The sequence below is a fragment of the Callorhinus ursinus genome, unplaced genomic scaffold (assembly GCF_003265705.2).
Source record: "Callorhinus ursinus isolate GAN/ISIS: 27379988/994484 unplaced genomic scaffold, GSC_fseal_2.0 scaffold8, whole genome shotgun sequence".
NCBI classification, from domain to species: Eukaryota; Metazoa; Chordata; class Mammalia; order Carnivora; family Otariidae; genus Callorhinus; species Callorhinus ursinus.
The window spans coordinates 28,261,445-28,333,533 of NW_027397070.1; the positions used below are offsets into that span (position 1 = coordinate 28,261,445).

Here is a 72,089-nt window from a genome sequence, read left to right on the forward strand (position 1 = left end):
TCAGCTTCGACCTCGATGACAGGTTTGTGTAACATGCTGCAAGTCCCCCTGTAATTATGGTTAGATGAAAAGAATATATGGGATAATGATATGACTTTTCCCCACCCCTTGCTCAACACTGTGGTATAGAAGGAAGAGGCCTCTTGAGAAAGCACTCTCAGAATGGCAAGAGCATGTGTGTTGGTTTGTCTCAGAGCACAACATTCTTGGATTCCGCTCCTGGTGGACTTGGTCAGGCCTCTTCGGCTGAGGTTCATTACAGGAGACGGTTAGAATTCAGTGCTGTGTGAGCAAGTGCGATTCATGGCCACTGAAGATTTTGCAGAAATGTTAATGTTTGTGGAGTCCTCTAAAGTTCATATTTTCCGTGCATCTGGAAATTCCAGTTACCAAAACTGAATTGTCACTCTTTATAATTTCCATTCTTTATTTGGTAGCTAGTCTGGGACTGCTCTTAATTAAGGACTCATGCCTTCCTTCCAAATTTCTCCTTCACCAATCTTCATTTGCCTACCAAACTGAGGAGTTTCCTGGATTTTTTGTTGAAATCTGAGAGTTTAAGTATCTGTACATTCTCCATCACAGTGGTGAGCCAGCCACCATTTATTTTCCTTTCAGCCACTTCATCAGCGATACTTGTAAGGACAACTGAAGCCCACATTAGAACTTCTCAATTAATGTGCACACAATTCACTTGGGGTCTTTGTTAAATTGCTGATTCTGGTTTAGGGGGTCTGGTGTTGGCCTGAGAGTTTGCATTTCTAACAAGCTTCCAGGTGATTACCATGCTACTGGAATGTAGATTAAGAGCTCATGTATAACTTCATCTCAAGGTATACACAAAGTTCTGTAGGGATTCAATTCTCCAAACATTTAGAGAGACTTTCAGCAAATCTAGCTATTTTTTTCCTCTGAATCCTCAGGTGGAAGTTTCAGATCATTTTATCCTTTCGGCAATACTAAACACTGGAGATTTATGAAGCCCTACTTTAGCTCTATTTCCTTTGATTGGTTTATCTTATGTTAATATTTATCATCCACTTAGAATTTCAGTCCTTGTATATGTAGCTGTTGCTGTGACAAGCAAGATACATATAAATAGAAATGTATAGTCAGCTGCAGTGACTCTCTTGGGGCTGTTTTGCTTTTGCTGGCCTTTGGATTTTGAGTTTCCTTGTGTCGATTTCACCATCAGATTCATGGCCTTGTCAAACTCAGTGATATGTACCACCTATCAAGACACCATTGGGGTGTCTGCTATTGGCACTATTGGCACTTTCCCGGATAACTCTAACCTGCATGAAAATTGGTCTTAATCTTTTTTGTCATCAGCTCCAATGTTTAATAGGCACACAAAAACCAGCTAGGATTTCTTTGGCCATCTTGTGTGATGGAAAAATGAACAAACAAACCCCAACAACATAGTTAAAAACATCTCCCCACTTCCTTTTGAAAACTAGGAATATATCTAAGACCACACAGGAGATGGAAATTTAGGATATACCTATTTGGAATTGAATGAAGTCATCTACAGTTTAGCAAACATCAAGTCTTTTGGTTAGAAGTGCAAAACATTGGCTATGCTTTCCTGACTCTTCCCCTTTTCCTGGTTGTCTATTCATAATTCCCACTTCATAAGTACTTTACTAGAGTATCTAAAATTAATAACTCAAGCAATTAAAAGTAGTTTACTAAATTATTAAGCTGTTTGAGATCTTTCTTTTTTCCTATTGTAGGTAGGTGTTTATTGCTATAAACTTCCCTTTCAGAACTGAGTTTCTGCATTCCATGTTTTGGTAAGCATGGTTGGGTTTCCACTTCTGTTTGTTTTAAGACATTTTTTTATTTCCCTTTTCATTTCTTATTTGACCCATTTGTTGTTCAGGAATGTGTTGTTTAATTCCCACATATTTATGAAATTTCCAGTTTTCTCCTTGTTATTGATTTCTAGTTTCATATAATTGTGGCCAGAAAAGATACTTGGTATTCTTCCAGTCTTTTAAAATTTTCTCAGACTTGTTTTGTGTCCTAGCATATGATCTATCCTGGAGAATGTTCCGTGTGCACTTGAGAAGAATGTGTATTCTGCTGCTATTGGATGGAATGTTCACAGTATATTTGTTAGGTCCATTTGGTAGAAAGTATAGTTCAGGGGCACCTGGGTGGCTCAGTCGGTTAAGCATCTGCCTTCAACTCAGGTCATGATTCCAGGGTCCTGGGACTGTGCCCCACGTAGGGCTCCCTGCTCAGTGGGGAGCCTACTTCTCCCACTCTCTCTGCCACCATGCTCTCTCTCTCTATCTCAAATAAGCAAAATCTTGAAAAAAAAAAAGAAAGAATAATTCAAGTTCAATATTTCCTAATGGATTTTCTGTCTGGATGATCTAGCCATTGTCAAAGGTGGGACACTGGATATCCTCTACTATTATTGTATTGTTGCCTGTTTCTCCCTTCAGATTTGTTGGCATTTGCCTAATATTTTTAGGTGTTTCAGTGTTGGCTGCGTACATATTATGAATGTTACATCCTCTTGATAAATTGACCCTTTTATCATTATATTACTTTCTTTATCTCTTGTTACAGTTTTTTATTTAAAGTCTATTTTGTCAAGTGTAAGTACAGCTAACCCTAGCTACTTCTGCTCTCAAATGTTTCCATTTGCGTCCCTTTACTTTGAGCCTATGTGTGCTCTTAGAGCTGAAGTGAGTCTCTTATAGAGAGCATACAGTTGGGTCTGGTGGTTTTTATTTTATTTTTTTAATCCATTCAGCCATTCTATGCCTTTTGATTGGAGAATTTAATTCCTTTACATTTAAAGTAATTATTGATATGTAGGGACTTACTAATGGCATCTTGTTTTCTTGCTGTTTTATAGTTCATTGTTCCTTTCTTCCTCTCTTGCTGTATTCCTTTGTGAATCAATGATTTTCTGTAATGGTATACTTTGATTCCCTTTTCTTTATCCTTCATGTATCTACCGTAAGTGTTTGTTTTATGGTCACCAGAGGCTTAGGTAAAACGTAGATATAATAGTCTATTTTAAGCTAATAACTTTGGTCACATGCAAAAACTCTATCCTTTCAGTCCCCTGCCCATTTTATGGTTTTGATGCCACAATTTACATATTTTTATATTTTTTATCCATTAACAAATTATTGTAGCTATAGTTATTTTTAATAATTTTGACTTTTCACCTCTATTTTGGACTTAGGTAATTAATACACCATTATATCAGAGTGTTTGAATTTGACTATATATCCACCAGTTATTTTATATTTTCATGTGTTTTCATCTTACTAATTAGTGTCCTTTTATTTCAGCTTAAAGAACTCCTTTCAGTATTTCTTGGGAGGCAAGTCTCGTGCTGATTAACTTCCTCAGCTTTTGATCACTTGGGAAAGTCTTTATCTCTCCTTCATTTCTGAAGGACAATTTTGCTGGGTAAAGCATTCTTGGTTGGCAGTTATTTTCGTTCGTCCCTTTTCACATATCATCCCATTCTCTCCTGGCCTGCAAGGTTTCTGCTGAGAAAACTACTAATAGCCTACAAGGTTCCCTTGCATGTGAAGAATTTCTTTTTTTCTCTTGCTGCTTTTAAAATTCTCTCTTTGTCTTTGATTTTAGACAGTTTTATTATAATGTGTCTTGGAGAAGATTTCTTTGTATTGAATCTGTTTAGGGGTTTATGAGCTTCATAAACTTGGGTGTCTAAATTTTTCTCCAGATTTCTGGACTCAAACTTCCAAGATTCTGACTTAGTAGGTTTGAGGATGGCAATTGTCAGTTGTCTTTGCTGATTCCTCTTCCTCTCTCTGTCTTCTAAAGATTAGAATGTCCCCAGGCTCATGTTTTTTCTTTTCCAGCTATGCTCATTCCCTAGGTGATTTTATCTAGGCTTAGAGATTTAAACACCATGTCCACACCGATGATTTCTCTATTTCTATCTCCAGCCTGCTCCTTTCCCTGAACTCCAGATTAATGCATCAACCACCTATCCAATATCTCAAACTTAATATGTCTTGATTCCCTTCCAAACCTGTTTTTTTTTCCCCCATAGTCTTTCCCATCTCAGAAAATGTAGCTACATGCTTCCAGTAGCTCAGGTCAAATGCCTTTCTCTCTTACACCTCACATAATATCTGCCAGCAAATTCTCAACTTTCAAAATATATCCCAAATCTTATTATTCTTCGTCATGGCCACTTCTCTATCCTGGGCAAAGTCACTATCATATCTCTCCTGGATTATGGCAATCATATTTGATCAATCATAATTGATCTCTCTGCTGCTCCGTTCACCACCAGCCTTCTGACCTCCTCTCCCATTACCCTCTCCCTTATTCCCTCCACTCCTGCCATATCAGTTCCTAGCTCTTCCTGAAAACTACACCAAGTATGTCCCACCCAGGGCTTTCACACCAGCTGATCCCTCTGGTCGGAAGGCTCTCTCTTGAGATATTTGCACATCACATTCTCTCACTTCCTTTAAGTCTTTGCTTAAAAGTGATCTAGCAGAGGCAGTCCTGACCAACCCATATAGAATAGTGGTAACACTACAGCCTGACTTTATTTCTCTCCACAGTATTCATTCCCACCTGAGAGGTTTTACATTTTTATTTGTTTATTGTCTGGATTCTCCCATCAGAGTATAAGCTTTAGGAAAGAATGACTTTTTTATGCCATCACTGAATAGGCACTCAATGAATATTTGTAGAATGAATGAAAGAAAGAGAACTATATTTCCCAGCAATAATTTTCTAAGTGTCATATTTCCAATTAGAAATTTATTGCAGTCAGACACCATATCTTGCTCATTTCTGTGTCTTATACTGTTGTACCAGGCATCCAATAAGCATTGTTGAGTGAATGAATAATTGTAGTGTAGAGGAAATACCACAGACTTTAGAGAAAGGGAGCTAGGCTCAAATTCTGGCTTGGCCTTGGATTCATCATGTGACTTAAGCTAAGTTATTAAGTCTTCCTGAGTCATAACTTCTTCACAAAGAGATAAAATTTTGATTTTCACATGGTTATTCCAAGGGTTATATGAGATAACATATTTAAATTCATAATGTAGGGACTTCACCATATTAGGAACTCAATATATTGACGTTGATGTTCCTCATCCTGACCAATACTAACCAATCCTAACCTCTTCTTTCCTCTTCATTATATTTATTTTCCACTTCACAGATTCTTTAAAATCAATGGAAGGTACTAATCCAAGCTTTGGTAACTGAGCTCCTCACTGCTCCAGTTTCCTGCAGCCTAGATTAATAGAAATCCTAGATTTATCCCAAAGACTCAAGTAAAGAGAATAAATGACCACAATTCACACTTTGGAGGAGCTTAAAAAAAAAAAAAGCTAGAATATATTCAGAATCCACCTACTACCACCTCTACCTTTATCTCTCCCCTAGATTAATGCAACTGGTTTCCTTGTTTTTGCCACTGTGCTAACTCCACTCTAACTACAATGCGCTTCTTGCTGTTCCTGGAGCATATTATCATGCATAGTCCATCCCTAGGACCTTTGCACATGCTATTTCCTCTGAATGGAATGCTCTTTCCTAAAGTATTTGTAACATTCGCACTCTCACTTCAGATATTTGCTCAAAAACATCACCCTTACAAAAAGGTCTTCCTTGGACCCCTTTTTGTCAATTTCAGTGCTTCCATCCTAGGAAAACACATGACTTTTCCCTACTTTATTATTTTTTCCATAACATCATGTCATCGTTGGACAAACTATGTCACCCCAGATTAGAACATAAGCTCCATGAGGATGGGGATTTTTGCTTGTTTTGTTTTCCCCCTTACTCCCAGTGCCTGGCCCATAGTAGGTGATTAAAAAATGTTTCCTACATGAGTTGATGAATGAATAAATGAATGAAAAAGGGAAGAGAGGTGGATGGGAGTGGCCTGGGTGTCCAGGTGGGAATGTGAATTGGAAGGAAGAGGGGCAGATTTAGAATCCAACATCTGCTTTTGTGTCCTCAGGCTTGGCTGGCTCAGAGGTGGCTCAGCTCCTGTCACCTGGCCCACTGACAGCTGACACCATAACAAAGCAATGTTCTGGAATGAGTCAGGTTCTGGAATGCTAGAAGGCCTCCACATGTCAGGATGACCTTAAAAGAGGGGATCCATTGTCCATTGTTACAGATTCTCCCCAAGTGATTAACTCAAGGCCAAAGACCCTCTCTGGTATTGTCCCCAGCTCTCAAGGAACAGATATGAAAAATGGTGGGTTTCAAGAAACATCTCACTGGTAAAGCAGGGTTGACTTCTTTGTTTTCTGTCTTTCTGGATTATGCTTTGCTGGCTTGAAGGAGGCAATTGGCTGTGTAGGTTAAAAATGTTCCTTTAAGTGTCTACTATATGTCAGAGAGAGAAGAAAATAATTAATTAAGCAAAGTAGAACTTGGAAGGTGATTTGACTATAGTTAGTGATCAACTTTAACCTTAGTGTTTTCATTATGCTCAGGAAGCACACTTCTCTGGGTCACTTTGTCTTGTGGTGGCTCACTCCTCTTACCTAACCCCAACGGATATGGGCAGTTGGCTTACATCAGTATTGTTGGACTGCTTCCTTCCTTTGGAGAGTGGGCTGGACTCTGCTCTCAGAGGTGCCTCTGGGAGTGAGAAAGATGAATCAGATTGCAAGCAAAACCAGAGAGAGAGATGGGGTGGAGTTGGGGAAGAGTCAATTCCTAATTTAAACTGACTTTCCCTTACCCTGAAAGAAAGTCTTGTGTGGTTTTTTGGAGTGAGTAGCAGCTAAATCCCCCCTGAAATTTTAGGCCCCATTGGGCAGTCTCTCCCTCTCTGGGCCCAGCCTCTGCTAGAAACCTCCTTCTTGGCTCAGCTCTCATTGAATGGACACTAGGAACACTACCTCCCACTATTGATCCTCCAGCCCAAGGAGTGGTGGCATCTTCCTGCTTTTGCTTATCTTGGGGGAGTCTTGCCATTCTTTGTTTGGATTTTCAGCTATTCCATCATCTATGTAACCAGTTCTTTGTACTTTTATTTGAAAGATACAAAATGAGTTTTGTTTTCTTGACTGCACTCTTGCTGGTCTGCTCAGTTCAAACTCTTTTTAAATTTTGTAAAGAGAGGACTACTTGTCACATTGTTTTCGAGTTTTTAAAAAATGTAGAAAGCTGAAAATATTTACTTCGATCTATCTATCATCTATCTATCTATCTATCTATCTATCTATCTATCTATCTATATACTTTTACCATCATGTCTTTTTTAAAAATATTTTTATACCACTCAGTGGGTTTCCTGAATATGGGCACTGGGACATTGATTTTCTGTTGTAGGTTGAAAAACTGCTCTAGTAGTTTTGTGAATGGTTTTGTACTTAATTTCCCACTGTATCATCAAATGTCTGCTGCCAACCAGAGATACAGGTTTTTAAAATTGCATTTAACTTCTCTGAGCATCAATTTCTTCATTTATAGAAAAAGAAAGTTGTATTTGACGGGTCATTTAAAAACTTTAGCCTCAAAACTCATTTTTAAAGTATAATCTGAACCTGAACTTCAACATATAAAGTAGGAAATCCTAAGCTTACCTCCCTGACCTCAAGAAGACCTCACCTTGTCTCTTACAGCAGGCCTGAGTTACCACTACTCAACCCTGGAGTATAAAGTGATTGAATAAAGAGTGGTCAGATTCTGCTCTGACCACTTTTGATTTTATGCTTCCTGAAGGAGTCTAGTGATTTTATTTTTCAGTTTTAAAGCTAAGATATAAAAAAATGAACACTTTTAAGTCTGATTTTTACCTACCTTAGTTAATATACTTATCTCATCTTAATGAAAACATTTTTTAGCCCAATTTTACTTATCTTTGCTTATCTTACTCTGAAGGAGAAAAACCCATGTTTCCTTGGAAAAGCTAAGGTCTTGTTGGAAAAAAGTGCCAATAGAAAAGTCTCGAATTAAAAGAAATAAAATTAGATCTGCACTCCTAAGAGGATATTCAGATTTCCTAAATGCAATATCCCACAGACATAGTCAGGGCCTGCCTGACTCCCTAGCCCTCACACTCCTCCTCATGCTAAGATAACATCTTAGCCTTACTCTGCTCTCTCTTAGACTCTGGATAAATCCTATCCTGGGTGGGACTTTCAGGGGCTCTAGCTCAATACTCCCATGTCTTTTTTTTTTTTTAAGATTTTATTTATTTATTTGACAGAGAGAGACACAGTGAGAGCAGGAACACAAGCAGGGGGAGTGGGAGAGGGAGAAGCAGGCTTCCCGCGGAGCAGGGAGCCCGATGTGGGGCTCGATCCCAGGACCCTGGGATCATGACCTGAGCCGAAGGCAGACGCTTAACGACTGAGCCGCCCAGGTGCCCCAATACTCCTATGTCTTAAACTCAAGTCATTGTTGCTGGAACTCTGCCTTTGGCTTTGCTCCCAGTTTAGTATGTCCCAGACACCAAGCTCCCCTTAAGCTCAATATTGAAGAAAAATCCACCTGTTTCCCTGTGCCTGGTTTCCAGTCCTGATTACCTGCTGAGAGTCCCAGCCCCACCAGGGCTGCTTTCCAATTCCTCCCAGGACTGGGCACTGCTTCCTGCTCAAAGCCCTCTTTAATGCTGATTACTTTCAATCAGAATCTTAAAATATGTCCCATTTCAGGACATTGCTGTGCACCATACACCTGCCAGGGCACCCTGTTAGATCTTACTGACAAGGCCCCCTCATGGACTTCTTTCTTAAAGAAATCAGTTGTCTGTTATCCTTTTGGGTACCCTGAATATTCTGCCAGTCTGGGCTCCCTCTCAGTCCCCAAAGGTGATCTGTTTTTTCATTACCTTGCCTGGATCTCGATCCTATCCCATTATGGTCGCTATAGTTCTACCTCAGTTAAACTTTCCATGCCTAATCTGGGTCAGAAGCTAATACTGGTTACAGAAGACCTTTTGCCTATCACAAAATGCAAATCCTTTCTGGTTCCACATAATCTCTTTCCACATTATCATGCTTCTGTTGAGCACATAATTATTGAATGCTAGGTGCTAGAGTACATGGAGAATAATGAATAAGTGGCCTTTGGGAACTCATAATCTAGTGTGGAAGAGATTTTAAACAAATAATTTTAATGCATTATGATGATGATGTAAGTTGCTCTCAGAGCACAGAATAAAGAAGTACAAATACTGAGGGGTGACAATAGAGGTGGGGGAAGAGATAATTTCAGGGACCCTGGAGCTGAGCCTTTAAGGATTAATAGAAGCTCATCACTGGTGGATACCAGGGAGGAAAATCCAAGCAGAGACATCAAGCCATGTTTGAGGAAGGTTGAGTTAATGGGTATGCCTGTTGCACCAAAGAAATGAAGGTGAAAAGTTACAAGATGAAGGCCAAGGGGTTTAGGCTATATTGTTCAGCAACTGAAGCTAGAGGGGAGTCTGAAGTAGGAGATTATCACAATTGGATTTGCATTTTAGGAAGAATCTTTGGAGGAGGTATTGATTGGAAGGAGGTGAGACTGAAGGTAAGAAGACCAGTAGAGAGGCTTTAGTACAATAGTTGAAGCAAGAAATGATAAGAGCTTCAACTAAGACAGTATCAGTGAGATGGACTGGAGTGAAAGTGTTTATGAAGTAGAATAGACAGGATCGATGATCAGTTGGAAAGAGCGGTGGTGAAGAAGAGGGAGCTGCTGAGGTTAACTCTCAGAAACCTGGGAGCTATGGAGGGTAACTCTTGAGTTTGTACTTTGGGAGTTGGCTAAGAATGCAGATAGCTTTCCCTAAGATGGGGACAGCAAGGGGAGGTAATGTTGGACATGTTATGTGAGAAGTGTCTGGAGGATGCCAAGTAGAGATGTTCCACAGGCAGTCCACAGTCTGAAAATCACATCCGGCTCAAGGAAGACTTCTTGGTTTCAGATTAATTTGGAAACCATAAATATATACAGGATGACCATAAATTCTGAAAACATAGATAATAATATTTTGTCATGTATTATAATATAGTATCAATAAATCATTTCTTATGTATTCACCTATGCTTCCAGACTTTATGACCATCCTGTAGAAATTTGTTAGAGCCAGATAGAATATATAATGTAAGAAGAGAAAGGGATTAGACCTGGAGTCCTGGGAACAATATTTATGGGGCAAAGGAGACTGAGAAGAAACAGAGAGGAGGTGAGATTTAAAGCACTGGGAAAGCCCAAGAGGAGAGTGCTACTTCACTGAGATGGAAGGGAAAGTGGTGAGATGAGTAAGAATGTGCAGATGTCAGCCCAACTCACCATCAAACTCCTTTAAACAATTTCCCCCAGTGGCCAAAAGTATTACTTTCTCTAGAACAGTGGTTCTTAACTTTTATAGGGTAACGTGTTCTTTGAGAATCTGATGGAGGCCACGGACCCTCTTCCACTCATGAGTAGCAGGAATGGAATGCAGTGTAAGAGGGTTACAGATCTTCTGAAGCCCAACACCCAGGAATCTCACGTTAAGACTCCTGGTATTTTGTAAACCTGCTTTCAAATACTCACAGGGACGGTCTTAGTTTCCCTGCATTTTGGGGAAAAAGTGGTTTATTTCCTTCTGAGAAAGCAGAAGAAAAAGAATAAATGTTTTGCAGTAGCATTACATCATTAAGCTTATCAAAACCCAAATGATTTTTTTCTCCCATTAGAGGGAATGTTTTCTTTCTTTCTTTTATCCCTGTTATCTCTTTCTAAACAGCTTAAAATTTTTTCTTAGCTGAAATTGACGTTAGCTTTATTTGCATAGTTGTTGATTGTTGTTACCATAAATTGCTTCAGCTTATAAGTCTCAGCCACAGAGTTTTTCAGAAAATTTTAAAATCATATTCCTTCTAGAGAATTCATACTTTCAGCAGATATAATGCAGTTTCCTTAAATTGCTACTTTTCATTCGATACTGTGATCATATCTTCTTTTAAATATTCCTTCATTCCGGCTTCCTTGACACCTTGCCTTCCCTCTCTGTGTCTGTCCTCTTTGTAATTGTTTTTACATTTGTTTTTAATGTAATTAAACATTTAATTTACAATTTACAATAGTTTTTACATTCTCTCTGTTGACTTATTTGCACAGATGAGGGCATCTTTGAAGGCTCTGTTCTTAATTCCTTGCTTTTGTTTATTTTTTACCCACTCCTTTTCATTCAGTGAAAGAAATATTTATTGAGTGTGGACTATGTTTAGTGCACTTATTCTCATAATTGCAAAAATCCTCTCTTTCCGAAGATTTATGCTTCCCAATTGTGCCTCTAGCTCTGACATGATACAATGACATAATTCCCATGGCTGCCACCATGTCACTTTGAGGTCTCCCAGCTCTGCTTCCCCTTGTAACTGGCTTTCTTACAATTTGATTTTTCCATGCCAACCAGCAGCCTCGTCAAATTTCAGCTTCTCAGCCTAGAACTTTGGAATGTTTTCCATCTTTGATCATACCGAAAGTAAAAAACAAAATAAGACTACAAATCCTCTGACAAAATGCTGCTGAAAACTCTGCAATCCTGTTAAGTTCACAAAATATAATATTGTTTTCAAACTTATTGATCTTTATGCTCCCTTGTAATTTTTCGTGATTCTTCTCTTTCATTATTTTCTTTTTTCTTTCTTTTCTTCTTTCTTCTTTTTTGAATCTTGTATTTTAGGTTCTTCTGTGTCATTATGCTGTGCTGTAGGATCTCACATTGCTCTCCCTTATGTGCTTTTGTACATTACATGCTTTTGCACATACCATATATAGGGACTATGTCCAATAGATGTCAATCGTCCTATTATTTTGCATGTATTTCACATGTTGATAATTTAATATCAGACATTGAAATCCTCCCTCCATTCAATATCCAGATTTTTTTTAAATCCAACTATTCTGGATATCATCTGGTTAAACTTGGAAAATTTCAGATGGGAAAATGAAAAAGGTCAGTGATATCTAGCTGCAGACTTCCTTGTCTTGTCCTAAATTTTAGTTTTTATGTCACAACTCAATTTTTCTTGCTCCTTGGTTTTATGATTCTTACTCTTGGATCATGGCAAAGTTGACATCAGAATCATAATCTGGACCTTTCACACCACACTGAGATATACTGACAGAAGGCCTATACACTATGAATGTCCTATTTAGCATATTATGAATTTGAAATCCTAAGAGGGGCAACTTTATGAAAGGTGACAAATGGGGTAGCGGTGAGTCTGGGTCTATCACTTAGTTTGGCTTTTCACTGAAACTTTTTTTGCCATGAGGGTATTTATCATAATAGACATATGTTTTTAATGTATCAATCAGGAGGGTGTGTGGTCTTGCTTATTCTTGATTAAAAAGCCTATGTCAAATAAAAATTATTTCAAAGTTCCCATAATAATTGGAGCAATAAGATGGTAAGGGGTAATTAAAGGATGTGGCTTTCTTTCAGAAACAAGATGAATCTGGTGACCACATGTACTCTCCTTCTCTTCCTTAATGAGTGTGATGAAAGATGTCAGGGTAAGAAACTATGGCGATTGGAGATACACCAACTTCATGCTAACATGTCAGATGCAAGTCCAGATTCCCACATTGACTACGATCAAGATTTTGCACCTGGTAACACTGTTGCTAACCAGCAATGTGCACATTTCATACTGTGATGATGCCTAACCATTGTGGCATTGGTAGTGCAGATGTCGGTACCCTCCCCCCAACAAACTCCCCCACCCCCACACATCTTTTAAATGGGAAATCTAGTTGCTAGCTCTTCCCATTTTGAACTCTTGGACTACAAACCATAAATTACCCAGGTTATTGCTCATGAATTATGGCCATTTAAGGACTTTCTATTTCAGCTGGTTTGACTTGGAAAACTCAGACCACTGAGAATGGGAAATTATCCTGGGGACAAACTGTTTTTACTACACACAGGGCTGTTTTCTTCTTTGTGCAAGAATCTTGTTGAGTATATTGGCCAGCATGGAAAAAAAATTCCAATCCTTTTGGTCAGTACTGAACGATTTGACCCCAAGTCTTTGTGTCTTTTGAGAGTTGTCCAATGGGTCCATCATAGCACATTAAACATCTGCTTTTCTGTTCTATTTTATGCTTTATTGGTCAATTCCCATTAGTTTAAATAGTTCCTCTGCCTTTAATAGGACTGTCTATGTGGATTAATAGTCATGAACACAGTGATATGGTGATAAGGACCATCTTCTATTTAGAATTTGGCTAATTTCAATTGTACTTGAAAAATGTGCTCTGAGACCTACTTTAAGGGAAAAAATAAGAAAGAATGTGATAATCTACCTATTATCTTACTCACTGAGAAAATTAGATATGTAAATAAAAAAGTAACTCAAGAAAAATATGTCATGTTCTATGTGTGGTATAGGAAGTAAATGCTATGAGAACAGCAAGAGTAGGTTATAAGCAGTAAGTTTGTATTCTTCCTGAGATCTTTACAGGAAAGGTTGATGGAAAACTGCCACTGCATAAGTGGGGAAAGAATTAGGGGAACCTTAGCTTCCTCTTTAGAATAGAACACTTTGCCTCTAACCAGTTGCTTATGAGGCTACTCAACTACCATGCTTCTGGTTAATTATTCTGCTAATTGGCTAGAACACACTTTTAACTAGGTTTTAACATTTATTTAATCTAAGAAACTTTAAAAATCACCCAAGCAGTCGCTGAGACCAGCATATGCTTTTATTTGAGATGTTTCAGGATTAATTATCTGACTCATGAGAGAATAAATATGAGTATTTTTAGTGGGAATTAAGGACTGTGTTCTAAGACTTTAGATGTTGCCTCTTTCATAAATCATGCCTCATTGTACTATTTTGAGTAGAAAACATCTTGATTCTTCTCTTAGATGTGTGAAGATGAAGGACGAACGGTCATGCTGTTGGAGTGGGAAAGTAGATGTAGCTCAGACTCCAATTTTAGATCTTGGTATGAATTCACGTGTTGTTGGACGAGTTACTTAAACTCTTAAAAAAATACTTTATTTTGGGGAGCCTGGGTGGGTCAGTTGTTTAAGCCTCTGACTCTTGGTTTCAGCTCAGGTCATGATCTCAGGGTCATGGGATAGAGCCCCACCTTGGGCTCCGCTTTCCCAGGGGAGTCTACTTGTCTCTCTCCCTCCCCCTCTGCACCTCCCTCTACTCTCTTCTGTATGCATGCTCATGTGTGCGCATTCTCTCTCTCTCCTCTCAAATCAATAAATAAAGTCTTTAAAAGGATTTTATTTTATTTTTTGAAAAAGATTTTATTTATTGACTTGGGAGAGAGAGTGAGAACCCAAACTGGGGGAGGGGCAGAGGGAGAGAACTTCAAGCAGACTACACAATGAGCATGGAGCCCCTCGTGGGGGTCCATCTCAAGACCCTGAGATCATGACCTGAGCCAAAATCAAGAGTTGGCTGCTCAACCAACTGAGCCACCCAGGCACCTTGAGATACTTAAACTCCTTTTTTTTTTTTTTTAAGATTTTATTTATTTGACAGAGAGAGAGACAGAGAGGGAACACAAGCAGGGGGAGTGGGAGAGGGAGAAGCAGTCTTCCCATGGAGCAGGGAGGCTGATATGGGGCTCGATCCCAGGACCCCAGGATCACGACCTGAGCTGAAGGCAGACGCTTAATGACTGAACCACCCAGGCGCCCCAAGTTACTTAAACTCTTAAATTCAGTTTTCCCATTGGTAGAGATAATGTATTACTTTGCAGAGATTAAAATATTAATGTATATTATTGTTTGGAAAATAGGAGATGCTCCAAGAACTGTAGCTATTATTATAACAGCAACAATAACAATAATAAGTAACACAGAGTGCTCACTATGTTTTAGGTGCTGTTCTAAGACTTTTACATGTGTTATCTCATTTAATCCTTACAACAATGTTATAGGATACCCACTAACTCCATTTTATAAATAAGGCACAAAGACTTTAAAATATCTTTCCTCTGAGTTATTTGTCCCATAGTGAAGCATAGTATCAAAGACACAATGCTATACTTACTCCAAAGATTTGCTTTGGAAGCAGTGTAATGAAACATTTTAGAAAATAGCACCTATAAACAGGAATTGGAAACTCAAGAAAATTCTCAGTTCTTTCCTTTTGCTCAGTTAATCAATTTTCAATACATGCCCATTGAGAAGGCTGGTATTTTAACATTTGTGGACGTGTTTCAACCTCAGTTGCAATATTCCGTTGGTGAACTGTCTTTTTCTACAAAGTAAACTATTTGTCTTTGTAAAAACCGAACAATACTGGGAACTAATTGTTACTAAAGAATTTGTTTAGAATTTTGAGGAGAGACAAATAGGGTGACTATTGACTGGTATTACAATTTGAAAATGATTTTAGATTTTTATGCTCATTATTATACACAAATGACATTTAAACTTCTGGGCCAGTGCTCTTATCTGCTTCTTTTGTTACTTAAAAAAATATAAAATAAAACAAGACAAAACAAAGCAACCTGGTTGAGCAGTGAAATCATAAGATCATTAAGTAGTTGCATTTTGTTTGTTTGTTTTTGTTTTGTTTTCTGTTGAAAGAAGAGAATTAAAAACACATTTAAAAGTCAGGCCATTCTGCATTTGGCAAGGAGCTACTTTAATTAGATAATTATCACAGTTTCTTTCTGTTCTTCAGAATCAATTTATAGCCTGAAGCATTTAAAATTTCTTACCATAAAATTTAGATAGGTTCTATTTTTGGGAAGAGTTTGAGAAGGATTGATAATGATTCTTCTTTAAATGTTTGGTAGAATTCACCAGTGAAGTGAAGTCATCTGGTCCTGGACTTTTGTTTGCCGGGAGGTTTTTGATTACTGATTCAATCTTCTTGCTAATAATCCCTTTGCTTGGGAAAGTTAAGACAACAATTCCATTTATAATTGTATCAAAAAGAATAAAATACCCAGGAATAAATTTAACAAAGGAATAAAAGACCTATATATTGAAAACTATAAGATATTAATGAAAGAAATTGAAGAAGACACAAATAAATGGAAAGATATCCCATGCTCATGGATTGGAAGAATTAATCGTTATTAAATGTATTAAAATGTCCATACTACCCAAAGCAATCTACAGATTCAATGCAGTCCCTATCAAAACTCCAATGACATTTTTCACAGAAATAGAACAAACTATACTAAATTTGTATTGAACCATAAAAGATCCTGATAGCCAAAGCAATCTTGAGAAAGAACAAAGCTGGGGGTATCATGCTCCCTGATTTCAAAATATATTACAAATCTATAGTAATTAAGACAGTACGGTACTGGCATAAAAACAGATAAGTAGATCAATGGAACAAAATAGAGAGCCTGGAAATAAACCCATGCATATATAGTCAATTATTTTGACAAAGGAGCCAAGAATATACAATGAAGAAAAGATGGTCGCTTTAATAAATGGTGTTGGGAAAATTAGATAGCCACATGCAAACGAATGAAACTGGACCACTACCTTACATCACACACAAATGGATTAAAGACGTGAACATAGACCTGAAACCATAAAACTCTTGAAAAAAAAAAAAAAACCATAGGCAGTAAGCTACTTGACATGGGTCATGATTTGCAAATCATGTATCTGATAGGAGGCTAACATCCAGAGTATATAAAGAACTCACACAACTGAATAGCAGAAAAACAAGCAATCTAATTCAAAATGGGCAGGTCTGAATAGACATTTTTCCAAAGAAGACATACAAACAGCCAAAAGATGCTCAACATCATTAATCATATATGTATGATGGAATATTATGCAGCCATAAAGAAGAATAAAATCTTGCCATTTGTGATACTATTGTTGGAACTTGAGGGCATTATGCTAAATGAATTAAGTCAAACACAGAAAGACAAATACTGTGTGATCTCTCTTACATGTGGAATCTAAAACAAAATAAAACCAAGCTCATAAAAACAAAACAAAACAAAATATTTAAAAGACCATTCTACATTTGGCAAGGAGCTACTAATTAAAGTAAATTACCTAATTAAAGGTAATGATCACAGTTTCTTCTTGTTCTTCAGAATCAATTTACAGTCCAAAACATTTAAAATTTCTTACCATAAAATTTAGATAGGTTACTATAACTTCTACAGTTTTATAGTAACTAAGCACAAAAGTATTATGAGAAGATAACAGAAAAGGATAATGACAGCCCAAAGAAGAGATTTGTCTAAAAATCCACTGACAAGTTAGGTATACTTTCATAAAATTCATTGGTAATTGTAGTGAGTTTTTATTATTAATAATAATGTGCACATTTTTAACACCTAAGCAATTTAAAAGTCTCACTGGAAGTGAAGAGAATGAAAGGTTTGATCTAATATTTCCTGAACAGTCTGGGTAATATAACCATGGAAACTGTAATATTGTATTACAATAATGTTAATAAACTAAGTTAACAAAATAATTTGTTTCTGATATGTAGGGTACTAATGATAGTTTGTAATATTTGGTCCTTCATTTCCTTGCTTTGACAGATCAGAAGTTTAATGATCTTAAATGGGTTATTTCATTTGTAATTTGGGGGATTTTAAGAACCCCTTGTTACATTGTTTCTTGGGAATTGGAAGGCTAGGCTGAGAGAACTCATCTGTCTTGTTAATTACAAATGTACTGAGACTGGAAGAAGGGTTGCAGAGGCCAACTCCTTGAAGAAGGATCTATCATACCAATGTCCTGCTGACATTTCAGCTAATGAATTTTACTGCAGAAGAAAAGGCTCAGGTAGTATGATCTTGACTTTTTTGAGGGGAACCCTCTCGATTCCACAAAAGCTTGTGTGAGTCTAATGTAAATGCTCTTGCCACGCATAAATTTTTGAAGAAAAAAAGAACAGCCATACACTAGATTATTATCTGAACTTAAATACGTAATAGACAAGTTATGTACATCTATATGCAGGCAAGAGCTACTTACTTATCTCACTACTCTCAGATTTTGTGTTTCAAATTATTCAAAGTTGTTGTTTTTTTTTTTAAGTAATCTCTATGCCCAACATGGGGCTTGAATTCATGACCCTGAGATCAAGAGTCGCATGTTCTACCAACTGAGCCAGCCAGGTGCCCCCAAATTAGTCAGGGTTTTTAATTTTATTTTTAAACCAGCTTTAGTGAGGTATAATCACATAGAGTGAAATTCCTCCTTTTTAGGTATACAGTTCAGTGAGTTTTGACAAATGAATACAGTTGTGTAACCACCACCACAATGAAGATACAGAACATTTCTATCACCCCATTAAGTTCCCTAATACCCCTTTGTAGTCAATCTCCTCCTCCTACCCCCAGACCTTAGCAACTGCTGATTTTATCTCTCTTCCTATAGGTTTCCCTTTTCCAAAATAAATCTTACATAAATAAAATTTTGCAATGTGGGAGGCTTTTTCGTTTTCATCATGAAAGCTAATACCGTCCCTGCTCCTTCTGTCTGTGTTATGCTCATATTCATTTTTTTGACTCTTTTTGTTTTGGGTGCTAAGAGAGCACAGGAAAGGCAATGAAAAAGAGATTAAAAACAAAAAGGATTGTTATATGGGAGTTAAGACTGATATCAATATGAGAAACGAGTAAATGGAACAAATTTCCACCTGTTGATCTGAAGTATAATCTGGAGCAACTTTAAATTCTGGAAGGGCTAGTGACTTGATGAAAACTATGAGAGGATGACTGTCCTTCCAGCACCACACACAGGGTTTCAGGGCATAGACGTCTGTGGAGATGTGTGAAGATGTGCAGCACTTATGTGGCCACTGCTGTTTCCCTCTCCCGCTGTAGACATGAACAATCAGTCAGGACTCTGATCCCAGGTACAGCCTCAGATCCTTCTCAAGGCAACATTCTTGAACTTAGAATTTGTTGATCAGGATTGACAAAAGAGATGAAACCTATTGCCATTTCAGGTGCTTATGTTTAAGTACATAACTGTTATTAATGAAGCCTCATTGGGTGAGGTTTTTATTTTTTATTTTATTATTATTTTTTGCAGATCTTAGAGACACTGAGGTTTTTTTTTTTTTAATTTTTATTTATTTATTTGACAGAGAGAGACACAGTGAGAGAGGGAACACAAGAAGGGGGAGTGGGAGAGGGAGAAGCAGACTCCCCGTGGAGCAGGGAGCCCAATGAGGGGCTTGATCCCAGGACCCTGGGACCATGAACTGAGCCGAAGGCAGACGCTTAATGACTGAGCTACCCAGGTGCCCCGAGATACTGAGGTTTTTGAATTTATTTGGTAGCAAGATCCTGAGCAGGATCTTAGTAGAGACCAAGCTTTCCAAGGGTGTTATTTGAAGTATAACATTGTTTCCCCAAATATTTTACAAACTTTGCAAACTTAGAGGATAAATTTACCAAATCCTGTAATTTTTGTTTCTTATTATTTATGTTTTTTTCACAGTCATTAAACATTCATTTCTTAAAAGGTTAACACATTCCATTACTCTACAGAATTTATATTTGTACCAAAACAATGTTTCAGAGCAATTCAAGATTAAATTAATGTGACAGGTCCTATTTATCAATATGGCAGTCCAACTGCTGGAAGACAAAGGATGATTTACACCCGTGTGTGTGTGTGTGTGTGTGTGTGTGTGCACGCGCGTGCGCGCGCATACACATCTTGCATAAACTTGTGGGCTTTGCCTTGGTATTTCTTTCAAACTGGAGGATTCCTGATAAAATAATCTTCTAAATACCTCAACATATGGTTTAAATCATCAAAGAGAAAAAACACTTGTAAAAGCACATAGAGGGCACCCAAAAACACGTACATCTTACCAGTTAACTCCCTTTGTAGTCAATGTAAACCATGAAAGACAGTTATTTTGAGTCAAATTCCAACACATGTGTATTTTCAAAGTATCTTGCTAGCTTGAATTATGGGAGGTGCTCCAAGTAAAGACAACATGGGAAATGCATTATACTTACACTTTGTGCTTATAATTAGGATATTTTCTGACAAAAGGTCAAAACTATTTTGAATGCCTGTGTTGTTAATGGATTTTGTGTGTCCTAAGAGTTGGTAAGAAGGAATAAGAGAGGCCAATCATTTCAGATACTTACATGTTCCTATTGCATGTCAGTGGCCTGGAATTGCACACAATAATAAGAATAAATTGTAATTAAATCCAAAATGCAGTAGATGACAAAGATGTTAGTACTTTTAAGACTTTTGTAGTAAAAACTACAAAGAGGCCTTAGAGGTGATCTAAGAGGACTTGACTTGCCAAGTCTCTTCCTAAACACTCCAAGCAGCTATTTCTAGCTGCAGCGTCAGCACTGACCTGAGAGTCAAAAGGTATACACATTTTACAAATGTGTACACCAAGCAGCAGAGTGAGTGTGGCAGCTGTTTAAAGTCACCCAATTAGTTAGACTTGTTACTAGAACCCATGTCTGAAGACTTGTAGTTCTATGTCTTTAGGCATTTACTTATTTTTGGTGTTTTTGTTTTATTAAGAAAACTTCACACTTGAAAGTTCTATCGGCATTGGAAAAGTGCATAATGTTGATGATGCTCCTCCCTGGGCTGGCGAGAAGAGCTAAGAGGTGGTGAAGAAACTTGTATCCATGACTTCTGTGGGGAGCTGACGTACAGGAGCATGGAATGGGGGTGACTTTGCTAAGGTCAGAGCCAGGGAGGTTGGAGAAGCCAGGTGACATCTTTCTCTGAATTTATCACCACTCACTTGGAGTCTAGTCATGCAATGGCCAACCTCCTATTACCTGACATTGTTGATAAATGTGATTTTCTTTTTTAATGTGTGTTGTCTTGTTTATGCAGCACAGCAAGGATGGCCACTGCAGAGCCAAAAGACTGGTGTGGGAGAACCATGAGACCTTCCTTGACATTCTCAGAATTGGTGGATGAGCTCTGTGAATCCGGAAGGGGGGTGGGGCGGAACAGATCCAGGGAGAGATTATCTCGATGCTGTATTGTGATAATGTTTTCATATGCCTATTTCCTCTTTGTCCATCTGGCAAACCTCTATTCATCCTTCAAGACTGAGCACTAATGGGTTTTCTTTGAATCTCCCCAAGTCTACCTTCCCCCCTTCTCCCTCCTTTGTGCTCTATATTTCAAAGATATATTTGAAATGAGGTGTTTGGGCTGGATGATTTCTGAGATCATTTCCACTGTTCAATACTTCTAGTCCTTTTGACTCTCAGGTCAGTGCTGACGCTGCAGCTAGAAATAGCTGCTTGGAGCGTTTAGTAAGAGACTTGGCAAGTCAAGCCCTCTTAGCTTTCCTGGTCCTACAGCACAGAAAGAACATGGAAGGGATGTGATGTTCTTGCCCGCCTTGAGGAGATGCAAAAGTTTTGAGAGTGGAAGAGCTAGAAGAAGGAGATCATAAACGGCAGAGACTTCCAGCTGGAGTCCAAGACAGGGACCAAAGAGCACCAGGCTGGTGCTCAAAGAACGATGTGGAATCAGCTTCACCTCCAGGCGCAAGATGAGTTACTCCACTTTGTGAAGATCCACAGCCCTGAGGTCCCTCCTCCCAGCCCCCCACAAAGTTATGTAACTTTTGCCCAGACACAATCTTGAGAGACGAGGATGGAGAAAGGCATCCTGAGAAAAAATACTCAGCCCTGCTAGAGAGTTTGAACTTTGAATTAAATGAATATTTAATCTCCTATCAGCTGCATTAGACCAAAAGAGGCTGGGATAGCTTTAACTGACAAATATGTTTTTTTTCCTCTTGCCATCATTGGGCGTATGAATTTGAGGGGAAAATGAGATTCATTGGCGATAATAAAGATAATTCCTTTTTAAAAGTATATCTAAACATGAGGTAAACTTAAGCTTTCCATCCTCCTTCCCTACCACCGTCAGCCCCAAAGGATGTTTTATTATTATTTTTTTCCCCAAAGAATGTTTTAGAAAAAGATTTAATGAACAAAAAATATGATCAATAAGCCTAGACCTTCAGATAACATAAGAAGACAGAGAGTTTCACAAAGTCTTGGAAACTGTCTTTGGGTGTCTTGAGTGTCTAGCGTGTCCTCTGCCCTAGCCCTCTTGGCTTGGGAACCCTTTCTTGGTATGCTCTCCAGGCTTGAGTCCCAAGAGCAGAGGACCTCGCACATCCCCCGAGCTTCTGCCTCTTCCACAAACATGCCATTAACTGGGGACACAGAACATGCCCTTCTCTGGGGACACTTCCATGCTCTTTGGTCCTTTGCAATTTCATGGTGACAAACTTTATTATCTAACACTTGAAACCAAAATTCTCTTGGTTGCTTTGTGCAGGAAAACATTTAATAAACCTCAGGGTAAATAATGAGAAGTGTGGGTTAGCTGTAGACCAGGCAACAAAGCAGATAGATGGCTGGTTCTGTACTTGAACTGAATGGGGCTGTGGCTGAGGAGATGCGGTAAGGGGTAAGGAGAAGGAGAAGCAGGTTGGAAGGATGAAGAACAACTTTAAAGAACAACATTTTGTGTTTATAGACCTCCACACTCACAAAGCCTTTTGTGAGTGTTTTTGTTTTTGCTTATTTGTTTGGTGTAGAAATCATAAAAAGTGGCTGATACCCTTATCCAGATTGGATGATGAGAAGATGATCCAAAACTGGAAGGAATTCTGCAGGTGACCTTGGAAATATAAGGAATCCAGGAATTCACAGAAGTTTGGGGGATGGCATTGGGCTCTCCACAAATGATGGAAAGGGGGCTTTAAGACAACCTTATCTAGATTTTAGACCAACATCTGGATTACATTAATTGAAAGTCTTGGCCAAACCTAATACCTCTCCCTCCTGTCTCTTCCCCAATCTCAGTGAGCTCTTATTTCACAGGCATTTTAAGTTTTCATTCCTTAGGTGGAGCTGTTTTCTATTCTCTTCAGAAAACACGGAAGGAAGGAGGAGGGCCCATATTCTCTATTTAGGTTTCTCATTCCCAGGGTGGAGCCACTGGTTGGTTCAAAGAAGGATACATGAGAAACAGAAAATTATCCACACAGGTCCCTATCAAAATCACATTTTATTGATTTGGAAGTGAAGATATTATGTGTGCAAATATTGAAAGAATTCTCTAATTGAGGGGTTGAGAGGTGTGATTTTAAATCTGGCTGTCCTTTCCTCGTTAAATATGTGTGTGTGCTGAACACCCTCACCAATTGCTTGGTGCCCAGATCACTGCAGATTTGACTTTTTCTGCAACAAAATACAGTTGTTTCTGTGACTCTTGTAAGCCCCTGAAACTAGTATGTTGCATTCCACAAATCTTTCACTATGTTACACTGCATCCAGTGTTCTTTAGTGACACTGTGCTACAGTAAGGATTTCTTTTATTTAAAAAAGAGAAATCCAAAATTTAGATACCTTAGGAAAATGAGAAACTTTTTTTTGACTCATATAACTGGTCCTGGGGTACAGTCCTACCTCAGGTATGGCTGGACCCAAGAACTCAAATTACATTGATTTTGAATTAGTTTGTCATATATTTAGAGCTGACATGAAAATATAATTAAAAATCCTTTCAAATTATTCTCTCTCTCTGCCTTTCTCTCCCATTTACGTATGTATATATCTTCCTATTTTCCCACCATCTCCCTATCTACAATTTGTCTATTGCATACGAATAGATCTCTCTCTCTCTCTCTCTCTCTCTCTTGCTGGATGGAATTACTCAGGAGTCTGCTCACCGATCTGTGAATCAGAGAGTTGGCCCAGCTGTTTTAGAATCTGATCTAAATTAACTCCCACTAAAATGCATTAGATACTGATGCTGGTATACACAGGTGCTAGTAAAAAGTTGTCCTCCCAGGAGTTGTGCAACAACAGCAAATAACCAAGGAAAGAGAAGATGAGACACACAGAGCATTTTATTAGTCAAATGAAGCTTTGTGTCTTCTGGCTTTGTAAATGAATTTCTCATGGCAGATAAAGAAAATCTGTCACTTAAATAACCAAAGCAGATAGCATAAGCAAAATCACTCATCCAGCTGGTCTGAAATCTGAGGCTTAGAGCCTGCCTGTTTTGGTTTTAATTTCCAAGAGATACAAGTTTAAAATGTTAAAAATTTCATCTGGCTAACATTCCGGGAGAAGGCAGCCCCAAACGGAGCTTTCACTATAATCCCTTCCTTTTGACTTTTAATTGTAGCAGATATGATACACACAAATGTTTAAAGCATGTATGTACAATTTAAAATAAACAGTAGTGTATCCAACACCTAGATAAAGACATAGAATATTTCTAATAACTTAGAAGCTTACTATGTGTCCCTTGCCAAAAACATCTCTCACTTTCTTTGTCAAGAGGTAACTGCTGTGTTCTACTTTGTGTTAATTATTCTCTTGTTTTTCTTTGTTGTTTTAGCACCTATTTAAGCATCTCTAAACAATATATCATTCAATTTTGCCTATATATGAGCTTTAAATAAGGTGAAATAATACTAATTTATGAGGCTGCTGGTAGGTGTAATTTCTTCATTTTTCATTTCAGTATAGTAGTCCATTGTCTAAAAACACAATATATATATGTATTGTGATGGGCATTTGAGACAAGCTGTTGTGAATATTCTTGTCTCCTGATGCATATGTTCAAGTGTTTCTCTAGGAGTTGCTGAGTCACAGAATGTATATTTTACCTCTAGCAATGTACCTTTACTAGGTAATGCCATCCTATTCTCTCATGCAGTTGTTTGGTATTAACCAACTTAAAAATATTTGCCAATCTGGTTTATGTGGAATGGTGTTTTATTGTAGTTTTAATTTGCTTTTGCCTGATTTCTAATGAGGTTGACATTTTCTCTCTCTCTCTCTACAAATTTTCTTTCTTTGTTAAGTGTTTATGAAGCACTTGGGTTTCCTCTTCCTGTTCATGTATTTGACTCATTTTTCTATTTAGTTGTCTTTGTAGGGTTCCTTCATGCAGTTAAAAGACTAGCCTTTTGTCAGTTATATGCGCTATACATGTCTTCTCCCAATATGTGGCTCATCTTTTTACCCTTTTTATGGTGGTTTTGGATGAATAAAAAAATTAATTTCATAATAGTCAAATTTATCATTTTCTCCTATATATTTATATACTTTGTGTTTTGCTTAAGAAATATTTCTCTAACCTGAGGTCATAAAGAATTTCTCCTTATTATCTTAAAAAGTTTTCAGTTTTTCTAATCATATTTAAGACTTTAATCCACCTAGAATAGATATTTGAGTTGTGAGGGGTAAATAACCAAATCAATTTTTTCCTATATGATAGCCAATATAGTCCATCTTTTCTTCACTGATCTGCCATGCTTAAACATAAATGGAATTTTCATTATTTTAATAAGGTTTCATTGGTCATTCTTCTGTCTTCATTAGTATGGCTTTATGTTGTCTTGATATCTGATAATATAAGATCACCTACCTTGTTATTATTCAGGAGTGTCTTAGTTGTTTTTCTTTATTTTGTCCTTTGTTCTTCCATATACTTTTTTCCCCCAGATTTATTTATTTATCTTAGAGAGAGTGCATGAATGGAGGGGGGGCAGAAGGAGAAAATCTCAAGCAGACACCCTGCTGACTAGGGAGCCCAGTGCAGGGCTTGATCCCATAACCCTGAGATCATGACCTGAGCCAAAATCAAGTTGGCCACTTAACTGTCTGAAACTCCCAGGCAGTCCTCTTCCATATACTTTTTATTTTTATTTTAAAGATTTTATTTATTTATTTTAGAGAGAGGGAGAGACAGTGTGCATAAGCAGGGGGAGGGGCAGATGGGGAGTGAGAGGGACAAGCAGATTCCTCGCTGAGCGTGGAATCACATGGGGGGCTCAATCTCATGATCCTAAGATCATGACCTGCGCCAAAACCAAGAGTCAGATGCCTAACTGATTGTGCCACCCAGGTGCACCTCATATATTTTTAAAAATAAGCTTCTCAAGTTTCATGAAGAACATTATTGAGAATTTGATTGACATTTCATTGAAAATAGGAATACATTTGGCAATCACTGAAATCTCTATCATATGTTTTATCTGTCTAATCATTTAATGTCTTGTAGTTTTACCAATAAAAGAGCATCTTTTGTTGCATGTATCCCTAAATATTTAATATTTTTGTGTTTTGTAGCTATTATGCATGGTGGCTTTTTAAAATTTACATTTTCTAATTGATTGTTGCATTGTATAAAAATGCAATTGATGGGGCACCTGGGCGGCTCAGTCGTTAAGCATCTGCCTTCGGCTCAGGTCATGATCCTAGGGTCCTGGTATCGAGCCCCACATCGGGCTCCCTGCTTTGCGGGAAGCCTATTTCTCCCTCTCCCACTCCCCCTGCTTGTGTTCCTTTTCTCGCTGTGGCTCTCTCTGTCAAATAAATAAATAAAATCTTTAAAAAAAATGCAATTGATTTTTTTTATATTGTTTTCTAAAAACTTAGCCATCTTACCAAACTCAACGTTTCTAATATATTTATTTAATTTATAATGTAAAAACATTATATAAATACCATAGTATTAAATATTTTTTTGCCCACCTTTGTTTTTTAATTGGAGTGTTTAGTACATTTCCACGTATTGTGATTATGGATATATTTGGGTTTATTTCTAACCTTATCATGTTCTGTATTTGCATTAAATTTTCTGTTCTTTTTCTCTCTTTCTCCCTCTCTCTTTCTCTTTCTCTGGCCTCTTTTGCATTGAGGCTTTTCTCCCATCTCCTTTGCACTTCCTTCATACTTAACAGTGGTAAAGTTAATTGGCTTTACCTTCCTTCAAAATAAAGGCAAATATTCTCAGAATTAACCATTTTTGAATCAACTTTCTTAGGTACATAATGGGTCCTTTCAATATATCTATTTGTATTTTCTCTTATTTTTAGAAAGCATTATTTTTTCTTGTTTAGGGTCTCCAATTATACATACGTTAGATCTTATTTGCTAGTCTTCTATTTAACCACTTTCTCTCTGATTATTTTTATTTCTCTCTCTCTTTATGTCATTTTTATTATTTTTTTTGTTTCCCTGCCTTTCTTCATTTGAAAATATTCTCCTTTAGGCACCTTACAATTTATTCTCCATTCCTATTTCTTTTTTTCTTTTTCTTCAACTTTTTTCTCACATTCAATGAACTCTTGTTCCTCTTCCCTTTTTTGTCCATTTCTATGAACAGTTTTCAGATTTCTGGTACTAAGTAGATTTTAGTTACAAATAAATGCTTGAGAATATTTAGTTCCATTTAGAGTGTTGTGTTATGATTTTCTTCTGCTTTGTAGTTTTTTTGTGGAGGATTCTCATCAGGTGGAATGTTCTGATTTGCATGTTCTGTTTTCTTACTACAGCAGCTTGAATAGATTTGTTTTTATTTCTCCTATTTTAGATATCTCACAGAGTTCCTAGTTCAAGAACATCTGTCAATACAGTGAAATGCAATTTTTTAAATGGACAACATTGTGAACTTTTGTCATGCTTTGTGATTCTCTTTTATTTATACAAAATCATTACTTTTCTCCTCTTCTTTTCCTTCACTTCCACATCTCAGAAGGGTACTTCCTCCCTATCTTTTTTCTTCCAGAAGTAACGCTTCTTCAAGACTGCTACCCTCCAGTTTTGCTGAATTTTTATGTAACTGGTGCCATGGTCCACCAAGTTCCAGGTTTGTGTTTTCTAGTTTAGAGCTTAGTGTTGGACTTTCTCTTTCTGGGAGGGATTTTGTCTTTGGTTTATCGATGTCCTCTGTTCATCTCTTCCTTTTCCCGGAGAGCATATTAAGACTACTTTCCACTGCTTTCCATTCCAGTTGGCCTGTAGTGACAGCAGGAAATCTAATATTTGATTTGGAATTTAGTATTCCAAATTCCAAAATAGTATTCCAGATAATTTTGTTGGAATTTAGTACTTATTTCTCTTCTTGTGAATAATTTGAAGTATTCTCTGTCTCCTGGGTCATGTGTGGTTTATTTGTTCCCCTTTTTGATCTTATGATTTTGGAGAGAGTGTGTGCCAAGATTTAGATTCAGGTAGCTGCCATTAACCTAATGTCAATCAGAATTTTTGTGCACATCTTACAGTGAAAAAAGTCTCTCATATTTATGAACACCCATATAGAAAGTTAGTCAAAGACAAGTTAAGGGGGAAAAAAAGCAATGGCCAATAAATATATGAAAAATAGTCAATTTCACTAATAGTTAAACACAGAAATAAAAACGATATCATTTGCTCACTCTCAGAGTGAAAAAAGTATTAAAAATAATATCTACTCTTGATACAGGAGTAGGGACATTGACAGTCTCATATACTGTGAATGGTAGTGTAAGTAGGCACAATCTTTTTAGAGGGCAGTTTTTCATACATGCAAAAAATATTCCTTTATCTAGTTATTTCACTTCTATTTTTTTTTTGGAAAGGAAATAATTATCAAGTAACTAATGATATGTCAGTTATTTATCAGATAACATTTTTGATTTATAAAAATCTGTTATCAACTTAAATAATCATCTACAAAGTCTTGTCTAACATTTAAAATGATGTGAATCTGTGTTTGTTGTCATGAAAATAAATTTCTATGATTTTAGTTTTAACTAAAGAAAGTGTAACCACAAAATAACATTATATATTAATTTTGCATTTAAGTAAATGTTTGCAAATTCACTCACAAATACACACACATACATAAACAAAAAAAAAGTCTGGAAGGAAATATACCAAAATTGGACTGTGGCTATCTTGGCATGGTGGGATTATGTGTTATTTTTATTTTCTTCTTCAAAATACCTTTCTAAATCATTTTCTTATTTAAAAACATTTGACATGTATTACTCTTGCATAAAAAATTTTTTTAATTAAAAAATTATGCTGAATGTCCTGAGACCAGCACCAAATTATGCTGATCCAATTCAAGAACAATTTCTGAGGCAAGGATATCTATACCCCATTTAGCTTTGAAATTATTAAATGGATCCTTAAGGCAACTTCTTGACTCTAATAAATCCCAGAAGACTCTTGACACATTTAGGATTTAGGATTAGTAGTATGTCTTCTTTTCTTTCCCCATTCCCATTTTTCTAATTATGTGAGCCAACTTGTTGACTACAAATATTGTTAGAGAGTGGCTACAAGCATAGCAGTATAATTTATCAACACTAGTATTTCTGGAATGTAGCAGAAATAACACAGTGCTTACTTGATAGTAAAAAAATACCTCCTCAAAGAACTATCATCTGCTGTGATTGTTTACAAGCTTAGATCTCTCTTCTTCCAGTTTAAAAAACACAAAACAACCAGTCAACACTAATAAAAATAACTTTGTTCTTCAACCAGCACATAGCAAAATGGAGGGTGATATTACACCATCACAGTTCACTTCTCCATTCTGCCTAGTGGTTTCTTTCCCGTCTCATGGTGCACTAGAATTGGGAGGCCTTTTTCAGTCTAGCTGCCCTAATGTGGTGTGAGACTTGGGACAAAGCACTTATCTTCTCTGGGTTATTATTATTATTTTTTTAAAGTAGGCTCCATGCCCAGCATGGAGTCCAATGTGGGGCTTGAACTCACGACCCTGAGATCAAGACCTGAGCTGAGATCAAGAGTTGGATGCTAACCAACTAAGCCACCCAGGCTCCCCTGCTTATTTTTTTTTTTTATGAAGCAATGTAGCAATATATAGGAGGTTGATGAGTAGATCTTTTAGATTTCCTAAAAACTCTAATATTCTGTGAGTCAGTGAATTGCTTCTGCTTACCAACATAAATTCTGTAATCTAGGCAGTTACACCTGTTTGATTTTGATTTTCTTTACTTCATCTTGATTTTGACTTAAGGCTGGTAAGCATAAATCATTTTTAAATTACTTCTCAATGCATCCTCACTTAGTAGAGTACCTTAAAATTTTAAAATATGCTTTCAAAATACGTTTCAAATTTATTTTAGCACAATTTTCATATTTGCAAAAGAAAATTTCCTTTGTTAAGTAGGAGCAACTACAGAATACGTTGATTTCTTGCTCTGATAATACTTGCCAAGGTGTAGTGTGTGGGCACATCCTAGTGTCTGTAATTTACCACTACGGGAGGGGGACGCAAGAAGCAGAAGTTAGATTTCATGGCAAGGCAGGACTTTTTAAGAAATATATCCCAATTATCAGGCTGGAAAGAACATAATTTCTTTGGGCATAAGTAAAAAAATATGTCTTTATTTATTGATTCTAGTTATTGTTATGTAAAAATATTTGCAAAACATTTTGTGTTCCCTTTAATTATTCCAGTTGCTCCCCTGTGTACCTTAGAGAAATCATCTGACCTCATGAGTTTTGTTTTAGTTATCTTTTAACAATACTTGGGACAAGATGATCTAAGTACCTTCTTGCACTAAAATTCTTATTTATATGTCAAAAACTAATGATATTGGTAAGAATGAATTTATAGCTTTGTTCTTATTGAATATGTCCATTGTAGGAGAATTAGAAAGCAGAGATAAGGAAAGAGAGAAAATGCATCTGTAATTCTGCCAACCAATGATAACCATTGTTAATGTTTTGGGTAACTATGACAGTTTACATGATTTTATACATATGAATTGCAAAAATGAAAATGTTTGTAATTTTAATTCTATCTGCCTCCTGAAAGGAAACATGAAACTGAATACTTTCACTTATATTATTGTATTTTTTTTTGAGTTATAATAGACAGTAAAATCCACCTTTTTAGTGTACCGTTTGGAAAAAGGATATAGTTATGTAACAACCACAGAAATCAAGATGTAGAGCAACTCTATCAGCTCCAAAAGTTCTGTCGTGTCCTCCTTTTGTCATCAACTCATCCCTGACCCCCAGATCCTGGCAACAACCCATCTTCTCTTTGTCCCTATAGCTTCCCCTTTTTCCAGAATGCCACAGAGTATGTAGTCTTTTGAGTCTAGCTTCTTGCACTCAGCACAATGCATTCACCCATGTTGCTGTATGTACCAGTACTTGATTCTTTTTATTGCTGAGTATTGTTCCATTGTTTGGATGTACCATACCTTGTTGATCCATTTACCAGTAAAATGACATGTAAGTTGTTTCCAGTTTTTGGTGATTATGAATAAATCCATTACTATAAACATTTGCATTCAGATTTTGATTTGAACATGTTTTCATTTCTTTTGTACTTAAGAGAGGGTTGCCCAATCATATGGTAAGTGCATGTGTAACTTTCTAAAAAACTACCAAAGTGTTTTCCAAAGTGGGTGAACCATTTTTCATGTCTAGGAGCAATGTATGAAAGTTCTAATTGCTCTGCATCTATGTCAGCAGATGGTATTGTCAGGTTTTTGTTTTTGTTTGTTTTAAGCCAAGCTAATGGATATATATCTCATCATGGTTCAAATTTACATTTACCTAATGACTAATGATGTTGGGCATCTTTGAATGGGCTTCTTTGGCATCTGTCTATCTTCTTTGGTGAAGCGTTTAAATCTTTTGCTTATTTTTTAATTGGGTTGTTTGTTTTCTTATTATTGCATTTTGAGAGTCCTTTATATGTTTTGGATTCAAGCCCTTTATCGATACATGTGTTAGAAATATTTTTACCAGTCTGTGGCTTACTTTTTAATTTTTTATAGTGTTTTTTGTTGAGCAGAAGTTTTAGTTTTAATGAAGTTCAACTTATCAGCTTCTTCTTTTGTGTGTCATGCTTTTTGTAACATTTCTAAGAAATCATTGCCTAACCCAAGTTCTCAAGATTTTTTCCTACATTTTCTTCCAGAGGTTTATAGTTTTAGTTTGTAGTTCATTTTAGGTTAATTTTTACATATGGTATGAAGTATGAGTCAAGGTGCATTCTTTTGTATATAGATGTCCAATTGTTTCCATACTATTTGTTGAAATGACTATCTTTTCCCCATTGAGTTGCCTTTGCAACATTCCATTTTGGTGAATAACATAAACTAGTAATTTGCGTATATTGCCAAAGCTAGTTCACAGGCTTCTATGGCTGGATCTGTTTTATGTGTCCCATGTGTAACTGAAAAGACAAACTATGTTTGAAGAGAATCAGTACCTCTTAGAGCAGGTTAATTTTAACATTTTTCTCTAGTGTATCAACAGATTCTACTCTCTTTTGTGAGCAGATCTGCTTAGAAGTCCTGGTCTCCATTAGGAAAACACACACACACACACACACACACGTGCGCACACACACACGTGCGCACACACACACATACACTTTACCTTTGGGTTCATTTACTTTAGAGTTTTTCATAATTTTAAAACCAAACTAGACGAAATTCCTAATTTATGAATCTTTGGAATTTAGAATGCATTTTTACATAGGAATAGTGTTTGTTAATATTGGTTATATACCCAGGCTATTCCATAAATATTTGATTCATCCATCATGAAGAAGAGATACCATACATTTTAATAGAGAAGAACCAGCAAGCAGATGGAGGTCGTGGAGATTTTAATGGGAACTTATTTGAAATATTTTAGGTATTACAGACAATGGTTCTATAGTAGAACTATTTAGCTTAGAATGTATGGCTTTCTTTTTTTTTTAATATAATAACATGATTATTTTATGCATTACCTAGGAGGGCATTGAAATGATATTCATTAAATACCCACTATGTACAGATAGGTATTATTGCTTTTCTTAAGTTATTTTAATTAATTTTATTCCTGTAACAACTCAAAGTAGGCAATTTATTTCCATTTTACAGATTTGAAAACTGAGATTTTAGAGAGGTTATGTAATTTGCTCAAGATCTCATCATTAATAAGTGGTGGATCTGGAATTCAAATTCAGTTCTGTCTTACTCCAGAGACCACTATACCCTGATGATTAAGTTGACCTCTTGGCTAGTAAAATAAATGAGTGGGAGAGGTATTTTCCCTCAGAGAGAGAATGAGAAGAAAGGGAGTTAATTGAGATGAATGGATATGAGTGGAAAGATTATTTAAGGTAGAACTGAATGACTTGGGAGTGATCATTTAAAAGAGGTGAATATGTTCTGCCAAAATAATCCTTGAAGAGGAAAATAGGATCTAGGGCACAGGAAAGGGACAAGAAATACATGGATTCCTCTTTGTGACCACTAGGTGACACCATTGACAGAAAACACCTTGGTTGCTATCTGGAGGTGGTGGTAATGGGGGTTGCGGTGGGGAGTATGAGACAGGGAAATGGGGAGAAGGATTCTGAAGAATGTTGTAGGAGGAAGTGGCAATCCATCTCTATAAAGGACATTTGAGGCAGTCAGAAGTCATGTCAATCACGTGGAAAATACTGTATTGAGAAAGGAGTATAGCATAGGACCTGTTCAGGTGTCACTTTTAATCCAAATGTGTATCGCTGATATTTTTGACAAACACCAAGTCAGGAGCCAGTGCAAGTGTAGGGGTTAAGAGCACAGAATCTGGAGTTCAGCCTTCTAGGTCTGGAGCCTGACTCTGCCACTACTGGCTGTGTTATATTACACAAGTCACTTAATGGTTCTGAGCCTCAGTTTCCTTCTTTGTTAAATGGGTATAACAATATCTACCTCAAATAGATGCTGTGAAGACTGAATGAAATAATAACGTAAAGCACTTGGAATAGTGCTTTCCTCGGAGTTCTTGTTAAATGCAATCACTGTTGACACTGTTGCTATTAGATGGAGTCTCTGAAAAAAATGACAGCTCAATTAAAATCAAAAGTGAATGAGTCAACGCAGTTCAAAAACAGGAAGGGAGGCTTTTTAGTTAAGATATAGAATTTTTTCTTTACCTTTGTGGTGTGTAAACAAAATGTTTGTGCTTAAATTAGCACTGCATTTTAGCCTCCTAGATGTCTTTTAATTTCTTAACAAAAGATAAAAAGTTGTACTCTTGAATATTTTGCTAAGAAACCACACATATACTGGAATATTCAATTCTACGCAAAAGTTCAAGATGAAATTCATCTTTGATGCCTTCTCAGCTCTCACTTCCATCCATTTTAGTGCTCCTCATTCCCTCTCTCCTCCCCTCAACTCCCCTTCCCTGATGTTCCCTTATCTTCTCCCCAAGTTTCCAATGATCTGATTCTGCTCTTTAGCTACCCTGTACAAAACACCAGGAACGCTTCTCCTCTCATGCCTTCCCAATCCCAAGTTTTCAAAATTACTTCTTCATTCTCCCCATTCACCAAAAAGTTCCCATTCAGTCAATCCCTCTACCTTCGGGTATCAAAAGTTGGATTTGACTAATTCATAATAAATTGAGAATGAATGAATGTTCTTACCATCCCCAGGAATGTTTGCATTTTGTAAACACCTTGTTAAAAGCAATAAATCTGCATTTCAAGTCATATGAGAAAGCTAACTGAAGAATTCTGAGCACTGTGAAGGAGAGTTTAGGAGTGGAAGGGTCTCCCTGAATCATAGCATTTAGGTGGCCACCAAGGAAATATAGAGGGCTGAAAATCACCAGAAACTCAGAGATTTTAATTTATTCAATACATTCACATATTTTCAACTTCTTACCAACATTGCTTGTACTTAGAAAAATGAATTCTCTTTACTCTCTTTTTATTTCTCCATTTTACCGTTTTGTAACACTATTAGCATGGCAGAGGCTCCAGATTACTTTCCAGTGGCCATTTTCCTTCCCTTCCAAAGTAATAAAACCCCTAATCTTATGGCCACCAGAATAAAGGTCACATTCCCCAGCTTTGTGTGCAGCCGGGAGTGGCCACGCATTTACCTTTTGGACAACAGGCGGCAAGCAAGAATGTCATTTGCAACGTAAGGAAATATCCTTAAAGGAGAGGGCCTACTTAATCCCCTTCTCTTTTCTCCTTGAAGTTGTCTGGAAGACAGACAAAGAGACTAGAGCTCTAGATACCATCTTAGACAAGGCCACTGAAGTCCATTTCCTAGGGGTGACACAACAGAAAGTGGGAAGGAGCCTGGGTCACTAATGAATTATCTAATTACTATACCAGCTTCGGATTTTGGATCTCTGGAACTCTGTGTGTTTAATAGAACTGGGTGTATTTAAGGTACTGTTAATTTGTGTTTTTGTCACATACGGGTGAATTCAATTCTAGCCACATGTGGCTAGTAGAAAGTTATAGTTGAATTAAATGACCAGCTCATGAATGATTGCAAATCCATAAAAGTATAACTCAAATTCACTAAGACAATTTTTGTAGTTAATATCTGTAATACACAGCCTAAATCTCTCAGCAAGGGGATCTCTGACTCTGATGATCTACACTAGAGACAGGCACAGTTCAACAGAACTTTCTGCAGTGATGGAATGTTCTGTATTTGGGTTATCTCTATGGAAGCCACTAGTCAAAAATGACTATGGAGCTCTTGAAATGGTGCTTTTGTGACTGAGAAACAGAATTTTAAATTTTTTTTATTTGTAATTAATTTAAACTTGAGTAACTACACATGGCTTATGGCTACTTAATTGAACAGAAAAGCTCTCAGAGTTTGACGCATACTCAACACATCCACAGTTTTCCTGGATTTGAGCTACACGTTAAACCAAAAGACTGGATCCCGAAAATGATCAATGTGTTGGTGAAGCCTGTTACAGCTAATTGAAGCTACTGCTTAGAAAAGTAGAGTGAGCATCAAAGGGAGCTTAAAACATCCCTTACCCCTACAATAAGAATGCTCAGCGGGGAGTCTGCTTCTCCCTCTGACCCTCCCCCCTCTCGTGCTCTCTCTCTCTCTCCCTCTCATTCTCTCTCTCAAATAAATAAATAAATAAAATCTTTAAAAAAAAAAAGAATATGCCCCAATACATTTAAATGCATCACACTACATGGTGGAATCTTTAAAACATGAAAGGTTGAAATACAGATTTGTTTCTTTTGGTAGCAGCCCTGAGAAACCATAGGTGGTGGGGGGTAGATTTGTCCCTCCCCCACTCCCCCAAAGTTGACCCTTGACCTTGTGCTATTGTCTCAGTGACTCCACTGATTTCCAGGCTTATTCCCTCATTTCTGGTGAATAAGGTCTCTTTCCTGTTACCAGGTGTTCACTGAGATTACCCGGCTCTGCCTACAGGTGGCACAGTGTGAGCATGGCTCTTTATTCTGGAGCTCTTTCATTCCAGTCTCTTTCCATTCTTTGTAAAACTGTAAATGGCTAAAACAAATACTCTTTGCTGGTGGCTTCACTGTCACGTGTTCTATCAACAGCCCTCACAGGCAGGGCTGTTATTAGCAAGATTGACCCTGCTTTTTTTCTAACTCTGCACTACAAGATTTCTAACAGCTGGTAATGGGAAGCCGGGTGTTTTGGTGTTTGCATGTGTATCAGGGAACCTGCCTTTAAAGAGGGCTTTCAGATTTAGAAAACAATGCTAAAATTCCAAAAAAGTCCAAGATCTTCATTAAGAGACCACACCCATATCAGTTGTCTCCCCTTGTCTGTGGAGGATATATTTCCACATCCACAGCGGATGCCAGAAACCACAGATAGTACCGAACCCTATAGATACATTTTTTTTTTCTATATACACCATATCTATGATAAAGTTTCATTTATAAATTAGGCACAGTGAGAGATTAACAACAATAATAAAATAGAACAATGATCATGATTATAATTATAATAAAAGGTGAATGTGCTCTCTCTCTCTCTCAAACTATCTTATGGTCCTGTACTCACCCTTCTTGTGATGATATGAGAGGATAAAAGACCTACATGATGAGACGGAGCGAGGTGAGTGACGTGTCAGCATTGTGACGTGGCGTTAGGCTACTGCTAACTGTCTAATGATTAGTCAGGAGAATCATCTGCTTCTCGACCGTGGTTGATCCTGGGTAGCTGAAACCTCAGAAAGCAGAAGTACGGATGAGAGGGGACTACTGTGTGTGTCCACACATACATACACACACACAGAGTTTGTGTTGGATGTCTTAATGTTCTAAGCAAATGGATTTTCTGGCTTATTAATTATTCAGTGGAGGGGTCTCCCTGACTTTTTGCTTGGATTCTAGAGATTAATGCCAGACAGAGAATGGGGAAGTGTATGAGTGGCTCTTGCTACTTTCTAAAAGCAAAAAAAAAATATATGCATTGATCTTTTCTCTTATGCATATCTTTTCCCATCCAATCCAAGGATTGACTGTACAGCTGAGGGCAGGTTGTCTTTGTGACTGCAGGTGAGGTACCACTGGAAAATTTCTCTTCCTTATGTGGGCTCTGAGGGTTTTGTTGCCATCCAGATTTAGATGTGTGGCTCAACACATCACTTTCTAGGTGTGTGACTTTTGGCAATTGTTTAACTTCTTGGTTTACTCATCTTCAGAATGTGGGTAATAATAGCTCCTGCAGCATAGGGTCATTATGTGATTTAAGTGTGATAATGTAATTTAATGTGGTTAGTATTTTCTGTGCAACATTGGAAGTGTTCAGTAAAGATACAGGTATTATTAGTATACTGTTTCAAATTAGTGAACAAATATATTGTCATTCTTTTTACTGAAAAGCATTAGAGTGCCCACTTACACATATTCTATTCTAATCATGCATAGTTACTGATGTAGACCCATAAAAATAAAAAATATGTAATATGAGCTACATTTATATGTACTGTAATTCAAGTCAGGTTTTTGTTGAGGTGGGAAATGTTGGGGCATGCTCAATTAGAAAATCACTTCACAGAAGAAAGTCGAGGCTGAAGTGTCAAAGAGGAATTCATGATTTTGAACGAAGACAAACCAGGTCAAATGCATTGTTAAGTACTAAGAATGTGCAATAATTCATTTCCCCTGGAATATTAAATAAAATCCAGCTTAACTGAATAAGGACATGCAAAAATCTGAAATCATCCACCTAAATAGGGTGAGAGAAAAACTTGCCCAGAAAAGGAATTAGTGTCACACTGGGCCCTGGAAAGCAGGGGACAGTGGAGGTAGAACTCTCAACTGCACAAAGTGTCAGAGTAGGTTGAGGGACAGTCTGGCTGTAGAATGAGTAAAAGGAACTGAAGATCAAGAAATCTAGCACAGGAAGATCCCAAATAAATATTGGTTAAATGAAAAAGTTTTGGTTGCTTACTACTAGATTAATATTAATCAAAACTACCATGCCCCTCCCAAACAATGGCTTAAATAAGGTAAAAACTTATTCTTTCTCTCATGTAAATGAAGTCTTGAGGTAGAGAATTCATGGATACTTCAGTGGCTCCTCGAAGTTAGAGATCCAGTTTCTTTCCAGCTTACTCTCTACCATCCCTAAGAAGTGGCCTTTGTCCTTATGGTCCAAGATGGTGGCTAGAATGCTAGTCCTCATAACCATGTTCCAGATGGCAAGATGGAGGAAAGGGAGAAGAAGCACCAGAAATTTCCTTTAATTTTCCTTTATCTGTCACATAAGAGTTGTGCTTACATCTTACTGGTTGGAACTTAGGCACATGTCCACACTTAGCTCTAAGGGAGGCTAGGCAGTGAGATCTTTAATTCTGTCAAGCACAATCTGGAGTTCCGTTATTAGAGAAAAGGAAGAGAATGAATATTAGACCTGGCAACTAGCAATCTGTACCAGTATCCATTCACTTTCATCCTATGTCCTAACAGAACCTAGATTTTCGTTTAGAAAATTACCTCTCCTCCATGGTGTGTTGTATAGCCGACTTGAAGTTTGGGCAAGATTAACTTTGCTTCAAGCTCCACAGGCAGATCCTGATTGATTAATGGTAGAGAAATATGACACCCCTGCTCTTTCCAAGCACTTGTGTTAACTTTCTACCTCCAGAAGAAGACAAATCAGCTAATTGTCTGACAAAGGAATGAATTCCACTGTCAAGGCAGTGAAATATGCATATTATAACATTATGTTTATTAAATTCATGTTTATATAATATATGCATATAATATGCAATGCATATATTATATCTCAACATTATATCCTTGACATTACTGTTTAGTAGAATATGATATATATTATAGGCTTGGGACCAATGCGTACTGTTCCCCTTTTCTCTCTTTTCCAAATGGGATTTTTAAAAATTGCAGTTGTCTTGTTTTCTCAACACCCTTGTATATCAAGTATATTGATGGAGGTTACTTCAACACTTAGCAATGCATCACTGGGCCATGAGGGGTTAATGCAAGATTTGTCAGAGTAGTCTGACTATTAGCCATTCTTAGGCTTGGAGCTGGATGTAGTAATTACACGAGGCATTGTGTTGTATCCCATTGGGTGAGTTCATTTTGCACATGTGTGGACAATTTTGAAAGTACAGGTATGGGAAGGTGAATATGCATGAATTTGGGTGGCCAAAGGTGTGGACTTCAGAGGACATTCATTGGTTGCTTACTTAGCACTCATCACCCTTTCTTCTCCTTCCTAGTACTCTCCAGATTTTCATTTGAGGAACTACCTCTCCACCACTGTGTTGCAGCAATACAGAATGGGGTGGGTTGTTTTGGCACGGTTCAGATAATCCTACCCCCCCCCCACATTTGGCATAGTGATAGGATCAGGTAACCCAGACCCTGAGCCATTCAGTGTAGTTGTCAGTTCCCTAGCCTTAAGGTAGAACAAGGGGTGGTCTAATAAGCACAAAGCTCATAATTCTCACATAATGATTTTGACATTGAGTTAAAACCCCCATCTCTCTTTCTCTTTCTTCCTCTCTCCTGCCGCCTCTTCTCACCATGTCCTGGATATAAACACGGAAGCTGAAGACCGAATTGCTACTGACAGCTGTCTTTCAACTAGGAAAGGAGTCAGTCGAAGAAACAATCTGACCTACAGAGGAGAATAAATCTGAGAGAAGCAGAGCTAGAATCCTGATCGAACCATACCTGAAGCTTACATTACTGCTGGCCTTTTCACTTAGTCAAACAATAAATCCTTTTTATTGTTGGTTAATTTGACATTGTTAATCTGATATCTGCAGCCTAAACTGATACAGGAATGGAGGAAGAAATGGATGAATTATTACACAGAAGCCTGAGGTCAGGTTGAAATCAGGGACTCAAACCAGATATGAGGTCCAGGATACAGAAACAGTCCCAGTGCTCCTTGAATAAGAAGCTATACTTCAAACAAGAGTCCTTTATGTAACAGAATCAAAAGATAGTCTTCCCAGACCTTGGTTGACAAAAGCCCAAAAGTTCAGTGTAGTTGTGTCACAAACTACTGAGTGGACCAGTGCAGAGCAGATTTTCCTAGGAAAGTCTGCCATTTAGGCTTATTTTCATGCTAGGGAGGCCTGGCTACTATTCAAAAACCTTCATAGAAGGTGCTAAGAGAACAAAGAAACAGTAAAAGGAGAAATAATCAATCAAGAATCAGTTATCCTCAGAAAAGAAGTAGCAAAATATTATGGCTAAGAGCATGGACTTGGTGGTCAGACCTGGGGTTTTAGTTGCTGACTAGCAGGTTAGCTAACACACCAAGCTTGTTTTTTTCATTTATAAAACGAGAGTAAAATACTATCAACCTCTTTGAAGGTTGTTGCAAATATTAAAGGTGATATCTTATGTGAAGCCTGGGACATAGAAAAATTCCATTAGTGACAAACAGTTCTTATTTGTTATTCATAGAAGTAGGCTTGTACATATTGGTAGGACTTTTGACAGTCTGGGCAGGCTGCAAGATTTTGTGACATTAGCAGTAAGGCTGTTCTGATGTTTAATGATCACGGCATTGCTGACCTTTGGGATTCTCTTGGTAATTTTTATACACTCTTGCCAACTTTTGGGCAGGAGAGAAGCCATCATTAGAATAGCTCTTAATTTCCACTCGACCCCAGAGTTACAATAGTTACTCTACTGGAGTCACACTTGAGTTTTCTGGGAAGCAGATGGGAGCCAGTACTGAAATCACAGTGCCTGACACATAGTAGCCTCTCTATAAGTGCTATCTGAAGTTTGGGCCAGCAAGTGGATTGTTTTCCCTCAGATGTGATGATTAAAGTGTACTTGGGGAAGGGCCCTGAAAGATATAAATTCACCAGATTTTCTTATTGTTTCTACATTTTAAGATCTTTAGGCATGAGTTCATTTATGGTCTGGAATGGAGTCTAAACTTCCTGTGGAAAAGATAAAATAAGTTGGCTAGAGCCCACCTCATCTAGAAATGGTTCTGCTCATGAACTGATCTGGAAGTTTCTCAGAGCTCCAGCCATAAGGAGGGCCAAGGATTAGTGGAAAGTTTTGCATTGTTGTTAGCTCACTCTGAGGCCTAAGGCAAGCCATTTAACCTCTTGGTGTCTGGATTTCCTCATCTGAGAGCCAGGGATAATAATACTTCCCTACCTCACAGGTGTGTTGGGGGCATTAATTAATGTTTGTCTAGTGCTCAGGGATCTGTGATGAAAGGCAAGCATCATTATTGTTGGTTTGCTGCAGGCAAGACTAGATTATAGTCCTCCAGATGGGTTGCATATGGGAAGTGGTTTTAGCAAAAGATTTTCCCAAATGAAATGCAGGCTTTAAGTTTTGGGGCCACTTCAAAAGACAAGGTGCCAGTGGGACTTCATCCTCTCCTTCTTGCCTGAGTTGGCTCAGGTTTTACTACTGTGTGGAGTTACAAATCAGCCTCCCAGAGCTATAAATTAATTTATTTGACAAGTGACATTTAGGTTGTTTCAGTGGTCTCTGCTCAGCATAGATTGTCCAAGATTTGATGAAGTGGGTAAGGTTACTGTTGCAGAAAACTCTTAATTCCTTGAGGAGAGTGCGTATTGTGTGGTGGCCATTTAGTGCGTCTATCCCATGATAAGCGGGAGAGACAAAACCATTGTGTTTTAACAGCCCCAAGTGGACAAGTCAATTAGGCCAGAGGTTTCAATCCTTTCATTTTGTTTTAGCTTCCTCCTCGCCACCCCCTTCTCTTTTAAAAAATAGCCTTCCACACTAAAGAGCATTGGTATGTTCTTGAAAGCTTTTGAAGAGGACCACTTTGAGAAAGGACTTCTGGGCAAACAGACAACAGAATGTCTGGGCACGTTAATGCCGAGGAAGAAGGGAAAAAAAAAATCTCTTCTTGGGGGACTAGAGAAATTTTTGTTTTCCAAAAATTGGAAAAATTGATTCAATGAGTCCATTTGTCCAATTAAAGGGCAAAGATAACATTTCTTTTCCCATGAGCAGAAGTCTATTTTCTCTTATAAATACAAAAGAAAGCAAAATAGAATATTTTACTAATATTGTCAACCCAGGTAATAGGAAAACAAATAGAATCTCATTGTTTGTTAATGCACGCTGCTGAGAATCTCCTGGAACAAAAATTCTAAGGCAGAAATGCAAGTGATGATAGTGCTATTAACGCATTTGATTCAGTTACAAAGCAAGTGGTACATTCATTCAGCAAATATTTATTGAGTGTATCCTAAGTGTTGGGCACTATTCTAGACCCTGAGAAATGACTGATAAGCAACACAGATAGGGCCCCTACTCTCGTGGAGCTTACATTTTGGTGTAGAAGACAGGAATACACACACAAAATTGCAAATGCAGAGAACTAAAGTGAGGTGATGGGATAGAAAGTTTGGTGGTGATTTAGTTTGGTTGGCTAGAAAGCCCTCGCTGGGGGTGGGGGTTGGGGGTATGTGTGCGTTGCGGGGGTGGGGGGGTGGGGTGGATTTCAGCTGGGAGGCCCCACAGTGGGAGCAAGGTATTAACTTAGTCTTAGAAAGTGACTTTATTGTAATGACGTAGCCTTCAGTACGTATGGGATGCAGCTTGGGATTCTAGCATATCCCTCCAAGGTGGGATCCCATTGTTTCTTCCCTAATGTAGATTCCTCCATCATCTACTGCATATAAAGGAAAGTGGATCGTGTTTGGAATCCTCAAATTAGTATTGTTGGCTGTTGTTCTGGAAAGGATGGAAGACCAAATCAGGAGACCTGGTTGATCCTGGTTCTTCCAATACCTTGCTGGGTTAATCATATAGTCTCTTTATACCTTGCTTGATTCCTTCCTTAAAAAAAAAAAAAAGTGTTGGTGAGGTTCTTTTCAGCTCTGTTTCCAGGAACAATATAGAAGCAGGATTCAATTATTGTAAACCCTTGGTTTTCAGAAATCTATGAAGATGACAAAAGAAAGCATCAAAAATTTGAAAAAGGCTTGTTATATCAGTAGCTCAAAAATGTAATAATTAGGCAGACAGCTGGATGCAAAAGTTAGCTATTATGCATATTTTTGTAATGAGTCTTTTTCGGTCCTTATTGCTTTTTTTAGAAAATGGGAATCTATTAAAGCCTGGACTAAAGAGTTTTCAAAACATTAGAAAAGTAAATAATCATTACTGCTATAATGTTTGCGGTTTTGTTACATTCAAATTATTCCTGTTTTCCTAAACTGACAGGAATGAATAAATGTGAAATGTCTTAGCATTTTACGTCTTATGTCTTTATGTCTTAGCATTTACGCTAAGAATTCCACTTGCAACAAAAATTAGACTGTTACAAATAAATTCAACAAGTAAGTTTAGAAGGAATAGTCGATACTCTAAAATCTCAAATTCTGCAAAAATTAAGAATTTTCTTCAAAAATAATATCCCAACAAATTTTATGGGCAAGTGAAATTATGCATCACTTTTTTTCCCTATAAACGAATAAAAGGACACTAACAATATTGACTTCTATGGTGCTCAACACTTTGCAAAAAGTTTCATGTTTCTTACTTCATTTGAACCTCATAACTTCTTTGAAAGTAAATTGTACAGAATTTATCATTCCCATTTCACATATGAGGAAAAAGAGACATAGGACTTGGGACCTCCCTGGATTTACATAGCTAGTATTTTAAGCTAGAATCCGGGATCCTGAATCTTGTCTAGTGCTTCAATCACCCCCAGACCGGGTATACCCATAACCTGAGTTTCTATTCTGTGCTTCACTGTTTTGTTTTTTTTTTGGTTTGTTTTTAATGCAGGACCCCAAGGTACTTCTGAAAATTTCTAGAAGACTGTGGCACTGTTGTGTGACACACGAGCTTATGGACAAGTTCAGGCAGCTTTGGTGAATGTGCCAGTCTTGGACCTTCCTCTGCTGTGATCCTGCTCCTGAAGGGTCCTCCTTACCTGTCAGGCACAGCTATCACTTTTGTCGGGCCGCTCTCACCTATTGCTATGGTGACATCTGAGTTGTGTTGGGGTGTTTTCTTTGTTTTCGACAAAATCTGGGCAGTACCGTACATTTCATTCTTTCTTTAACATATCGTGGTGATGCAAAACCAAGACAAAATCCTCTAAAAACAACAACAACAACACTATTTTTATGGAGTACAAAATTTTTAAAATTGGATGTTAAGGGTCTGATTATTTTTTGCCTCACTAACATCCATCAGTAAACACTGTGTTCAGCATGATAAGGAACAAAGGATGTAAGATGCTGTGCCCCTCTCCAGGCCTTGTGTTCTTACTGAGCACACAAGATATTAAGCCTTTCAATTAGAATATAATCGAATGATTATGTGAAATAGTTCACAGTATCATGTTGAGACACTGCCGTAAGATCTGCTAAATACATCTGCAGGTCAAAGAGACTGAGGGAGGCAAATAATCCACTTGAAGCTATGGAGAAAAGATGGAAGCAACACAAGGGAATAAAAGAGTTGAGTTTAGAGAGAAGAACCAGGCATAATTTTGTTCAAAATTTCACTCTTTATTAGCAATAAATTAAAATAAGGTGGTGTTTTCTGATGACTCATAAGATAGATGTTGCATGAAAGGGTACTGGAATCAACAGACACAAATAAGAAGGCCAAACATGGAAAAATGATCATAGGTAGACCATTTGTTCCACTTGCCTTTTATCTTTTACACCTGTGTTTGAATTCATCCAAACTTGCATAAATCCTTTACACAGCTGTCGAAATTGCACCTGAAAAAAGGCTGAAGTAGTCTCAGACGGGCTAACATTTCATCATTCTGAATACTTAAACCCAAACAGGTTTAAACACTTTGCCAAACCCAAGGATCACGGGCTTCCCATTGATCTTTGCTCTGTTCAAATGTTCACCTGGGTGCCAAAATGTACAGTGCACACCGCACTGTAGAGGAGCCCCTGATTTTTAACTATAGAAATGCTCAAAAATACAGTTTTAAAGATGGAAGGTCTCTCGAAATCTACACAGAAACATGTACTTTGATGTATGGAATTCGAAAATGTGCTAAATTTAATTTTTCTTTCCTTGTCAACAAGCAGTTAAGTATAGTGTACTTCTAGTATTTTCATGGGGCTGTTTCTGATGTCTATTCTGGCTTCCACAATGCTATCACTTTTAACTTGGAGTCTATCATTACAATTTTTAAAATTATAAATATACATATCGGTATTAAAAAAATTCACATAGTAGAGAAACAATGAAAAATGTGAGTCCTCTTATACCCACTTTCCCCCGAACTCCCCTCCCCAGAGCTAACCCCTTTAATAGTTTAATGTATTTCTTTCCAGATCTTCTGTAAAATGCATTACTTTGCGTGTGTGTGTGTGTGTGTGTGTGTGTATAATTATAAGTAAATGTGATCATAACATAAATGCTGTTATGCTGATATCTTTTCCTTAAAATAGCAAAATTTATTATCAATTTTTAAAAACTTTGCCACACTAATGAGTGAAAGTTGGTGTCTCTGGGTATAGGACTACAGATGGGTGAGGACTAGTTACATTTAAACTCCTTTCTTTACACTTAATTCTACGCTTTTTGCTTCCTTGTTCACACTACCGAAGACTGGGAAGTTTGCTTTCTTGATAAACGTGGTACCATAAAGAAGTAAGTCTGAAAATTAACCTTCCAGGAAATTTAGGGCTTGCCTTTATGGACAGAAGTGGGGGACAAAGGAAATTCCAGATAGGAGAGCTTCTGTGAGCAAAGCCATAGAAAATGAAGTCCCTCAATTGTTTTCTTGGTCCATCCTATCCATGGTTGTGATAGAGGAATACTTGGGTCATCTTGCTGGCTGATTTGATGGATACCTCTTCACTGGGCTCTCCCTAGAACTATATTCAGCTCTACATGTGAATGGACTTCCCGTTTAGTGTGCTTGCATACCCCTGCTTAGGTGTCTATCGCTCTTACTTGAACGGAGCTCCTTTCTTGGGGGAAGAGATGGATTTCCCTGAATATGGCAAAGGAAATCCCAGAGTGGGCCTGGACTTTATGAATCAATTTGAAAACAGCTACAGAGAGTTTTGACTGCTGGGACAACTTGACCGGAACATAGCAGGCAGGATAATATCGAGCCAGTTGCAAGTAGCACTGGTAGAAATATGGGGTTAGTGGGTAGGAGTCAAGAGACAAATTGGTTCAAGCACAATATGGGTGATGTGAGTATGCTTGGAAACATGGAAAGGAGCAGAAGATACAGTTAATTCTAGGGTTTGGCACTTGGACCTGAGCCAGAAGAAATTAAGAAGGTGAGAGTCATGATGAAATGAAGTGACCTTTATTCGTTATGCTATCATGTGCCATTTCTTGTCTTTCAGCTTCAAGCCCACCTTTCTATGTTCCTTTAGTGATGCTGGGGTGGGGACTCTGTAAATGACTCGGTTTTGCTAGCTGGCCCCCTGTGAGGCTCTGCCATTTGGGGATGTTGGGTGAACAGAAGACCTGCTCTTTCCTGTTTCCTGCAGGCTTCCTGTTTGCATCCTGCTCCTGGGAGCATCACCCCAGCTTCACTGTTTTACAAAATCTGGCAGTGGTACTTGATTCTAGGAGCAGCAACAGCAATCAGCAGTTTTCCCAACTTTCACAGAACTTTCTTCCTTGCACTCCCACGTCCCATAACACCAGCCATAGCGAAGAAGCATCCGCTGTTCAGGGGTCTGGGGTCCCAACCACAGAGGAGCTTCCTCTAGCTTAGAAAACCTGGCCCCAGCCAAACAAAGAAGTCTGGGTTTTTCATCTCTGTGAAGCCCCTCTTTCTAAGTGTTGGTACTTCCAGCCTCTTCTCTTTGATCTCATAGCTTTTGGAGTTGTGGCTCCTTCCTGTAATTGTTACCTCTATGAAACCTTAAAGTTGTTCTCCTTGTGAATTTTTAGTTCTTTAATATTTAGTTAACAATTCTTCATAATATATAATTTCTGCTTCTGTACCAGAGCCCGACTGACACAGGCTCTCCAAGATGGAATGTAAATAGGAGAACTCATGAGTTCCATTATCATTCAGGAACAGTGTGAAGCCTGAGTTTTGTGGAGCCTGAGAGAATAAAGGGGAAGAGGTACATCTGACAAACTTTGGGTGGGAAGCAACCAACGGAACTTGATAATTAGAAACAGGGAGTGAGGAGAGGGAGCTCTAGAGTACACAAGGTTCCTATCCTGGTGATGGAGAGAATGATGATGCTGTAGAAACTGGGAGGAGTGGGGGGAAAATGAGTCCAGGTACAGGGGTATATAAGTGGAGACACTTTAAAGGCATCTGGTAAAACGGAACTGAAATTCAGGTGGGAGCTAGAGCAGTGACCTCAGCGTTGAGGATGGACACTGTGGCCAGGTTCCCTGAGGACATGAAACTGGGGGGACGAGAGTTGCTGGGTAGCTTGTAAAGGGGCTTAATGCAAAGTCCAGTGTGGGACCTCCTGCTTACAACAAGTAGGGATGGTCTCTTGGACAGGTTAAGAAGGATAAGAACTATAGGTCCACTCTTTTAACCAGAAGAAGGCATTAGTGATTATTTGGGATTCTGTTATTATTCACATAAGCGAACTTCAACTCTGATTGGGCTGGTCGAACAGAAGAGCATCAATGAACAATATTGATGGAATTTTTAAGACGGAAACAGACAAGCAAGTTACATAAACAGATACTTTACATAAGCAGCCAACTATGAAACCTATTGCCATCAAATAAAACACACGGCTAAATTAATCCGGCATGCATTTAATAATAGTCACGGTCAAGATTGTGTTAATTAGGCACAGGTGGTAAGCAGTTCTTGTAAACTATTATAATTCATATTGATGAAAGTCAAATTGATTCTTTATACTTTCTCTCTTTGCTTTCTTAGTTCATTATCTAAAATGTATCTGTCAGCCATTTTCATTGGTATCATGTATCATCAATTAAAATCCATTTATCAAACATTTATTGAGTTTTATTGTGCTCTAATTATCGTGCTGGGCTCTGGGTGATACAAATATGAGAAGTCTCAGCCTTTAAGTTGAAAAGTTTAGGTGTACACTTCAATCTGAATCATACAAATGCTACCCGGTGACTCACACATATTCCTGCATAATGGTCCTATATTCTGTGCTCTCCTTGATTAAAAATATATGACTTCCTCAGAGAGGCTTTCCTTCTTCAATGGACAGCCTCACTCTCTTCACATCTGCCTTTTTCCTGCCCTCTGTTGGGCACTGAAGTATTTCCCATTCTAAGTTTCTGGGATGATAAGGGTCTAGACACCAGGGAACTCTGGTTCATGACCCTGGGGATATCTTGCTCAGGGGAATAATATACACACAGTAGAGTAGATGGCATAAGGAGTAGAGAAATATAGGGGGAAGTGTCCTTTCCTTTTTAGAAAACGGCAGTCTCAGGGAAGGGAAGGGTTAGGAGGAAGAATCTATGCTCAGGCTGGGAAAGTAGGAGGAAGGATCTTGCTAGGGAGTGAGACTTGCTTGAGTAGGATATTTTCCAGCCAGAGGGACATTCCTCACCCAGCAACTCTAGGAGATGGATCCCGAGTAACAGGAGCTGGTCATCTCATACTTGTTCTGTTGCGTAGGACAGACAACATATTTGGGAGAGAGACTGAGGAACATTGCCCCTTATTCTGGCCCCTAGAGAACCAATTAAGATGGGTTACGTGATGTTGCTGTAAACAAACAACTCTCAGATCTCAGTGGTGTAAGATTTACAAAGATTTATTTCTCCCTTATTCCGCATGCCCAGAGTGGGCTGGCGGGGCCTTTTTCTCCATGTCATCCTCACTCAGCAGACAAGCTGACAGAGCCACTACTGTCTGGGAGTATCAGTGAGTTCTAAGTAAAGGGGAAGGAAAGGGAAAAGTAAATCACATGCTAGCTCTTCAAAGTTCTGTCCGGAAATCATGTGAGTCACTTCATTCATATGTCATTGGCCAAAGCAAGTCACATGGCCATACCTTTTTCTTCAAGGGGATAGAAAAACCAGAAAGAGGAGAACTAGAAACATCCTGTCTATAACACCTGGGCACTGAGCAATTAGTTTCTAGTGATTCTTTAGAAGCAAGTGTCTGAATAAGAAGAGAGTGATTTTCCAGGGTCACTGGAATTAGAATCCTCCACTGTCCCTGAAATATCTTTTTTACCTACTCAATGACACTTGAAATTCCTTTAATGGCACATAAAATTATGTGCAAATAAGGGGTGCCTGGGTGGCTCAGTCAGTGAAGCGTCTGACTCTTGATTTCCACTGGGGTGGTGATCTCCGGGTCATGTTTTCAGGGGCTTGAGAATAAGCCCCACCTTGGGCTCTGTGCTGAGCATGGAACCTGCTTGAGATTCTCTCTCTCTCCCACTGCTCACCAACCTCCCCCATTGCCACTTGCTCACATGCTCTCTCTCTCTCTCTCTAAAAAGAAATTTTTTGTGTGCCAATAAGAAAGGCTTAAAAATGTAGTAAACTAATTAAACCCTTTCCATCAAATTACAGATCTAGTCTTTTGTGTTTTGATAGCTGGGAATTATCTTAAGGGGCAGGAAAGGGAGATGCTGTAATGCATCTAGGGCATTTATAACATACCGATATACTTTCCATCAGTTGTCTGGTTCAGCTCTTCTAGTAACTGGAGATAGTACTGTGGTTAAGAATATAAACTCTAGAGCCAGACTGCCTGAGTTTGAGTCCTGGCTACCATTTAGCACTTCCATGACCTTGGGTGATTCCTTAATTCTCTGTACCTCAGTTTCTTCATCCATAAAGTGTAGATAGTAATAGTATCTATCTCAGAGGATTGTGAAGATGAGTCAATGGAAAGTGCTAAGAATAGTGACCGGCAAAGGGTAAGCTCTCTATATAAGCATTTGTTAAATATATAAAATAAGTGTTATGAAGTAGCCTCATTTACCAAAAGGGCACTGGGGATCGTAGAAGTTAAATAACTTGCTTGGGGAAGAGAAAGAGCTAGTAATAGCTCCACTTCTCTCTAAAGTCCATGTTCTTTCTCCTCCACCATATTGGGTGTTAGATAATAATATCAAAAGAAGAAAAAAAATGGAGTCATGAAAGACAAGCTTTTCCAGCTTCTCAACATTGCCTTCACTTGGGTCCAGGTGCTTTTATGTTCTGAATGGCTCTTCAATAGGAACTTGCCGGTGAGCAAAAATGATCAATAGGCAGATACCATTCAGTGCTGTGAAGAGTGTTCTATCTCCTTTCCTTTCTTCCTTCCTTCCTATCTTTCTTTCAAGATTTTTATTTATTTATTTATTTACTTATTTACTTACTTACTTACTTACTTACTTAGAGTGAGAGCAAGAGAGAGAACCCAGAGGGAGAGGGAGAAGCGGACTCCCCACTGAGCAGAGAGCCTGATGCAGGGCTCGATCTCAGGACCCTGAGATCATGACTTGGGCTGAAGGCAGATGCTTAACCAACAAGCTACCCAGGCACCCCCGTGTCTGTTTTTCTTTTCTTTCTTTCTTTTTTCTTTTTTTCTTTCTTTTTTTCTCCTTCTTTCCTTCCTTCCTTCCTTTTTTTTCTTTCTTTCTTTCCTTCTTTCGTTCTTTCATTGAGGTATAATTGACATATGACAGTTATTATGTCAGGTGTAAAATGTAATGATTCAGTATTTGTATACATTATGAAATAATCACCACAATAAGTCTAATTAACACACATCACCATACATAGTTACAACTTTTTTCCTTGTGATAAGAACTTTCTTATTTTAAAATCTACACTCTTCACTGACATGTTTTGTGCCAATGACCTGTCAAGGGTGCAATGGCTTGGAACATATATCAGCCATTGGTCAAGACTTGAGGATTTTATAATCTTATATGAATAAGCATAATTGCTTCAAATATAAAATGGTTTGTTGAAGTATGAGTGATACATTTTCCCCTTGTCAAGAAAAGCCCTTGTGAACATCAGCAGACAGTAAAAGTACAAGAAGAATTCAGTGTGGTTCAAAAGTTAGGTCTAAAAAATGAATGAATGGGATCAAAGGATGACCTTCCTATGATAAGTTGCAAAGAGCCAAGAGATGTGCATTCTGCATTTGCACCTTATTATTTTGAAGAACTCAGCTATTTATAGGGAGGAACTACTACCTAGTACTTAAGAGCAAACTCTGAAGTCAGAGAGACCCAAATTTAATCCATGCTTTATCACTTACTGGCTGATGGTGGCCAATTTTCTTACGAAAATGATAGAGACAATGACATTCTAGTTGTCCCCCAAGAGTCATTCCATCTCTCCCCATTGTATAATGTGTGCTTTGGGTGAAATTGACTCCACCCCCCAGATTTAGGAGTGGGCCCTGATTAACATTAGCCTATCATTGAACTCCCACACCTTTTCCCAATGACGGTATTGGGGTATACAGATAACTTGTGCCCCAGTATGAAGCTTATTATAAAGAGCCATTTTTGTTCATTGGTTTTGGGATGATGTCTGTCTCTGTAGTGTGAATGAGGAAGTATGTAGACTTGAATACTTCTGGTAACATTTTGTTATTATGAGGGGAATGAACCTGATGACAGATCTAGCACATGGAGGAAGACAGAGATGAAGGAACTATGGAGAGATTGACCCAGAGCACTGATCAAGCCATGCCTGAAGACCACACTACCACTGGGCTTTCCAGTTACATAAGCAATAAATCTTCCCTGTTTGTTAAATAAGTTTGGGTTATTTCCTACAAAAACCAATTTGTACACTTACTTCCAGGGTGGTTGTGTGTGAGTAAATATCTTACAAGGGTGTCTGGTGAATTCTAAGATAGCATCCATCATGGCAGTACAATTATTGTCCACATGATGGGGGAGAAGTGGGAGTGCTACAGATAATGACATGCAGCCAAGTCCCAGGGATAGGGTGGTGATGATTTTAGGTGTAGAGGATAGGAATTAAGAATAGAAACAATCACTTAAAACTTCCATTTCACCAATCTCTCAGGCTAATTACTAATTGGTTTACTATTTAATTGGTAAGTACAGCTATTAATTATGTTAGGAAATAAAAAGGTTTATACATATGTAGTCTCATATATTCTATAATTTAGAGTCATGAATCAAAAGGAGGTACATAATTTGATTGTCAGTTCAAAGGGCCTCAGGACTTCAAGATGTATTAAGGAATGGAATGCAGCAGAGGTCTTAAATATTTGTCAACAGTTGGATGAATAAGAAAGTAGAGTTACAAAAAGAAAAAGAAAAAGAAAAAGAAAACCAAAGCAAAATCAATCGAGATCACAGTGTTGTTCTCTCAAAGTTCTTTCCTGAGATTCCAAGTGAATTTGGTGAGTACAATCCTCAACTATGATGGAATGTGGGGGCCGAAATCTGCTTTTCTGAAGCATGGGGTGATGGACTGCCCCGTGCCCATCTGGTAACTCCAGGGGTTGGAGCATGTTGAGAGGGTGCTATTGACAGCCTTGGAGAAACAGGGAGAGAAGGAAAGGGGGTGTGGAGAGATAATGAGCTCCGTTTCTGACATGTTTAGTTTTAGGAGGTGGTGGGACACCCAAGTAGAGATATTCTGCAGACAGAAAGAAATATGGGACTGAAGAAAGGGTGAGAGGTCAAGGCTGGGGCTGGAGGTTTGGGAGTCATCTGCATTCAGGTGGTAATTAAAGCCATCTGACGGGGAGCTTCCAAGAGGAGTGTGCTGTGAGGGAAAAAACCCACTGAGCCTGCTGAAGGAGAGAAGGAAAGGAGGGGGAAAGGCTCTCCGAGGAGGGTCAGGAAAGTGATGCTGAGAGGGGAAGGAAGAAATCTACAGAACATGGTCCTTACAGCTGAGGGAAAGAAAGAAATGGATGGAGACCCATTTAAAAGGCTCACAGAAGTTGGAAACGTTATAAAGAGTTATTAGGCAATTAGACATTTCTATCATTTCGTGAACACCATTCAGAAGGAAGTGGAGGTCATTTACCCTTCAAAGAACCAGAGAATCATTTGTACAAGATGAATGATTTGGGGAAGGCTGAATTCTCAGGCTTTCTTTTTCGACTGAGAAAGGAAATAATATTTATCAATTTGGGGGGATTGATGAAACTAGTCAGCACTCAGTGGAAGAAAATGAATGAGAAATTCTCACTCATTATAATACCATGAAGATTATCATCATAATAGTACGATTTTTTTTTAAAGAGAGTTTTTGAAAGTTATAGGAAAGAGGACATGACAAGGAGGATGGCTCACTGAGATAAGTAGTACCTTAGAAACCTAAGTATTAAGAAAAAAAAAAGGCAATTGAGAAATACTCCCTTATAAATATAAATGCCCAGTGAAGTCATCCACTGAAGTGGTGTTGCTGAAACTAGCTAAGCAAACTGAACAATACGAAAGGCTGTGGGGTTATGGAGTAGAACACAGACATGTAAACATTTTTTTTTTTTTCAGTTTTCTCCATGACAGAAGTCAGTGGGGAGTCACATCTTTATACCTGATATATCTTAATAATGCCAGATGTGATAATCCACTGATTCATTCAATTCATAATCCTGAAGGAATTTTATAGTGACAAAGAGCTGCAAATCATGTCCCTCTAATAGCTTGGCAAATTCCTTTTGGCAAGATGTACATTAATAATGGAGTGATGATAAGATCATTTCCTCAGGCTCTCCAGCGCTGGTGTGTCGACTAAGGTAATGCAGGGTGACCAAGATGACTGCAGTCTCAGCGCTTGACCAACCATTAAAGCAGAATACTACATTGCTCTGCCAGGTGTAGTACATAACCCCCAGCAGTAACCAATAGCTGTTCCTTGGGAGGAAGGCCACCATATTTTCATAATGAATTTAAATGGTTGGGTGAGGCTAACTATGGATGCTTAGAGAGAGGGTTGGATTGGGGCCAAGGACAAATGGCTTCCTTACACATTAAAATTCTAAACTTTTGCTCCAAGGCATGAAGTTTGTTTTGCTCTAATTTTTGTATTTATAATTTATTATAACATTGATTTTCCAGACCCCTTTAAGATCCCATTAATTGAATTTAGACTGCCTCCCAGAGGCACAAGGAATGACAGGACAGAATGAAATTAGAAGGGGCAGAGAAGGGGAGAGTTGGAAGAGTGGGCTGGGTGGGGTTGGGGGTGGCTGGGAGGAAAGAAAAATCGGCCCACTCTTGAAGGTCATAGTAATCTTTGTTGTATTTCAGGAAGAATAGGGAGAGCAAGGAAGGAGAGGATCTAATATTTCCTGAGTGCTTTTCATGGCCCAGATAGAGCATAAGTGATATTTTGATATGTAATAAGAAATATATATTTGTTCTTTGTCCCCATTTCTGACACAGAGCTCCTAAAAGTTTTAGAAATTCCAAAATGATGAGAGCAACACAGATGTCTTTTTTTATGTTAATGAGGCGACTTTTGGACCCCCACCTAAAGATGGGGGCTGGTTGCCAAGAGAACCCACCCTGTGATTAGGGGGCTTGAAAATTTCCATCCCAAACCCTGGGTAGGGGACTGGGACTGGAGGTTGAGTTCAAACACCATTGGCCAATGATTTAATCAGTCATGAATATGCAATAAAGTCTCCATAAAAAGCCCAAAAAAGGTGAGGGTTAGGAGAGCTTCCTGGTTGATGAACACCTGGAGGTGCTAGTAGTGTCATACTTGGAGAAGAAATGGAAGCCCCAAGCCCTTTCCCTCCATCTTGCCCTATGCATCTCTTCCATCTGGATGTTCCCAAGTTATAACCCTTTATAATAAACTGGTGGTCTAGTTAATAAAATGTTTTTCTGGGTTCTGTGAGCCACTCTATCAAATTACTCGAATCCAAGGAGGGTGTTGTGGGAACCTCCAATCTATGGCCAGTTGGTCAGAAGCACAGGTGATGACCTGGGCTTACAACTGGTGTCTGAAATAGGGAAGGGAGGACAGTCTTGTGGGACTGAGTCCTTAATCTGTGGGACATGACCCTATCTCCAGGTAGATAGTGTCAGAATTGAGTTGAATTGTAGGACACCCAGCAAATGTCAGAAACTTGCTTGGTGGCGAGGGAAATCCCCCTTCCCCTGACACACACACACACACACACACACACACACACACACACACACACAGAGACATACACAAGACTTAGGTGCTCAGACCCTTTGTATGTCATTCATATAATTCTGACAATAACTATTTATGGTAGGTATTATTGTTCTACTTACCTATAAATGAATGGAAGCTTAGATTAGTAACTTGTCTGAGGCTGGAGCAGAATTAGGATCTGAAATAAGTCCCTCTTCTTTCTCCCTCTCTTCCTTCCAATATGTTAATACTCCCCTCCCCTTTTCTGTGTTTTGGCCTTTTTATGAGTAACTCCTAGGAAAGAGCTTGAATCTCTCCTTTGTCTTAACTGTAGCAGACCCCCTTGCACATGCGTGCTAACTTGTGCATCTGTATCTCGCTAAACTAGCAAAGCAGCATGACATGCAGGTGGCAGTGGAGTACTCCAGAGATGCCCAGGCACCTTTTGTGGTTCCACGTGATTTGCACACACTGGCCTCCTCCCATATCAGCATGTGTGTGGGAAATAGCATGATCCTATACCTGACAATTACCTGGCAGAGTATCAGGGCCCACATTTCAGATTGGAAGTTGTGGCTAAACTCCAGGCATAAGGAGAAGGTCTAGAGTACCAGGCAGAAACTAGTCAGAATTCAGGAACAGCATGAGACCAAAATCCAGTTTCCTAACTAGGTGGGTAAAGGAGTGGGGGTTGGGAACCTAACACCAGGATCCAGGGATGAGCATGGTTTAGCGGATCCTAGAAAGTGGAGAAGATATTGAAGAACATAAAGATATGAGGGCCAGGGGGAAAATGATTCCCAATTCTTATTCTGAGATGAAACCCTAAAATATAGGGCAAACTGAATGGAGAACAAGAAATTAGGAGCTGATGCTCATTAGTACCAAGAAGAAAGGCTAAGGAGTTTTCATGTGCCTGAAAGGTTTTCAAGAGTTTGAGAGGCTAAGACATATCTGAATTGTGCTAAACAGGGATGTGTGTGGTGGCAGGGAAGAGGGGATAGGTTGATTCTGACACTTTGCCAGTTTGCCACCAGGGAACCTGTTGTTCCCTCTCTGGCTGCCTCATGGGAGCGTTCATGGGGACTCAACACAGAGAAGGGGGAGAAACTTTGCTTCTCCTGGGTGCTCCTGCACCAGAGTTCTAACCTGGTTCTCAGTCGGGGGTGTTTTGGTCCTCCAGGAAGGGTTGTCAGATAAAATCCAGGATGCACAGTAAAATTAGATTTTTGTTAAACAACGAATAATATTTAGTATAAGTCCTAAATATTGCATGGGGTATACTTGTACTGAGAAATTATTTGTTGCTTTTTGGAAGTCCAAATTCCACTGGCTGTCTTGTATTTACATTTGATAAACGTGTAAATGCTGCACCCTGGGGACTGACAATGTTTAAGGATATTTTTATTGTCATGACTGGGAGGGAGGTGCTGCTGGCATTCAGTGGGTAGAGGCCAAGGATGCAGCCCCAAATGTAAATAGTGCCAAGGCTGAGAGAGCCTGCTCTAAGACAATCGGTAGGATGGTATCTTTGTGTCTAGCTCCAGGATCAAAATCTCAACCAAAGTATATTCACTTCTCCAGCATGATTTGTGTTTATATTTAGGTGGAATCCCTTAATTAACTGCCAAATAGGATGGAGTGAGAGAATTCTGTGTTCTCCATCTCTGTCACTAAATGTGTGATCTGGTATAAATTACTCACCCTTCTTTTCCTGAGTTTTCTCATATGTGAAATGGGGAAAATAGTAATAACTAACATCATTTTTGTGTGTGCTGGTGAGCACCAAATAAATGTTTATATATAAAGTGCTTAGAAGAGTGCCCCGAACATAGAGAAACTCTTAGTAAATGGAATATATTGTTGCTATTAATTATTGCTACTAATTTTAAAAAGAAAAGAAGGAAATCTCTTACTTACTCAACAAGCCTCTTCGTTATTTTTTACGGATGCCCCATTTTAAGGTTGACAGATAAAATTATAAAAATTACAATGAGTAATTTTTTAGTATATCCTGTATAAGGATATATTAAAGTGTATACTGAAGAAGTATGCATGGGGCATGCTTACCCTAAAAAAATACGTTATTTAAGATTCAAATGTATCTGGGCATTTTTATGTGCTAAATCTGGCAACTCAATCCATTTTGGAATGGAGAGGATTTGTGTGCATCCTTGCTCTTTGGTGGGCATATCTCAGCGTTGTCAGTTCTAGAAAGAGCTTGCAGGTGCGAGCAGAAGATGTGCAAAGGATACTCCTCCTTAAAGATGATGTAGCAGAAGAAATGGTAAAGCTGCCATTAATGATGTCACCTAATAGCTTGCTGACACCAGGCCCTGATATTTCTTTCCACCAGTTAATTAAAAAGGTATGGTACTTAAAAGAATCAACAGGTGTGTGAGATATTCTAGAAAACCACCCTGTTCTTAGACTATAATGATATTCTTATACGTCAATTCAAGGGTTTGGCAAAGTTTTTTCCATAAAGAGAAAGATAGTAAAATTTCAGGCTTTGTATGCCATGTTTGGTCTCTGTCATGTATGCTTTTCCTGCTCTTTCTGCATTTCTTCCTCTTCTTTTTTTAAGCAATTCCTTAAAACTATAAAAATCATTCTTAGCTGGGGCTGGATTTGGCCTGTGGACTCCAATGTTTGGATCCCTGCTCTAATACCAGGAGAGCATTAAGGTGGTATGTGGGGCTATGATGGGGTGTATTTATTCATAGTTATTATGTTTATAATTTATAATGGAAGGGAAACTAGCATCTGATTATAATCAATTAGTACATATTTAATATTTACTATAAGCAAGGCAAGGTTCTAAGTTTCTTACATGGGTTAGCTCATTTAAATTGAGACAGGGAAAGGTTAGGTAACTGGCCCATGGTCCTATTGCTGGTGAAGCTGGGATTTGAACCCAGCCAGGCCAGTTCTAGAGTCTGCAATCTTAGCAATGAGGCTTTGTTATCTCTTATGAGAGTAGTAACTCCTTTGAAAAAAAACGGATAATATTCTTGTCCTCATCTCTTTTCATTTTCCAGGTAGCTTAATATCTAAGATTTCAAACATACTGAAATGACCAAAAGAACACTTTTGTTTTACTTTACTTGGCGTTTAGCACATAAGGACTTTTCAGACTGATTGGAGAAAATCAAATGAGATGATGTCATCTGGGGGTAAGGATCATATAATATCTTAGTTCAAACCATGCAAATACACATATCTGGAGTACCGAGGACTCCAACTGTGGAGTCTAGGACTCCCTAAGAAGAGAGAAATGAAATAGATTGGATTTCCTAGAGAAATGAAATGGAGCCTAGAAATGAGGTTTTCCTTGGATTTCCCAGAAGCAGAAAAGTATATGTATAATGTATAAAAGAAAAGGGGACAGCTATTGGAAACTTCTTTCCCACCAATACAGTATTATCTGAGGGGGTCCAGAGAATGATGCTATGAACATTCTCTCACTTTGGCATCTGATGAACCTGGAAATATTAACCACACTAAACAGGGCAATTACTTGTTCCTCACTAACTACATCTTGCAAGTGCTCTTAGAAAGAGTACATCGAGAAGTTCACAAAGCAGAAAACAACTGTGTGAAATCACAATCATGTTTATTGATCTCTGCCCTTGGTTCCTGGCACAGGGCTCCTGAAACTGTAATTTTCTGAGTGATAAGAGTGTGTTCTGTTTCAGTGGAGTGACGCTAGGTGGGCTCCCAGATGGCTTCTGGCTGAGGGCTGGTCCGCAGAAAGACCAAGCCATGACTAGAAGTGTTTTTAAAAAGACAACTTAGGTGATACAAACTTTATTTAACACCTCATGAAGTGGGCAGTCTCTGTTCTCAAGGGTCCAGAGAACTACAAAATGGAGTGGAAGCCAGGAAGCTTCTATGGGATAAAGAGTAAGGAGCAAGTAGGAGGAAGATAGAAAATGATAAAGAACAAAGAAGTAAGTTGGCCCAGAGTTGGCTTGGGGTTTGGGATTGGCTGACCGGAGATATTCTGGTCAAGTGAAGCATTTATAGGGACAGGCAAGTTATTCAAGTTTCAGGTTGTTGAGGTGGCCCCTCAAACACAAGTGGCTCCATTTTGGGCCTCGAAATTTATTTCAACAGAAGCTCGGAATTTTTAGTCCTGCTCTCCCGTTCTCTTGAGAAAGGAGAAGGGCTGAAAATGGGGTTAATGACTGATCATGGAAGCCTCCACAAAAATCTCAATAGTACGGGGTTTGGAGGGCTTCCAGGTTGGTCAACACATCCATGTAATGGGAAGGTGATGCCCCCCCAACTCCATGGAGACAGAAACTTTTGCACTCAGAAGCCTCCCAGACTTGTGCTCTGCGTCTCTCCCATTGGCTATTCATCTGTATCCTTTATCTTGTCCTTTAGCAAGCTGGATAAATTTAAGTAAGTTTTTCCCTGAATTCTGTGAGCTGTTCTGGCAAACTAATCAAACCAGAGGGTGGGGGTCATGAGAACCTCAGATTTATAGCAGATGGGTCAGAAGAACAGGTGACAAGCCGGACTTGGAATTGGCACCTGAGGTGGGGTGGAGGTAGTCTGTGTGGCTGAGCCCTTAACCTGTGGGATCTGATGTTATCTCCAGATAGTGTCAGAATGGAGTTAAATTGTAGGACTTCCAGCTGGTGTTGCAGAATTGCTTTGATGTGGGAAAAACCCTCACACATCCGGTGTCAGAAGCGAAGTGTTCTGTGTACGAGCAAAGGAGACACACAGAAGGAAAGAATTGGGTTTTTCCCAAAAACACAATAAATAAGAACATGGCTAGCTGAAATATGAAGATGACCCACTTTTCCTTCCCCCAAACTTCCCAGACCTGGGGTGCCCTTCCTTTGATTCATATTTGCTAGAGATGCGGGGCGTCTTCTGGCTTGTGTTCCTCTCTGTCTGCCTCCTACTTCTACTTCAGGATCTTGACATGCCAATCCAGTGGGATTGTGATTCAACATAGCACCTCATGCCTTTCTGGGACTCAGGCCATTTCATGGTCTCTGGAATATCCTTGTCTGGGTGCTGGCTTCCCTCGACTGAGCTCAGGGTCAGAGTGCAGACCCAGCCTTTTTGGAGGGTGAAGAGGCAACACCTAATCCCTTTCCCTTACCAAATTCATCTTGGTTTTTTTGTTTGTTTGTTTGTTTGTTTTTTCATTGATCAGACACCCCTTTCTTCTCTGGCTCTCCCCTTTTAATCTGTGGACCACATGTTCTATTCTGCTCCCTCTGTGATGCTGGGTCCCCAATAGTAGCAGTCTTGAAAAATGATGAGCTTACCATAACATATTTGGGGGCATTTGTATTGAAATAAAACATAAATGTAGAAAAGTACATGGCATACAGATTTTGAAGTGTGTTCTCTTCATCACAAAACAGTGTAATTAGCCTTTTCCTCAACAGATGCTCTTTTAGTTTTTTCTGTTTTTACCCTTTCTCTTCCAGGACTAACTGGTGAACTCAGAAAATTTTAGAGTTGGTGTGTGTGTCTTCGGAGATTTTTTTTCAGCTCAATTTCTCGTCGAGTAATAGAATGCTGTTTCAATAACTATGTTTTGACTGAAGAAATGTTTATTTTATTTCACGGATCACTTGAGTGATTTAGCTGCATATTTATTATCTAATGATGTCACAGTCTCTTGGAGATGCTAGAAGCCCTTAGTGGGTCTATGGGGTAATTTTTCTCCTTTGGGTCTGCCCTTTAAGTAAAGCCTCCTCCACGTAGCCTGTTTTTCCCTTCACAGAGGAGTGTTTAACCTTTAGCCTCTGGATGCTTTAGGCGTGTGTGCATGTGTGCTGTGTGTGTAGAGAGTGCTGGTGGGACAGGAGTATAAAATAACCCCGTGGCTCTCCATGCACTTTTATTTGCCACTGGAAGCAAATTGCATTGGAAGTAAAAGAAACATTAGTACCCACAGATGTTCCGTTTGGCAGAGCAATTTCAGGGAATTGAGAGACTGAATTCAGTTTCAGTATAATGCTGTTAAGAATTTTGGACAAGGAAATTAAAGCATTATGATTCTGGTATGACTTATTTAAATATAGAAGAGTTCCTATTTTTTTCGGTCAACTTATGAATCTGTTTTTGCTTATTTTGGTGTCCCCGCCTACATCATATACTCATTTTGGTTTCAAGTACGTAGATCTACAGATATGCAGAGTAATACTTCCTTCAAGGTCATCACAAACACTGAAAGAAAGCTAAATGAAATTTCTTTGTTTTCAGGAGACTCACCCGGGGAAGAGTACCATTCAAACAGTGAGTACCCAATACATGTATGCTGATGTAATTGGGAAGTAAAAGCCCCCAAAATGTGTTCGAATATAGATGCAGAGTGGATATGTGGGCCCTCAGCCTGTAGTGTTTGTCCAGATAAGATTGAACCATGGGGTTAGGGCAGCAGGAAGTGATTAATTTTCTTAGGTATTTAACATGTTCCTTTAAAGGGGATCGGCTTTTGAATCTTTAAGATGATATTTATTGCAGTGGTGCTTCCCTTCTATGCGTAGACATGAAAGTGAATGTCATTGTTGAACAGTAAACACAGGGGAATGACTTTGTGACAGAAGTATGTAAAGTATCTTGTAATTCAGTAGGAGAATCAAAGTCTGCTTCAGTTCTTTGCATTCTCGGGGATTCAGAAAGGATTAAGGTAACAATAGCTAGAACCTATGCAAAGGAGTAACTGAAGGATAGCATTCCTTGAACCTCAGAAACCTGGGTGAAAGGAATTGGGCAATTAAGGTCTTTAGGAAACCTAATGGGGTCATTTGTGAAAGGCGTCTTCATGGAACTTGGCAAACTGTCACCTCAGAGATCAAGGGAGGTCACTGGCTTACGAGTTGGGGAATGAAAGTGGAGTGACTGTTTCTCCGCAAAGTATGTTTAAAGACGCTTAACTCTTGTCTGACAGTAGCTACAGGGTTTTTTGTTTTGTTTTGTTTTGGTTTGGGCTTTTTTTTTTTTAAACAATATTGGGGTGCTAAAGATACAATGCCTGTGTAAAGTGAGCTCTTTTCTGCCTAAGTTATATGCAAAGAGCTTCGATTTGTTTTTCCCATGCATCTACTCAACCACAATTATTCCTAATTAATTGAAGTTAACTAATCAGCAAATATTTTAAAATGCAAATGAATGTGCCATGTTGAGGATAAAAGTAGAATGTAAAAAAAATTCTTACATTAGCTTAAAATCTCAAACATATTCATGCTGTTACTAGTTTACCAACAACTTTACGGGGGGGATTTCCTATTACTCTGGGTGGTCATGGAGGAATTTGAAAAGGCGGAAAAGTATAATTATATTATTTAACTCAAGAGTGTTGTACATTTTAAGTGGGGCTCTCACAACGGGTCTAAACAAGGATGATGAGGGATCTGACAAAAGGAAGTCATCTGAAGAGAGGAGAAAGGAATTAGGTTGAAGGAAAGAATATTAAACGGACACATGCAAGTTATTTTTAAATATCTAAAGGAGAGCTTGGTAGAAGAAAGAAGGAAGTTCTTCCTCTCTGATGCAGAAAAAAATGGGTAGGAGTTACAGGGAGGTAATTGATTTTATATAGGAAGAAGTCTGATTTGACCTCGGGAGAGTCTTCACACTTTTACAAGTGTGCAGGGATGTTTGCAACCAGTGAAGGCTTATGATCAAGTAGCAGTGTGTTGATAATAGTTTTTTAAAATGTGTTTTGCCTGCACCTGCACCTGCACCTGAGCCAATTCCAAATCTCCAACGAACTACCTAGCTTTCCACTTGGGTAAATGCCAAAAATCAAACAGACATATCTAGAAGCAAACTCATTCATACATATACCTCCCTGCCCTCCTCTTCACTTCCTCCTTTCCCTAAAAAAGACCCATAATGTGTCTTCCTCTTGGGGCTTTCCTGACTTTGTCTGTGGTATCAACAATCTCCCAAGGCTTGGAGCATGGGCAAGCTTGTCACAAGGGAGGTTGCCTGGTAGCATTACTGTAACGCAGATGTAGAGTAATGAACGCTCTCCTAGGATGTGGAGGTGGGAAGGAAGAGGAAGCTTGGATTCAAGAGGCATTCTCACAAAACATTAGCAAGACTGTGAAGTGGCAGCTGCAAAGAAAGAATAAGGGAGAAGGCGGAGTGTGACACAAACCAAGACCATGGTCTGTATGATTGGAAGATTGTCCATGCCACTGGCCAAGGCAGGAAAGCCACAGGGGAGAGACACATCATGGGTATTTTTGAGGGAGAGGAAGCAGAGGAGACATAGGCATGAATGAATTTGCTTCTAGGTATGTCAGATTTTTGGCAATTAACTCAAGTGGAAAGACTTGGTAGCCAGTTGGAGACTTGGAATTGGCTTGGGTGCAGATCCAGGCAGATGTGGAAAAGCACTCCTGGTGGAAGGTACTGTAGGAGATGGCAACAGAGGGCTAATGGGTAAGCCTGTGGAAACCCCAGAGTAATAAGTACTTAGAGCCTTTCGGTAGTTTGGAGAGATTCTTTATCTGTGTGGGGTGGAGGGGGGCTGCAGGGATTCTTATTTTAAAATTATACTATAGACTGACAGATTCCTCTTTTGTTGTGGAGACTAAAATAGCAATGAGCCCCAAAGCTCTAGTTCACTAATCCCGATATTCCAATGAGCTATTATATTTCTATTAGGGTACATCTGAAGAATCAGTACTACTACTAATACTTTTATAGTAATTCTTGTTTTTCATTCTTCACTAGTAAGGGGAAAACATGACTTCAAGAAAATCTTACCCTGAAAGACATCTAGCAACAAATACTTCTGCTGGACTACTGGGTATTTACCCCAAAGATACAAATGTAGGGACCCGAAGGGGTACGTATACCCCAATGTTTATAGCAGCAATGTCCCCAATAGCCAAACTGTGGAAAGAACCAAGATGTCCATCGACAGATGAATGGATAAAGAAGAGGTGGTATATATATATATATATATATGTATATATATATACACACACACACACACACACACACACACACAATGGAATATTACGCAGCCATCAAAAGGAATGAGATCTTGCCATTTGCAACGACGTGGATGGAACTGGAGGGTGTTATGCTGAGTGAAATAAGTCAATCAGAGAAAGACCTGTATCATATGACCTCACTGATATGAGGAATTCTTAATCTCAGGAAACAAACTGAGGGTTGCTGGAGTGGTGGGGGGTGGGAGGGATGGGGTGGCTGGGTGATAGACATTGGGGAGGGTATGTGCTATGGTGAGCGCTGTGAATTGGGCAAGACTGTTGAATCACAGATCTGTACCTCTGAAACAAATAATGCAATATATGTTAAGAAACAAAAAAGGAGAAGATAGCAGGAGGGGAAGAATGAAGGGGAGTAAGTCGGAGGGGGAGACAAACCATTAGAGACGATGGACTCTGAAAAACAAACTGAGGGTTCTAGAGGGGAGGGGGTGGGGGGATGGGTTAGCCTGGTGATGGGTACTAAAGAGGGCACGTTCTGCGTGGGGCACTGGGTGTTATGCACAAACAATGAATCATGGAACACTACATCCAAAACTAATGATGTAACGTATGGTGATTAACATAACAATAAAAAATTTAAAAAAATACTTCTGTTGGATCATCAGTGCTCTGCTAAGGATGAGCACCTGCTTCTGTATATTATCCTCACAATTTTTCAAGAGTAGAAGAGTGAGAGTTAAGCAAACAGTAGCTTTTATCTTTGTTGTTTCTACCCATGGAAATTCGAGTACGTTATTTTTCAAGTGACCAACAATGGCGTAAATGGAAACACATTAAGTGTAGGTTGGCTGTAATAGATGCGTGCTCATTTAATCCCAATTCCTGTAGCACCTGGCTATAGCTCTGTCGAAAGGACTTTGAAGATTGAAATAAACTCATCCATAAAATACGAACTTCTCTTTTATTAGTATTACTGAGGGTATGTCCCCACTGGTTCCTTCCATCTTAATGGAAGTCACATTCTCAGGATTGGAGCAGAAGTGTTGACTAAGTGTTGAGTAATTGAAAGCCATTGTTTATTGCATAGTTTTACTTTGGGGACTGAAAAGTTCTGTTTTTCATGTTTCTGAATAATCAGCAAAGCTAAACACATTTCAATGAGTTGATTTACTCCTCAGCTGGGTAGATAAAGCTCCGTTGGCTGGATAATGATGGATTTAGAACAACAGGGCACCTCTCTGCCAATTTAGTAAAAATGCTAATTTCAAAAAGCTCCTGTTCTATCCACAGAAAGTGTAAACATTGAATTCTGTAGTAGCAAGATTTCTCAAAAGTCTACTTCAGCTACTCAAAATATTTATGAATGTGTACAGCCAGCCTTAAACTTGTTTTGAAATGTAATTCTTATAAGATGTCATAAACAGAAGTCTTTGGTTCAAGCATCATGTACTCTCAGGTTCTTGTAAACCAAGCTAGAGCTGTTTAAAAAGAAGAATTTTATGTTCACAGCATTCGTATTTTTGTTTTCATCACAAAACCTATTCCCAGTTCTTCAGGAAGAAGAGAAGCAACAATTATAAACCTCTAGGGCCCAGGTGGCTGAACTATAAAGATAGAGGATGATGGTCTTTTTCCTCCTTGTTATTGCAAAAAATATCTGCAAAGGGACTTGTTAGAGGTCCAGTAACAACCATTTGGATGGTAACATTCACCTACATGACTGGAAATGTTGTGGTTCACATCTATAATACATGCAAGTATGAATTCAGACGTGGCCCCAAGTGGTGTTTTTGATCTGAGCGGGAACCCAGCTGCAGTGTGTTCTAATATTAGCCAAGAGGACCTGCTTTCCTAAATGGAGGATGATTTAAAGCTCTATTTTTGTTGTTCAGCAAATGCTGTTAGAAGTGGCAGAAGGTTACCCTTTTCCCATCACCTTAATTCCAGAGATACTCACAGACCTGACATTAGGCTGTTGGCTACTCGTCATAAGACTTCTGTGTCAAAGTGAATTCAGCTGATGAGCTATGAACATGCTTACAGTCAGATAATAGATGAAAGAGTCTCAAGATAAACGAGGTGCTTATAGAAAACCTGGCCAAAGTTGTTTAAAATAGGATGGCAAAGGCCGTTAATTCTGTCAGGCAGTTTCAAAAAGCAGTGGGTACTTGACTTCTTACTTACAGAGCACATTATCTTACCTTTTTGCAAGAGTGGGGCCTCTGCTGTATGTTGAAAGGGAGAGTGTGCCTTTTTAAGCTGATGCTAACCACTGCGTTCTGAAGGAAGAAAGGGAATCCCCCCCACAATAAAAGACTCGTAGCCACACTTACAGGCTAACATTTTGACCAGACTGTATCACCCAAAATACTCTTGTTTTTCCACACTCTGTTCCTCTTTCTTTTCCACGCAGAATGCTCAAATTACATCTGTGGAAGTTATTAACATGAGCACTGACAACCTTTCTCTTTAGGAGCTGATCCCATGAAGATTCAAAGTGAGCGTTCCTCTTAGTGACTGCCTGTTTCTGTTTTTACACTTTTGAATGTAGATTCTAAAATGTGGTTAAAACATAGATTGGCCACACTTTTGTTCCCGCCAAAAGAGCCAGTCTGCCTCCATTTACAAGTAAGTTGCATCTTGGGTTATATCTGTAAGTATGATGTGTTAATAATAGAAATATAAATTTAAAAAAATATTTTTAAAAACTTCAAATTTTGACAACCGGACTAGGGCATCTCTCTTATCTCACAAATGTGAAAGCTCGCCTCAAGTTTGCCAAAGGAAAGACTTCATAGTTTTTCTTTTTTCATTCTGATGCACAATAGGTTTAAAGCTCAGGAGAACGTCCTCAGAATCAAATTTGAAAGAGAGTAAAGGAAATGTGTTAAAACATTCTTCCCCCCAAAAGCAGAGCAGAAATCTACACATTGGGATCCTAAATAATGCAAAATTCCTCAGACAAGAAAGATCTTCCTGCATATTCATCTGTTTCATTCTCTTTCATCCTTATTTATTCCTTCATTCAGCAAATATTTACTGAGTGCTTTCTGTGTGCTGATGTGGGGCTGCATGCGGGAGTTACAGAGAAGGCTCGGGGACTTCTCTCTAATAGTGTATATCTAGAGCTGGGGACAGATGGTTACCACCATTCAGCAGCATGGTCCAGACATTCAGGGTATGTGAGCGAGGGCTAGCCAGCCCAGGCTGGGGGAATTACGGGGGGCATTCTGGGCGAGGCAGACCTGCACTCCTGGAGTCTTAGAGACCAAGTACAAGGTAGCGGTGGAGTTGAGCGAGAGGGGCAATCATTCAAGCAGAGGCTGCTATGGAGCTAAGGCAGGGAAGTGTAGGTGTGAGCAAGAGAGCCATCAGGGAAATGCAGCACCAGTGTAAGGTAAGAGGTGGTGGGGGCAGGATAGGCACAGGCTTGGATGTCCTTCTGAGGTGCATAGTCGGACCATGACACAATTGCGTGAAAACTTCAAGTGGCTTCTCACATCACTCAGAGAGCAGAAACCTACAAGGCCCTACACAGTTGGCTTCCTGCCACCTCTCTGATCTCTCATTCCACTCCAGCTACTGTCAGCTCTTTGTCATTTGTTCCTCAAGCCCTCCAAGGTGTAAGCACTCAGCTCTTCCTTCTCATGGGGCCATCCTCTGCTGGTAGCCTGGCTCATTCTCTCACCTCCTTTCAGGGCTTTGCCCAGATGCCACCTTCTCAGACAGGCTTTTTCCCAAACACCCTATTGAAAACCGCAGTTCTCTCCCTTCACCCTGCCCTTAACATCTTTCCATCTGTCCTTTCTCTGCCTTAGTTTTCTCCGGTAGCACTTAACTACCATTAGACTTTCTATGTATTTGTCTTACTGGTTTATTGAATGTGAAGCTCTACAGGGGGAGAGATTGTAGTCTGTTTGGTTCCTTGACATAGCCTTGGCGCTCAGAACAGTTTCTAGTATATAGGATGCCCGCAGAGGCAGGGCTGAGTAGTAGGCCCACATGACTTAAGAACTTAAAACTTTGCACAGAAAGTAGAACAAAAAATTAATTGCAATGCTATAAATTATATTTCATACATTTTTCTCATTTTATATATAGTACCTTGTGATAAACATTATATATTTATACATACCTCCTCCTATACAAGACAGTATACCTAAAATTATACCTAAAATTATATATATTGTATCTTATTGTCACTTGAGGAACTTTCCAGGATAATTTTGACTATACTTATGTTTTATTAGTTGCTTTTGGAAACTAATTCTCCTGTAAGATGCAATTTCCTATGATTCTGAAGGCAATGCAGAGGCTGTGAAGGATTTTAAACAAGAGCTTGACACAATTGGATTTATATGTTTGAAAAGATCACATTGCCTCAGTGGAAGAATACATTGCAGGGGGTTACGTTGGAGGCAGGGCCATCACAGAATGTTGCCCAATTCTGAAGAGATGATGATCACCTGCACTAAAGTAATGGCAATGAGGATGGAAAGAAGCAGATGGATTTCAGAGCTAGGAGGAGATAGAACTTCTAGAACTTAGTGATGAACCTGCGGGCTTTAGCTAGCTGTACCGTGAAGACTTACGTCAGTTCTGCCGCTTATCCACCTGTCACCAAGCTGGGAAAGGACTCCTGAAACATTGTTTGCAAGCTGTTTGTGCTTATCTAGAAACAGTTCATGGTTACATAAAGACAAGTGCTGGAGAAGACTAAAACTAAATTGTTTTGTATGGAGTATGAAGGCAGGAAAACAGAGTTAAGATTGACATCGTGTTGTGATTTCAATTAGAACACAAATGTTAATGAAAGTGTAGATGCTCCGGTCAGTGTAAGCCTCTAGTAAGCTGTCTATTTAGGCTTCCAAAAATCATTTTGGTTTTGTTATTTGGAGGTTGGAATATATTTCATAGAGACATAAAGTTTTAAGATGTGGTTAGGTTTATCCCAATTTATTTAAATCAAAATGTAGCTTAAAAGCTATGTACTAACATAAACAAACACATACATTAAAGACTACTATTGTAAAAATGCTAATAAAATAATACAAAAATATGAAATGCTAACAAGTTCTTGAATGATAGAAGTTTTTAACGATGGTGCTTGAAGACTATTAGATATTATTAAATGAAAATAAGGACATAAACAGAGGTTAGATTATGAAGTGAATTTCTGGGTTCCTCCCAAGATTATAGCATTGGATCCTTATATAATTTAGAAGTTTAGGAATTTTAGTTATACAATGTATGTCAACTTAGTGGCATTGCTGCCAACAAAGTTAATGTCTTTTTAGACTGTGTTAGTAAGAGCCTTGTGCCTCGTCTGGGGAAAGTGGCAATCCTACTCTGTTTTGCTCTGGTCCAGCTATACTCAGAGACTACTGTAATCGGTATGGGATATCACACTTTCAGAGGGACATAGACAAACTCAGTTATGTTTAAAGTTGATAAATCAAGATGCTGAGGTTATTGGATAACCAGGAAATGTTTAGATTGGGTGAGAGGGAACTAAAAAGATATAAAGGCTATCCCACATGAGAACAAAAATTAGAGGGCTCTAAAGTCCCCAAGAAATAAAAGGTAACAGCTGATGTCATGCTGATATTATAGTTGCACTTCTTTTCTAAGTTACAACTTTAAAATACAGTAAGAGAAAACATCCGAACATCATTATTAAGAGCATGTTGAATTTATTGTCTTGATTTTGATTCTTTTGTTGGATGGCTTACTCTCCTACCACACATTAAAGTTTATTTGCCCAGACAGTAAGTCTATAACCATGCTTCAGGATAAGGATGCCATCTTGATTCTCAGGCCCTGAAAGGATTTCTTATTCTTTAAAAGTTCATGACACCTGGGCTGATTCAGCAATCTCTGGTCGTGGAAAGGAAGAAAAATTAATCTACTGACCTCACTAAGTCAAGTCATACTTTGTCCTATTTTGGACTTGAAAATGAGTTCTTGAAGTTTCAAGCTGGGCATAACTTCTGTACCGCAGGCTTCTTTAGATGTAGTTCTTTAAATTGCCTGTTTTATGTCTTTTCAGAGATGGATTTTATTGTGTGTGTTAGATAGGTAAGTGAAAAGCAAAGGCTCAGGGAAATTCCAACCATGTCAAATTCCTCTTCATTTGCTTCAACTTTCTGGGCAGAAACATTTTGACATTATACTTCAAGATGTTCCTTCCTGAAGAAATGCTTTTGAGTAAGACTTGTTCTTTCATTCCACTGAGTCCTGTTGCTTGGAAACTTCTCTGTCTGCACCAGTTATCTTCCTTGAACATGAAGAATCATGAAGGGTGTGTGCCATGTTTATTTGCGAACCTTTTTTTTTTTTTTTTTTTTTTTTTTTTTTCGTATTCCTGGGCTTCAGGGGTGTGACAAGAAAAATGGATTCAGGAACAAGTCTTTTTTTTTTTAATTTTTAAAAGATTTTATTTTTAAGTAATCTCTACACCCAATGTGGGGCCCAAATTCAACCCTGGATCGAGAGTTGCATGCTCCACTTACTGAGCCAGCCAGGTACCCCTGGGAACAAAATGGTTTTGTTTCTTTTTAAAAATTTATTTATTTCAGAGAGAGACAGAGAGAGAGAGAGAGAGAGAGCCATGCCCATGAGCGGTGAGGGGGGGTTGCAGAGGGAGAGAGCAAGCAGACTCCCTACTGAGCAGGAGCCCAACGCAGGGCTGGATCTCCAGACCCTGAGATCATGACCTGAGCTGAAACCAAGAGTCAGACGCTCAACTGACTGAGCCACCCAGGCGCCCAGGGCAAAACGTTTTAAGAAAAGAAAAGTAGTTTGCTTGTAAAGGAAGACTCAAATTCAGAAAGATTGGCTCCTCAAAGGATATAGGGCTATCTAAGGGATAAAACTATTAAGGTTAGAGTTTATCTGCACATGGTAGAAAGAAAAGGAGTAGTTTCTTCACTTGATTGTCATAGCCTATCCATTGCAAAAGCATCAGAGAAAAAGCTGTTTTTGTTAGGGAGACAGTAACTTATGGGAAAGGGCTCAAAGTTTCCTCTATTTGGGGGACGAGAGATAGACATCCTGTCTCTGTTTTTGTCTTTGTTTTTGGTTTTGCTTATTTTTCTCATGAGCAAAGTGCTGGTTTTGCCGTTGTTTTTTTCTTTCTCTGACTCTAGGATATGGTGTGATGTGCATACTTACTCAAAATGGTGGCAAGTTTACTCTCAGTGGAAAACTAAGACTTTGCCTGGGAGGCAGCAAAGCCCAACTTCTCTGAATTACCAACTTATACTGATATTGGAGAGGGAGATGTTTCCTTACTCAAGTCTCACAGCTCCTCCATTTGCCTTAAGAACAGTAGTTTATTGAGATACTACTTATCACTCTATGGTAACTCGCCATTTCCATTCACTGGCATAAGTTTTCTTTCCTCTTCACTGTATTCCTCAGATATACAACAGCATCCATGCTGGCTAAAGTTATGTCAGTGGACATAACCAAAGAGCAGGCTCATTTTGTTCAGCACTTGATCATATGCTATGTAGTTTTAAAATTAATTTGTGAGAGAAGCTTATTTCTTCAGCAAGCTGGTTAAATATGTCCCATAGGTAAGTAAATAGTATTGTTCATTTCCTACTAAGTGAAATTGATCAAATGTAGAGGTGCAGTATCTAGAGCTGTTAATATTACCAATGGTCAACCTGGATAATCAGTGGTTAAGAAAGGGTTTACGGTCAACAACTGAGAATTTGCCATCACTGGCTCAAACAACAAAGGAGATACAAAGGTAGTTTCATTACATCTGGTGATTAGCTCCAGCCTATAGTTTAAAAATTATAAAGGCTGTGAATTCTGGTCCACAATGGAAAAAACATTGTGGATATGGGTATGAATCTGTTGCTCAGTAAGAAGGATTTAAAAATACTTATTTTCTATCTAATCAGATGAGTGATTAACTGTTGAATGGAATGATTAAAAATGTAGTCCCATGAAGCCAGGAAAGAGAATCTGAATAACTGTTATTATCCTGAAATTGCTATTATATTATCTCACTCGAGGTTTTTAAATATTAAGCTTCTAGGTTGTCTAACTCAATCATCTGAAATATTTAATTCACTTCTTGAGTG

At 38.6% G+C, this 72,089-nt stretch overlaps 1 long non-coding RNA gene across 1 annotated transcript; it reads left to right on the plus strand.

Annotated features, from left to right (window-relative positions):
* Positions 1 to 6,115: 6,115 nt before the first annotated feature.
* On the plus strand, positions 6,116 to 39,743 carry LOC112821823 (uncharacterized). The gene is made up of 3 exons (XR_003207560.2): positions 6,116 to 6,241; positions 12,425 to 12,495; positions 39,587 to 39,743. It is a non-coding gene; the product is annotated as an uncharacterized lncRNA (long non-coding RNA).
* The last annotated feature ends 32,346 nt before the right edge of the window (positions 39,744 to 72,089 follow it).